Here is a 72089-nt window from a genome sequence, read left to right as displayed (position 1 = left end):
CATGAATGAGCTCTATTGGAAGGATTAGCAACCCCACTAGGTTTGAGTGGAGCAGTTGGAGATCCAGCCTTTGTTGGGGTCTGCAGTTCATACTTGGTTTAGGCTCGGTGGAATAACCAAGTGAATATACCTGTGCACAGTATCCGTCTTCCCCTTTTCTGGCCTCTCTATGTACTCCAGTGGCCGCCCAGGGGATTTATCACGCACTGTTGTTGCTCTGGCATTAAGACAACTGCTCACTCCCTCAGTCTCCTCATGTATCACTCATTTACTAACAAATATACCAGTCCGGATGTCAAACCACTTCTTCAAACTCAATCTATCCAAAACCGAAAGTATAATTTTTCCTATACCGCATGCCCCTTTCCCTGATCTCTCTGTCAAAACCGATGGCATAACTATTAGCCCATCCCTGCATGCCAAGGTCCTAGGTGTAGTCCTGGACCCTGAACTCTCCTTTAAGGCCCTCATCCAATCACTGTCCAAATATTGCCACCTCAACCTGAGAGTCCTCAGTCACCTTGGCCTTTGGTCAAGATTTGCTTGACGATTGCTGACGTGCTGAGAGTCCTGTAGACAGTCAGCAGGCACATGGTCTAGCAGACGGACGTGTGCCTGAGAGCTCCTCTCGCCTGACCTCCAGTACTCCATCCTCCCCGCACGCTCCCTCCAAGCAGCAGACAGCTAGGCAGGCAGGTGTTCTTTTTCCTCCATCTTCCTAATCCTCAGTCCGGTCCGGGGGCGAGTTGCGGCCGTCCATTTAAGGATAAGCCGCGGCTTTTCCACCCGGATAGACCCCCCCATCTGGCTTCCCCAGCTCCCAGAGACATCCCTCTCCGGTCCCCCCACATCACCACTACTCTAGGCATCCCTCCACCACCTCTCCGGCTCAAATCTCTGCCTTTTAGGGCATCCGCGCCGGCCTGTAACGAATTGCGGCTGCCGCGATCTAGGAAAGGCCGCAGCTTCATCCGCGGCCTAGCGGCGCGCCGCTTCCACTCCCCCAGAACCTTCTCCTAACTTCCCAAACGGCCCAGAAATGCCCCCCTACCCCTGAAGAGTACCTTTCTCCCTGCTATCGATCCTGTCCTCCCCAGCAGCACTGATCCACTCAATCGGATAGCCACCGGCCTGGTCCCTGCTGCCAGGTCGGCGGCCATCTTGCTACACCCAGCCCCTCTCTTTCCTTCTCAATACTATTAGAACTTGATCCAGGGTTCGCCTCTCAAGGGGTCAGGAAGGATTTTTTTTTCCCTGTCATAGCTTATTGGCTCAGCTCGGCCAGGGTTTTTTTGCCTTCCTCTGGACCAAGTCAGGATAGAGGATTCAATCAATCCTTGAAAATCCTTCCCCCCCCCCCCCCCAGTGGTTCGCAAACATGGTCAATCTGCAATATTCTGCAGAAACCATTTGGGATCTGAGGCGATTTGCCGCAATATTGCCAGCCATCGCCAAAAAAGCCCTAATAATTGAGCGACTTTTGAGAATCGATCGACGATTGACTATCAAAAATCCCTGCCGTTCACCGCAGCCCAAGCCCATTTCATGTGCGCTAATCAACACAAGATCGGCAGTAAAACACTGACTAGAAATCCATGATTTCATTCTACAATACGATTTAGACTGCCTCTTTATTACAGAGAGCTGGCTCACAGCCGACTGTAACACCATTATAAGTGAACTGGTGCCAGATAACTATCGTATCATAACGGAAAACAGAATAGGGCAAAGAGGAGGAGGCCTGGCGGTGATCCATAAGATTCATCTTGCGATCACCAAACCAGTCCTTCAGAACCGTCTTCCATTCATGGAAACCCTTACTCTACAACTGCAAATAAATGCCCAGGAGACCGCCCGGATTCTACTCTGCTATAGACCACCCGGTCCAAAATCGCAGCTGTTATTATCATTGACGGAGTTTATCTCCACTTACACCCTTAACGGCAAACACTTTTTGCTGCTCTGGGATTTCAACCTCTGGGCCAATTCCCCACAAGACCCCGTTGCCGACGCCTGTATTGACCATCTGGAAGGATTAGGGCTACAACAATTAGTATGTGGGCTTCAGGTCACACACTCGATCTTATTTTCAGACAAGATCTGGAAATAAAAATCGTGGAAAATGAACCGTTGCCATGGACTGATCACCATGCAATTAAATTCATTATTTCGGAAATCCCCCCTTAACAAAAACATCAAAACCAGTGACAACACACTGGACTAGATGTCAGAAGAAGCTCCACTCGGAACTCTTCAAAACCACGTTAAGGGGAAAAATAAAAACAATTCAGCCGCATCAAACGGCCGAAGAAACACTGGATGCCATAAACGCAGCCCTATTACAGTCTGCTGACTTAATAGCGCCGAAACGTAAAACCTGCATCCGAAAAAATTCCTCCAGCTGGTTCAACAACCAACTGGCGTTACTGAAGCAAGAGCGCAGAAGGGCGGAAGCCGCCTGGAAAAGAAGCACTTCAGAGGAAAACCTCTCCCTCTACAAAACAATAACAAGAAAATACCACAAAGAGATTTAAAAAAGCCAAGAAAAATTATTTTTCCAAGGCTATCAATAGCACCCTCAACCGCCCCCGCAAACTCTTCATGAATCCAGGTTGTCTTGAAGTCCCCAATTTGGACACCCAACAATTTTGCAATGATTTATCGGATTACTTCATTAATAAAATCGGGGAAATCCGAGAAAGCATTCAGCAAAACAATACCCCCCTCAACTCCCCTCGCAAGTATTCACACATTACCCACAACAATCCACCACAATCAGGTAAGTTCACGCTGGAGCCCATCTCTATCCATGCCACAAAGAACATCATCGGTGCTTTGCGTAACGGCACAGCACCGAATGATATCATCCCCACTAAACTGCTGAAGGAATGCGCCGACATCCTGGCACCTCCTATCACGCAGCTTATAAACCAATCTTTCAAGGAGGGCATAGTGCCCTCCAAGTTGAAAGAGGGCATAATCAAACCCATCTTGAAGAAACCCACACTAGACCCCAAGGACCCACTCCACCGCCGTCCCATAACTTGCCTAAAAGGCAATGGAAAAAGTAGTGGTACAACAGCTGCAACAGCATCTAGATACCCAGAACCTACTTGATCCATTTCAATCTGGCTTCCGTCCCGGACGGAAACAGCATTGCTTAAAATATGGGATGACGCTCTTGAGGCCGCAGACGAAGGAGAATCTTGTCTTCTGGTTCTGTTAGACCTAAGCACAGCTTTTGACACTGTAGACCACAAACTATTATTGACACGGCTAACTGAAGTAGCCGGAGTTGCAGAGGCCGATTTATCTTGGTTCTCCTCTTTTTTGGAAAACCGATCTCAAACAGTGAAGTTAGGAACCTTCACTTCTGAGAAACGCACAGTATCGTGCGGAGTCCCTCAAGGATCGCCTCTGTCGCCGGTGTTATTCAACATCTATCTTCGTCCTCTTTTTTAAATCATCAGCAGCCAAAAAATGCTCTATCACTCATATGCAGATGAAACGCAACTATATTTCCGCATTTGCAATAGAAAGGATCACCACCTCAATCTAGAGACATGCCTCTCTTTGATAGAGAACTGGATGACAAAGAGTTACCTTAAACTCAACGGAGCAAAAACAGAACTTCTCCTGTTTCACGCCAAACGGAGGAATCAACATGCAACACCGTGGATACCCCCGCCTATTCTGGGCAAAATCATCTCCCCTAGCGCCAAAGTCAAAATTCTCGGGGTCATCTTCGACTCCAACATGACAATGGACGCACAAATAGGGTCGGTAGTCAGCGGTTCTCACCATCTGCTGCGCCTACTACGCAGACTGACTCATTTTATTCCCAAAGAAGACATAGCGGTCGTAGTGGGATCAATTGTTAATTCCAGACTGGACTATGCGAATGCCCTTTACCTCGGACTCCCAAAGTACCAAATCGCTCATCTGCACTGGGAAAAAGCCCTGGGAATCAATCTCACCTTCTCTAAGAACCCTTCACTGGTTGCCAGTAAAAGACAGAATTGCTTTTAAAGCACTCTGTCTAACCCATAGATGTATCCATGGGAATGCTCCCCATTATCTATGCGAAAAAATAAAAGCCCATAATCCCAATCGCGTTCTGCGATCCACCAATCAAAATCTTCTTCAGATACCGAAAGCCAACTACAAGTCCAAAGGAGATAGAAGATTCGCGGTCCAAGGTCCCAGACTATGGAACGCTTTACCAACCAGCGTTCGGTTGGAGGAGAACCACTTAGCCTTCAGGAAAAAGATCAAAACTCATCTCTTTTGATATCAAAAGAGACAGGTACATCAAGCGCACAGAGGCGATTAAGTTTGCATGTGTTCGTGCTATAAGTTTGTGCTGTATAAGTTTCTCATTCATTCATTCAACCTCCACATCATCTCCAAACTACGCCCCTTTCTAACCAATGACGCAACAAAGATCTTAATTCTCTTGCCTCAGCTACTAGACATGTGCACACTGAAATATTTTGTTTCGTAATTTCGTTTTCGTCATAAAAATAAATTTATTTAGTTACTCCCGAAAATCGTTTTGATTTATTTCATTTTTTGTTGGGAATAGCTTTCGTCCGAAAATCTAGCTATACTTGGTTTTTGTCGAATGGTTAAAGAATATTCGAAGGAACCTCAAATTTTTTCGCCACATCGTACATTTACGGTCGAATATTCCGCCTACAAGAATTCTAATGTTGTATGACTACTTGAATCTATAATCTCTCTATAATGTGGATGTCGAATCTATTCTCTCTATAATGTCTAATCTATTCTCTATAATGTCGAATCTATTTTCTCTAAAATGTCGAAATCTATTCTCTGTAATGTCGAATCTATTCTATAATGTTGAATATTTTGTCTATAATGTCGAATCTTTTCTCTATAATGTCGAATCTTTTGTCTATGTCAAATCTTTTCTCTATAATGTCGAATCTTTTCTTTTCTCTATAATGTCGAATCTTTGCTCTATAATGTCGAAAAGTACCGTATGTGTGTAGTAGAATATCAGGTTCGATAGACAGATTGCTATTCAGTCAGCTTCATGTTGAATCTCCTTCTATATCGAATTGTTGTTATTCACAACGAAAACGAAAATAACGCATTTTTTATTGCGGATCTCTAGGTTTTCGCTTTCTGCTCTTTCGTTATCGTTTGTTAAAACGATAACGAAAATACCTGAATTGCAGACGAAAATGCATTCGGACGAAAACGAATGCACATGTCTATCAGCTACTGCAACTTCCTACTCATTGGCTTACCTCTACATAGGCTATCCAACTTCAATCCATCATGAGTGATGCTGCCAGACTCATCCACCTTACCAACCGCTCTGTGTCTGCTACTCCTCTCTGTCAATCCCTCCACTGGCTCCCGCTCACCCAACAAATTAAATTCAAAATACTAAGGGGGTAATCCACAAAAGGGATACGCCGGCGTATCTACTGATACCCCGTCGTATCCCTGTTTCTATCTATGGAACTGATCCACAGAATCAGTTTACCATAGATAGGCAGAAGATCCGACATGCGTAATTGAATTACACTGTCGGATCTTAAGGATGCAATTCTAGGCTGGCCGCTAGGTGGCGAGGCCATTGCGGCCGGCCTAGAATATGCAAATGAACAGTTACGGCGTTCCACGAACGTTCCGACGGGCCCGTCGCGCTAATTCTACGTCGTTTACGTCGAGTTACGCCGTGTAAAAATAGGGCTGAGTCCTATTTGACTAAGCCCTATTAAGTATGGCCGTCGTTCCCACGTCGAAAATTCAAACTCTACGTCGTTTGCGTAAGACGTCCGTGAATGGCGCTGGACGCCATTTACGTTACCGTCTAAGCAAATGACGTCGGAGCGACGTCTGTTAGCGCAATGCACGTCGGGTACGTTACCCGACGAAGCATGCGCAGTACGTCCGGCGCGGGAGCGCACCTAATTTAAATGTGACTCGCCCATTTAAATTGGCCCGCCTTGCGCCGGACGGATTTAAGTTACACCGCCGCAAATTTCCAGGTAAGTGCTTTGTGGATCGGCACCTAACTTGGCAACTTTGCGGCAGTGTAACTTAAATGGAAAAAGTTACGTTGCGCTGGCTGGCTGTGGATCTGGCCCCAACAACTTACAAAGCCATCCACAATTTAGCCTCCAGCTACATCACTAACCTAGTCTCAAAATACCAACCTATTCATTCTCTTCATTCCTCTCAAGAACTCCTGCTCTTTTGCTTCCTTGTCACCTCCTTCTTTGCTCGCTTCCAGGACTTTTCCAGAGCCTCTCCAATCCTATGGAACTCCTTACCCCAACCTGCCAGATTATCTCCTACTCTATAAGCTTTCCCTGAAAACACTCCTCTACAGAAAAGCCTATCCTACCCACACCTAAGAACTGTATTTTCATTTTCTCCATCCGTAAATCCCCCACAGCTCTGCAAACTCCTTGTCCAGCTCATCCACCCCCTCCTATGTGTAAGTCACCCTATGTCTATTAGGACAGGGTGACCGAGAACTCCAGTCTGATCTGCACTAATCCGACTTACCTTACAACCACACCGCACTCAGCATTTTCTTTTATCCCTGTTATTCAGGGTTCTATATGTGTGGTTTGGGTTGAAGGAATGAAGGGGCTCTTTCACTTGGGACTGTTGTATACTTTTACTAAATCGTTTAAGGTGTGGCTGTATCCCATTGTTCTATTGTTTGTGTCTGCCTTGGGATCAACCTATTATGGGATGTATATTTCTATGTGTATTAGCTGTGAGAGAGGAGGGGGGAATTTCTCCAACAGCCCCTCCCAAAGACGGTCTACTATTGGAAATTTGAATACACCTGTGTGTCATGCTACTGGTGGAGGTATAGTTTACCCTGCCCTGTGTCATCATACAAAGAAGGGGAGATTGTCCCCTGAGTGTATATCTCTGTGTACTATCAAAGGGGGGAAATTTCTCGCGCTAAAGAGATTAGGTATACAATCAAGTGAATGAATGAATAATTAAATAAATAAATTAATTAGATAAATTGAGTGAATAAATAAATAAATCCAGCGGCAACACTTAAAACATGTGATATACATATAATAAAACAAATAAAGAAAAAAGATGAGTTGCGCTCAGAGTCACAACATGAAAATGTGAATTAATAAACCAAGTGCGAGTGCATTTAAGGTATTAAGGATGCCCAAGTAATATGTGAAAACCTTGAGGAGTAATCAAAAAACATGTTAGCATGGATGAAGCACTTGAATGAAAAAATTCTCTGTTAGTCCATTAGGGATGCACTTATGCCAAAAAACACAAATTATAGTCCCAATAAGAGAAAAAACAGGAAAAACAAAAACCACATATATTGTCCAATAGATAGACAGGGGCAAATGCGGAATAGAAGTATATCCAGGGACTGATCCACCACCAATCTCTGATTAGAGGAATCACACAATCCCACCGAGAGGTAAGTAAAGATGTACTCTTACCAGATCCAGGATTATATCAGGCATATCGATCCACTCGGACCATGGAGAAGAAGGGCAGGCACGATCACTGCTGACAGGTAAGGATCTCCACTGGAAATTTCTCCGTTACGCTTGTAACTCCACATCCCATACGAGGAACCCAAAAAGGATGTACTCTTTTTGGGTTCCTCGTACAGGCTCAAAATAGTGAAGTACCATCAAACGTATTTATTTTAAAAAAATTGGTGCAGCATATACACACAATTATAAATTTAAAATTGCCGGCTGAAAACAAGCAATAATAGAAACAACGTGCGCCCGTACTTCCGGGGTCACGTGAACGTGATGACGTTTAGTGCGTGGCTCCGCCCTGACCGGTTTCGTCACATATGACGTTGTCAAAGGGCACTATATCTCTGTGTGCCGTTGTTCAAATAATTATTTTCTTTTCTGGTTCACTCCAAAATTGGTACTGCCTAGTGCTTGTGGTAGCCAGATCCACTGGTCTTGTGTTCCAGAGCTTGGGAAGCGATATACTGACAGAAGCACTCAAGCGGAGTGTGGGACGTTCTGTCACAATTACCTTTTGTATCACTTAACCCTCCCTTCTAGATTGTAAGCTCTAGTGAGCAGGGCCCTCTGATTCCTCCTGTATGTAATTGTATTGTAACTGTACTGTCTGCACTCATGTTATAAAGTGCTGTGCAAACTGTTGGCTCTATATAAATCCTGTATAATAATAATATCATTAATACACATTTTTAATGCATCTTGATAAAACCATATGACTCATGAAGACTTATATTTATATCTGTTATAAGGCAAAGCCATGACAAATTGTATATCAGTTACGTTACAACTACAGTATATGTGGTTGGTCCTTCATGTAAGCAAATAATATACATGTATTTTTAAGGTTTAGTCATACATGTAGATTGTATGATCTGTTTCCATTTTTGTAATAAAAAAAAATGTATACATATTTTTGTGTACTTCTTGTCTGGCTAATATAGTGCAATTTAGATATTTTTTCTTTTGTTGTATACATATTATGGATGATGGCAGGGAGTATCTTTTTTGTTCCGTATCTATCCATCTATCTATCTATCTATCTATCTATCTATCTATCTAGTTTGTTACTCACCACCGTGAAGGGATGCTTTACTGCGGTGGTCAGTGACATGCTCACCCCCTCCTGGAAACTACATATGTGCGGCAGGATGCTTTTCTACGTGTTAGAGACTTCAAGGAGGTGTGAATTACTGGGCGTGCCGCAATGCATACTGGGAAATGTAGTTCTTACATGAACGAGCGCCGCAAACCAGGAAGTGAATGAGAGAACAGAAACTAGAATGCCGGAGGTGATATAGATGAAGGTATTTACTTGTTTTTAACAGAATCATTACACTATTCTGTCTGTCTACCTTGCAGACATTAATCATTAGGCAAAAACAATTTTTCCTTTACAACTCCTTTAAGGCCGATACACACGATCAGACTTTTTGACAACAAATGTCCGATGGACCTGTTTGATCAGACAATCCGACCGTGTATATGCTCCATCGGACAAACTTTCACGATTTTTCATCGGACAAATGTTCGCTGTGAAAACAGACAAACTTTCCGGCAACAAATGTCCTACTTCGGCTGATCCGATTGGGTGTACAAAAGTCCATTGGACTAAAGTCCAAAGTACAAACATGCATTGCTCAGAACCAATGTTAAAGATCAGACAACAATAGCAAAAGTTGCCCACAGAGTGGCAGTAAAGAGCTGAAAAAACACGTGATTTGTTCACGGCCAACGCCCTTCGAACAAAAATCCACAGAAAATTCAGATGGAAGTCCGAACGTGTGTATGAGGCCCCGTACACACGACCGAGTTTCTCGGCAGAATTCAGCCAGAAACTCGATCGGAGCTGGATTCTGCCGAGAAACTTGGTCGTGTGTACACTTTTCAGCGAGGAAGCCGACGAGGAACTCGTCGGGCCAAATAGAGAACATGTTCTCTATTTCCTCGTTGTTCAATGAGGAAAGTTGGCCCGCCGAGATCCTCGGCGGCTTCAACACAGATCTCGATGAGGAACTTGATGTGTTTGGCACGTCGAGTTCCTTGGACGTGTGTACGGGGCCTCAGGCTTAAGTATTTGTTATCTATCTATCTATCTATCTATCTATCTATCTATCTATCTATCTATCTATCTATCTATCTATCTATCTATCTATCTATCTATCTATTTATCCATTATCTACAGTATGTATTTATCTATCTACATCACCCAGGCTCAGTGAATTGAACACAATGCCCCCCACCCCCACACACATTTTCATTCCAAGCCAATAGAACAAGCCTTAGCAGAAGGTTGCCAATACGGTGTCAAGGCAAGGCGTGTATTGCAGCACAGCTGGAATCTGATCTCGTGGCCTTTGGAAGATAAGCTGAAAGTACATTCTGGACTTTGTCCCCTATGTCATTCCTCTGAAGTAATTCAATTAGGGATAACTGCCTCAGTGGGAGAAGGAAAGAATGATTGCTATGAACCAATTTGCCATATGTTGAATTATACAAATTCACTGCATTAACAACAGCAAAGTGACATATTTTCTGCTGTCGATTTTAATAAGTGAATTAGGAAACATATATGTTTATACTGTTACTATCCTGGCTCTGAATCATGTAATGATAAGTGTGATTAAATCACATTAAACAACTATTACTTATGTTATGAAATGCTAAAATCTCCTGCCCATAACTAATAATTTGGTTTTTGGATACAGGGTGTTTTCTTTATCATTTATCATGTCTTAAACTGACAGTATTGGTCTTTAAAGGCCAAGTTCAGCTTTTTACTAAAATACACTTCTTTGTCCAATGGACACAGTTTATTAAATGTTGTGCAGTTTTCAAATAGTGTTCATAATTTTAATGCCTTACCAGTAGGCCATTACCAACAGCCCCAAAGGCGGCCACAAAAACTCCTACCGAAGTAATCAGCTCCGTTCTGCTCAAGTTCCAGGAAGCTCCAAACGTAAGATGCTCGCTCCTAGAATCATAGGCCCGGATTCACAGACAGCGGCGCACATTTTTGCCGCCGTAGCGTATCTCCTGTAAGATACGCCGACGCAGCGCAGAGAGGCAAGCACTGAATTCACAAAGCTAGTGCTCCCAAAACTGCGCTGGGTTTCCTAGGCGTAAGCCGGCGTAGGTGGAAGTGGGCATGAGCCATGCAAATGAGGCGTGACCCCATGCAAATGATGGGCCGAGCGCCAGACAGATACGTAAAACAAACAGCGCATGCGCCATCCCGTGGATGCATCCCAGTGCGCATGCTCAGAATCATGTCGGAACTACTCCCTAAGATACGTCGGATCACTGCCTATGGCGTGAACGTAACCTACGCTCAGCCATATTCACGTCCAGCGTAAACTACGTAAAATACGCCGGCTTGTGTTCCCTGGTGCAGCCCTTTGCATGGATACTGCTGAGTTACACCTCCTTTATGGGGCATAACTTTACGCCGGACGTATGACTTTACGCGCACTGCGTCGGGCGCACGTATGTTCGTGAATCGGCGTATCTCCCTCATTTGCATATTTGAATAGAAAATCAATGGGAGCACCAAATGCGTCCAGCGTAAATATGCGCCCACTCTACGCCGGTGTAGGCAAGTTACGTCGGTGGGATGAAGCCTGTTTTTAGGCGTATCTTAGTTTATGGGCCCAGCGCATAGATACGAAGGCACATATTTGCACTTACGTGGCGTATCTGGAGATACGTCGGTGCAAGTTCTTTGTGAATCCGGGCCATAGAATCTGATTCACTTTGGTTTTCCAAACCAGCGCATGCTCATTGTGATCACCCTTGCAGAACGTGACAGCAGTGATATGCCAGAAAGTGAATATTGATTTTGTTTTAGTTCTTATATGGTAGAAAAGAGTTAACCCTCATACACACAATTTCATTTTCATCAGACAAAGAGTAGGGGCCAGATTCACGTAGCTCAGCGGATCTATAGATCCGCTCGATCTACGTGAATTAAGATCCGCTCCCGCAAGTTTAGGAGGCAAGTGGCTAATTCACAAACCACTTACCTCCAAACTTGCGACGGCGGATCCTAAATCCCCCGGCGGAATTCAAATTCCACGGCTAGGGGAGTGTACTATTTAAATCAGGCGCGTTCCCGCGCCGATTTAAATGCGCATGCGCCGTCCGGGGAATTTCCCGGCGTGCATTGCTCCCACTGACGTCACTAGGACGTTAGTGGTTGCGACGTGAGCGGGACTTGCGACGCGCGTGTTCGTGAATCGGCGTACGCAAACGACGTAGGAAAATTCAAATTTGACGCGGGTCACGCCGGCTATACTTAACATTGGCTGTGCCTGATAAAAGAAGGGGTAAGTATACGAGGGGAAAACCGCTACGGAAACGACGTAAGAACACTGCGACAGGTCCGCGTACGTTCGTGAATTTGTGTATCTCGCTGATTTACATATTATTTATCGTAAATCAGCGGGAACGCCCCCGGCGCCATTTTTAAATTGAAAAAAAGATCCGACAGTGTAACACATTGTAACACTGTCGGATCTAGCCCTATTTATGCGTATCTGATTCTATGAATCAGGCGCATAGATAGGACCAGTGTAAGTCAGAGATACGATGGTGTATCTGTAGATACACCGTCGTATCTCTTTGTGAATCTGGCCCTAGGACTTTTATCCGAAGGGCGTTGGCCAGGAACTTGTATTGCATACAAATGGCAACGAATTGTCGGCCAACAAACACATGTTTTTTCAGCTCTTTAGCGCCACCTTTTGGGCAACTTCTGCTAATGTGGTGTTATGGTGAGCATTTCTTCCGAGCATGCGTGTTTGTACTTTGGAGTTTTGTACCTTGTGTACACACGCTCGGATAATCCGACAACACACATTTGTTGTTGGAAAATTTTAAAGCATGATATCCCACATTTGTCCACGGAAAATCCGACAACAATTGCCCAACGGAGCATATAAACGGTTGGATTTTCCTGTTGGAAAATCTGATCGTGTGTATGGGCCTTTTCAGTGGCACTGCAGGACTGAAGTGAATGCATCATTTGTCTGTTCACTGGGCAAACAGGTGGCATTATCTGCAGTTGTGTAATCATGTGAATTGTCACTTGGTTCCCACCCACTCCTTGGATGCACTTGCCTTGCGCCTTTCTTTGCTTTGCAAATCTGGCTGGGATCCTCAACACACACAGGAACAGGATCCTCAAACACACACTACCGATCACTTACAATGTTCATTCAGAAAGGGAAGGGGCCAGTAAATTACATATTTACAGACCCCTTCCTCCACTTATCCTAAAACATTACTGCAGCAGCAGCCGGCGGGAGAGGAGAGGAGGGAAGCCGGGGGCGCTGTAGGGGGAAGGTGGGGGGGAACCAGCACAGTAGGGGAAATCTGTGCTGCACAGGGTAATTAGGGTGTGCCTGGGCACACCTGGCACACCCTGTGCGCACGCCTATGGTTTGCACCTACTCAGATGCCACAGTAAGGGTTTGTTTACACTTGTGTTGCCCTCTAAATAGGAATCCACCACAGGTACCTGACAAGTAATGGGGAAGTGTTGTGTCACCTCCTTGCTGTGTGTTTTAACCCCTAAAACACCCACACGCAGTTGCAGTGTGGCCCCACTCAGTTGAACGGGTCATATTTAGCTTGCCGTACCTTTTGTGTATGACGATGGGCATACATTTTTAAGTTGTAATACAAAGCATTGCGGCCGTGGCCTATGTATGTACAGCAAACCCTAGTCCACTGCCTTTGCAGCCTAAGGGGGAACAGTTGAGGTAGTACAAACATGGCTGAGCTACGTGTCCCCCCCCCCCCCCATCCCACCCAAACTCAAGAATTTTTGAGGCCTTAGATTGGTTATTATTCAGTCCTAGCCCTGGTTCACACCTCAACCTCGTTTGGTTGGCAAAATTTCAAAGCCGCACATCAGTGCGATTTGCACTGCCAAAGTCATTGCGACTTCATTTACCAAAAGTCTATGCAAGTTGCAATGAAATCGGTAAAAAGTAGTGCAGCAACTTTTTTCATAATATGCAATATATGAATGTTTCTATTGCCGACAACGGGGTGCGACTTGTCATGCAATTTGGAACTGTCAACTCGCATGACAAGTCGCACTGGTGTGAACGCAGTGCGCTCACAGCTGTTTTTTAAATCTCTTAAAAACATTTAATAAAATGTATTTTAATGCATCATTTTAAAAAAAATTAACAAAAATCTGGAAATGCACTGCCTGCCTGCCCTTTGCACCTGTTTAGGTTTCACAGCAAGATTGGCTATTCTGGCCATTCTTAAGCCTGGTGCACACAATCGGATTTTCCTGTGGACAAAGCGTAGGACTTTTGTGCGAAGGGCGTTGGCCAGGAATTTGTCTTGCATACAAACAGCACACAATTGTTGGCCAACAAACACAAAACTATGTGGTTTTTCATCTCTTTAGCGCCACCCTTTGGGCAACTTCTGCTAATGTTGTGTTATGGTGAGCATTGCATCTGAGCATGCGTGTTTTGTCCAATGGACTTGTGTACACAGGATCGGATAATCCGATAACACAATTTTAACCAGTTACCCACCGCCCTATAGACGAAATATGTCTACAAGGCGGTTGCTTAACTCTGGGAGGACGTCCATGGACGTCCTCCCAGAATCGCGCTCCCGCGTGCCCTCTGGGGCCCGCACACGGGAATGCCCGGACCCGATGATCACGGTAAATCGCCGCTGACGCCGGTTCCTCCCTCCCCTCTCTGTACTGAACGGTACAGTGTGAGAGGAGAGGGGGAGAGCGGATGCAGCACGAGTGCTGTGGGCTAGATCTGTGACAAATGCAGTCACAGATCCAGCTATCCATCCCTGCCCCATACTAAGACTACTCTGCAATACCCCACAATACTCTACAATACCCCACAATACTCTGCAATACCCCACACTACTCTGCAATACCCCTCACTACTCTGCAATACCCCACACTACTCTGCAATACCCCACACTACTCTGCAATACCCCACACTACTCTGCAATACCCCACAATACTCTGCAATACCCCACAATACTCTGCAATACCCCACAATACTCTGCAATATCCCACAATACCCTGCAACGTCGCCTATGGGGATTTTTAAGAAGCAAAGTTTGGCGCCATTCCACGAGCGTGTGCAATTTTGAAGGGTGACATGTTGGGTATCTATTTACTCGGCGTAACTTCATCTTTCACATTTATGCAAAAGAATGAAGAAAAAATACTAAATTTGCAAAATTTTATAACAGAAACAAAGAATTTTTTTTTTTTTTTACAGAATTTTCAGTATTTTTTCTCTTATAGCGCAAAAAATAAAAAATCCAACGTTGATTAAATACCACCAAAAGAAAGCTCTATTTGTGTGAAAAAAAGGACGAAAATTTCATTTGGGTACAATGTTGTCATTCAAAATGTGAGAGCACCGAAAGCTGAAAATTGGTCTGGTTATTAAGTGGGTTTACGTGCCTGGTGGTCAAGTGGTTAAAGCATACTATCCAACATTTGTTGGCAGAAAATCCGACCACAATTGTCCGATGGAGCGTACAAACGGTCGGATTATCTGACAACAGCCTGCCATCACACAATTCCCATCGTATAATCCGATCGTGTGTACGGGCCTTTAGTCCTCATTCGTGCATTCTACATGGCCATAGTATGGCATAAATACTGAATACCAATGGCCAGAATCGCATGTGTTCTAATCCTCATCAGCTATTCAATGACAGTCTGAAACAAGCCACTGCTAAATGCATGTATCCATGTGGAAATGCACATCCAGCGGTTACCTGCAGTTAGGGACAAATGTGTGTCCATTGATGCAGGTGGATTGCATCTAGGGGCAGACATCTACCCCCGACAGCAGGTGGCCTTTGGATGTGCGGATACATGCTGATATAGGTGGACAGCCATGGATCTTTTCAGTCTGTCATTCAGTTGAACCACCTCATAAAAAAAAAAAATATCTGTTGCCCTGCACTCATGTGTGAAAAGGCACCTCTGAATATAATAGGAATCGTGATATTGAGCTTTGAAGCACTTCAATAAACACATTTCAAACAGAGAACTACCAGAAAAAACTGTTGCACGGCTTCCATGAATTTGGCTTTTAAGCAACCCATCCAGCTCTGTGCAGGAAACTGTTTCATTAATGACAACTTCCCAGCATATATGCCCAACTCTGAACACTGGCATCTCTCTGTAGGTCAACTTAGAAATAGTCCTAATTAATGGCAGTTTATGCATCTGTGAAATGGCAGTCGCTATTTTGGAATCTAGCCCTAGCTGCAGATTCTAAAAGAGGTGGCAATAAGAACTATCTTAAAACCACTTCAGCCCCAGACAATTTGGCTGCTAAATAACCCGGTCACTTTTTGCGATTCGGCACTGCGTCACTTTAACTGACAACTGCACGATGTCGCTCCCAAACAAAATGTACATCCTTTTTCCCCCCATAAATAGAGCTTTCTTTTGGTGGTATTTGATCACCTCTGCGGTTTTTATTTTTTGCGCTATAAACAAAAATAGAGCGACAATTTAAGAAAAAAAAGCAATATTTTGTACTTTTTTCTAGAGAAAATTGAGTACTGTCCGTGATACTTTTTTTATTTGCACCAACATACAATTTTTCAGGACAAGCTTTCGGGGTGTTGTCCTGAAAAATTGTATGTTAGTGCAAATAAAAAAAGTATCACGGACAGTACTCAATTTTCTCTATCACAATTGCACTAATACGGCTACAATCACGTCAAGTACTTTTTTCTATAATAAATATCCCAATTTTTTTGTTTTATAGCATAATGGGCCAGATTCACAGCCGAGATAGCCGAGATACGACGGAGTATCTCAGATACTCCGTCGTATCTCTCAGAGTATCTATGCGACTGATTCATAGAATCAGTTACGCATAGATATCCCTAATATCCAACAGGTGTAATTGTTTTACACTGTCGGATCTTAGGATGCAGTACCGCGGCCGCCGCTGGGGGGAGTTTGCTTCGTAAACCAGCGTCGGGTATGCAAATTCGGAATTACGGCGATCCACGACGGTTTTTCGCGTTCGCTACGTCGCCGCTAGTCTAGTTTCCCGTCGCAAAGTTAGTCGGGAGCGCGCCTAATTTAAATGGCATACGCCCCTTTGAATTACGCGGGCTTACGCCGGAGGCCGCCGGCGTAGGTTTTCATTGCAAGTGCTCTGTGAATCAGGCACTTGCGATGAAAACTTGCGGCGGTGTAACGTATCTACGATACGTTACGCCGCCGCACTTCTACCTGAATCTGGCCCATTGTTCCTCAGTTTAGTTTATATGTATTCTTCTACATATTTTTGGTTAAAAAAATTGCAATAAGCATATATTGATTGGTTTGCGCAAAAGTTATAGCGTCTATAAAATAGGGGATAGTTTTATGGCATTTTTATTATAATGTTATTTCACTTGTTGTGGCGGCCATCTGCCATTTTTATTGTGACTGCGACATTATGGCGGACACATCGGACACTTTTGACACTATTTTGGGACCGTTCACATTTATACAGCGATCAGTGCTATAAAAATACACTGATTACCGTACAAATTACACTGGCAGTGAAGGGGGTTAACCATTAGGGGACGAGGAAGGGGTTCAGTGTGTCCTAGGGAGTTATTCTAACTGTTAGGGGGCATGGCTTACTCTGACACGTCACTAATCGCTGCTCCCAATGAGAGGGAGCAGACGATCAGTGCTGTATCACTAGGCAGAACAGGGAGATGCCTTGTTTACAAAGGCATCATCCCGTTCTGCTGTTCTGTGACCCGATCGCTGGACACTGGCGGACATCGAGTTTGTGGGTCCCACGGGCACAGAGACTGCGGCGGGTGCAGGTTCAAAGCAACGTATATATATATATACACATTGCTTTGCCTGCCTGTGCCATTCTGCCGACGTAAATGTGCGTGAGGCAGTTGGCAAGCGGTTAATGGTGATGCTAAAACTGGTGTAGGTGCAGGCCATGTAAAATGGACCATACCATCAGAAAATTGTCATTGCTTTAATTAATGTTCCCTCATAAAGGAAAGACATATAATAAGCTAGGGGCTCATTTTGCTCTTTGCACAACTAAAATTACATATTTGAGAGGACCCTGAATACCATACTATAAAAATGAATAAACACTGAATACATTGGCCCAGATTCAGTAAGAATCTGCGCCTTTCTTACGCAGGCACAGGGCAGCGTTTTTGCCCTGCGCCCACGCAAATTTTCTGTGCTGTCCGCGATTCACGGAGCAGAAGCTCCGTAAATTGCGGGGGCGCTGTGTTAACTTGCCCGGCATAAGGGCGCCTAATGTAAATGATCCCACCGGGGGCGGGAATCATTTAAATTAGGCGCCGAGCGTAGAGCGCATGCTCCGTCGGGAAACTTTCCCGACGTGCATTGCGGCAAATGACGTCGCAAGGACGTCATTTGCTTTAAAGTGAACGTGAATGGCGTCCAGCGCCCTTCACGATCCACTTACGCAAACAACGTAAGATTTGAACGTCGCAACGCGGGAACGTGGCCATCCTATAGCATTGGCTGCGCCTGCTATTAGGATGTGTAACGTTACGTGAAACCCGACGTACGCAAATTACGTAATTTGCGTATGCAGGGCCCGCGCAAGTTTGTGAATCGGTGTTAGTATGCAATTTGCATACTATACACAGATCACAATGGGAGCGCCCCCTAGCGGTTTTCGCTAGAATGCAGCCTAAAATCTGCGTGGCATAAGAGCCTTATGCCTTGCAGATTTTAGGCTGCAGTCGGCGTAGCGATGTTCCTGAATCAGGAGCATTCGCTACGCCGGAGCAAGTAAGCAATTGCGCCGTGTAACCTATGGTTACACGGGCGCAATTGCTTCTTGAATCTGGCCCAGTATGTATTGCATCTACTTCCATAGTAAGTGATGTCTGGCAATTTTTCTGCATTCCAGATCTCCTGCCATTGTGAACTTGCCATGTTTTTCAGCTGTATGCTTACGCCCTTTCATCTATTGTACACTTGGAAAAAGGCTTAAAATATAACATGCCTGATCAGGCCAAAGCGTATTAACAATGTGCAGAAATAGGATGGTGTTAAAATCAGGCATTTGTGGTTTCTGCAGGCCTAAATTTTGCTAAAACACTTTTAGAATAATAATATTTAAAAATGAAAATTGGATACGTAAAAAGATATGCACATTGTTATTGCTGAACTTTGAGTCTTGTCTGTTATGCCTTGTACACACGATCAGGCTTTTGCCCAGCCAAATCACACCGGAATTCCATCGGAGTAAAATAGAACGTGTTCTATATCTAAACTCTATGCAATGAAAAAACTCTGATGGGGCTACACACGATCGGAACATCCGATGGAAAAATTCAGTCTGACTTTCTCCATCGGAAATTCCGATCGTGTGTACAAAGCATAAGACTCATGAAGTTATGGGTTTCTTAAAAACAAAAAAACAAACAAAAAAAAAAATCTATTCAGCTAACATCTCCCTCCAGAGAGTGTGAACTGTGTAACCATGTACAACATGAATTTTACATTGCTCGATGCACAGAGTAGTATTTTGAGCTCCTGAGTCATATAGAAAAACGCAGGTTAAGGAAGTTGAACCAATAAAATTTCTCTTTTAGTTTATTTTCGAAGTGGGAACTGAACAAAGAACAGAGGATATGTCAAACAATCTATGAATATGTTAACCTTTCCTTCTGCACTAGATTTTCCATTTTAGAAAGAAAATCCAGTTCTCACATTTTAATTATGAAGGGCTTTATTATATAAGAAGATAAAATTGGGTAGAAGTCTCCCGTTACACTGACAGCTCAGGAGAAAACTGCCAGGCAACCTTTTCTATTTTTATAGAAAAAAGGTATTTGGACTGATATTTCCTTGCTTTACATGAGAGGTTATGCAGCATCACAGGTAGTTAAGACACAATGAAGAAATATCCATTCACTATCAATAGTATCAATATTTTAGTATGCATCTGTTATGAATGTGTACATTTACCAATCTGGTGGATTGAGTATATCATTGTTTCTATTGGGTCATGACATCTCGCTAGACATGAAAAAACTGAGAACATTTCTTTGATGCCTTCTGGGCCTTTTGGTGGGTTGTATTAGTTATGCCCCGTACACACGGTCAGACTTTTGACCGGCCAAAATCACATCGGAATTCCATCGGAATAAAAGAGAACATGTTCTCTATCTAAACTCTGACTGAATTCCTTGGAATTTCCGATGAAAAAAGTTTGATGGGGCATTCACATTTGGAATTTCTGATGGAAAAATCTGTCAGACTTCCCAATCGTGTGTACAAGGCATTAGAGGTTCAGCTAACACTTTCATAACCCTAGGATAAAATATGAGCAGGACCACCTTTTTTATATACAAAATGAAAAGCTTGGACTTTCAGCATAATAGATTCTGTTGTAATGCAGAGTGGAGCTTGACCTGCTGGACACGGAAGCCAAGTACAGGCACTAAAGAAGATGAGATAATTACATAAAAAACATTTGAGAATTTTGATGAGATCACACTTTCTACTTACCTTTTCATATGTATATGTAAAACAGAGGGGTAGAGAGGGGAAGGGAGGGGGAGGGAAGGGGGGGGGTTTGTTGCTTGTATGTTAATGATGATAAAAACAATGTTTCAATAAAGATTATAAAGTAAAAAAAAAAAAAAGAACAGACAATAAAAAACTTTGAATAAACATCCCAGAACACTAGTTTGATACACAGATACACAGACACTACCACAGAGCAACCCGAATATACTACCCGGAGAGTCGGTAAACCTAATTAACCATATCCAGCTGCGACCACCCCCCACCCATTCACAGTATGATCCCAACAGGGGTGAATGGGTGCATTGGTGGCATGAGCGACCTCCCCAAATACTTTGTCTAAAGCCTCATACACATGGTCGAACTTGTTCTGCATACAGACAGCAGAACTTTTTCATCCAACATTTATGAAACAACGTGTTTGGTTAGCATCGGTTCGGAGCATGCGTGTTTGTACTTTGGATTTTAGTCTGAGGGATTTGTGTACACACGATTGGATAATCCACGGAACATATTTGTTGCCAGACAATTTGAGAGCATGCACAGCCAACATTTGTTGTCGTAAATTCCGACAACAGTTGTCCGATGGAGCATACAGACGGTCAAATTATCCGACAAAACACGTCCATCGGACGATTGTTGTCGGAATATCTGATTGTGTGTACGGTCCTTAAGCATGTCTCAGAGGGATTATGTCTAAATTTAACATTCATTGGGCATGACCCTCATGTTACATTTAGTTTAGATATATAGACATGCCAAAAAGGATGCTGTCAGGTCACCTGTGGCCAGGTGACAAGTGCACCCCGTTGGGGTCAGGGATGCACCACAGGGTAGTGAACCCTATAGCCGACTGCTGCGATCAGAGAGGAAGCGTGAGCCCAAGATTCCCCAGGGCGCGGAGTCTAAGACCCATCTTTGTGTTCACCAGAGCCTCTGGTGGTGAGGATGGCCTTCGCCGCAGCTGGATCCAGGTAGCGACCCCTGGGGTCCCCAAGGTCACGTTCCGCAGGGAGAGGGGGAAGCAGCAACCAGGACAAGTGATAATGATGGGTAATCCCAGGTCGAGGCAACAGGCAGACAAGGGTAAACAAGGAACAGGCCAAGGGTCAGGGAAACAGGCAAACAGGAGAAGTCAGAGACGAGCCAAGGTCGGTACACAGGAAGGCAAACGTAACACACTGCAGACAGGAACAAGCTACAAACAAAGGTTGAACAGCACTGCAGACCTGTAGTGCAACCGTTAATATAGACTTCCTGGGATGGCCTGGGTGGGGCCATACAAGGAGGAAGGTGATAAAAGACAGCCAGAAAGAGGGTCAGGCCTCTAATGAAGACATGAGACAGGTAAGCTGCCAGACTTTATTGCATATCCATGACAGTACCCTCCCTCTTATGACCCCTCCCCCTCCCCAGCCTGGGCCCAGGCCCAAAGGGAAATCTCAGATGAAACCTCCTCAACAAATGGGGCGCAAAGACCTCAGATGCAGAAATCCAAGACGACCTCCTCAGGACCAAACCCTCTCCAAAGCACAAGGTACTGAAGAATGCCTCTGCAGAGACGAGAATCCAGAACTTGAGTAACCTCATACTTTAGATTATCCTCATTGACCAGAACCGAAGTAGGGAGAGGACGAGAGGATTTATTGAGGACCAAAGGCCTTTTAGGAATAAGTAAGGGCATGAGAGGATCAACGGGAATCTGAGGAGGATCAAACAGACCCTTAAAGATGAACTGGGCATCTAGCACAGGACCATCAGACTGGGCAGAGGTCAGAGGAACCCTGAGGTCAGGTTGGTTAGAAGGTGACATGACACAGGAGTCAAGCTGGAAAGCAGAAAAACCAGCAGAATGTAGAGAGCCCTGAAAACAAGGTAGAAAACCCCACTTGGTCGAATGGAAAGGATGGATTGAGCCCCTTAGACAGATTGTAGAAGGTCCTGAACAAGAAAGGGTAGGAGGCTTACTGGGCATGGGCTGGCCTGGCATTGCTGATGCAGAGGCTGATTGAATAGCATAGTCAGGTGTAGTGACTACCCGAATCGCATCACAAGGCGTAGCGACTGCAGAACTTGCAGACAAGTAAGCCTGGCTGTGCGTTTTAGGGACAGACAACGGTAACCTGGAGTGAATGATCGGCTCAGGTTCACAGGTGGACTTCTCATCCAGAGTGCCACATTGGCTAGAAAGTGCATTAGCCTGACTATTGCAGGACACATTCCGGACACCACTACATGCGGTAAGAAGAGCAAAAGAAACTGGAATGGTGACAGCAGGAAGTTTCTCCTTTGGGGCAACCTTGGGTAGGCAAGACGTGGAACAAGAGGGACCCCAAGCCAGGATCTGTCCGGCAGTCCAGTCAATGTGTGGAGAATGGAGCCTTAACCAAGGAAGACCCAAAGCGATAGGAGCTGAGGCCTTAGGTAGGATAAGGAAGGATATCCACTCCTGGTGAAGTGTCCCTACTGACATCTTAACTGGGAGTGTCTGGAAGCGAATAGGACCCCCTGGGAGAACAGTGCCTTCAATCGCCAAGACCACCAATGGTGTGGTGAGGGGCAAGAGGGTAAGTCTCAAATACGATGCGATTTCCCAGTCCATGAAGTTGCCAGCGGCTCCGGAATCCAGATATGCCGAGACCGAATGAGAAGAAGCACCAAGATGAAGGGACACAGAAAGAAGAAGACAAGAAGGTGAAGGTGATATTTCTGGGTCCAATGCTCCACCTTCCAGATGTATTGAACCCGAGCGTTTCTCAGGGCAAAGAGAGCAAGTGTCACGAAAATGACCTTTGCCTCCGCAGTAGAGACACAGGCCCAGAGTTCTGCGCTTAGCACGTTTCTCGGGAGATAGCCTGGTCCGACCCAGCTGCATGGGTTCCTCAGCTGGCAGGAGATGCTCCACGGGTCGAAGAGAGGGGAGCTCAGGCTGACTAAGGACCAAGGAATGCTGGCGTCGCCTTTCAAGGGTCCTTTCCTGAAAGCGAATATCTATCTGGATACACAAGGAGATCACTCCGTCCAGATCAGTGGGGATGGTTCTTCCTGCTAATTCATCCTTCACTCTATCAGAAATGCAATGCAAAAAGGTTGCAACTAAGGCCTTATTGTTCCAGCTCAATTCAGCTGAGAGGATACGGAACTGAAGAGCATATTGTCCCACTGAACGGGATTCTTGGCGGAGACGTAAAAGGGCGCTGGCCGCTGAAGAGACACGAGCTGGTTCTTCGAAGATATTCCGAAAAAGTTTTAAGAAAACAGACAGGCTAGAAACCACTGGATCATTCGATTCCCACAGAGGGGCAGCCCAGGCTAAGGCTTCACCGGAGACAAACAAGGAGAGAGGCGCCTCTGGGTACAGTACTTAAGACAGTTTTTACATTATTAAAAAACACAAGTAAAGAAGCCACTCACATTTTGGTGGTCAATCAAAAACGTGTGGATACAGTTTTCCAGGAGGGTGGGTAGGTATCATCTGGTGGAGTCTTTTCCCTTTGTCCCTGGTACAGCGCTGTGGGATGCAGGGGATCTGTCCTTCTGCCGCTGGTGTGATCTTTGATTTTCGGCGGTGGGCAGGGGGATCCTGTGCAGGGCGCTGCAAGCCGTGTGTGCCGATGGACGAGCAGGGATGACGTCACCAGGAAAGCGACGCGTTTCTGAATGCTGGCCGCGAATGAAAGGGCTGCCGCATTCCTTTCTCAAGCGAGCTTGCTTGAGAAATTGGAACATGGTCTCTGTTCCTTATTGACGGCAGCCCTGTGTACATACTCCCATTCAAACATACCTGCACATCCCCCATCACCACCCCAAACAGCCGGAACTTTCATTGATTTCAGCCTTTTTTTTACTGACTATGCTGCCTCCAATAACAATGCTCTGATAAACTTCTTGCGCAGAATTTACTTGTTATATAAGGCTTCACCGGAGAGGAGGGAAATGGTATAGGCTATCTTAGCCCGATTAGACAGAAAGTGTTGGGGCAGGAGCTCAAAATGAATAGTGCATTGGCTAAGGAACCCCCTGCAGGCCTTGGAGTCTTCAGAAAAACGGATTAGAGGTGGTAGTTTCAGTGAATGCGACTCTGCGACTGGTGCGACAGGCGCAGCCACTGGTTGTACTTGGGGTTGCGGATTCTGGGTTCCCAACGAGGTCTGAAGCTGATCAAAGCGGGAAGCCAGATCCTGTAGGAAACACATCACCTGAGTCTGATTAGCTTCATGCGTCTCGAGTCTGCGACAATGCTCTGTAATGGATCGTCTGCGGGGAGCGGCACGTCGGCCGGATTCATGGCTGTTCAAACTGTCAGGTCACCTGTGACCAGGTGACAAGTGCACCTCGTTGGGGTCAGGGATGCACCGCAGGGTAGTGAACCCTATGGCTGAATGCTGCGATCAGAGAGGAAGCGTGAGCCCAAGATTCCCCAGGGCGCAGAGTCTAAGACCCAGCTTTGTGTTCACCAGAGCCTCTGGTGGTGAGGATGACCTTCGCCGCAGCTGGATCCAGGTCGCGACCCCTGGGGTCCCCGAGGTCAAGTTCCGCAGGGAGAGGGGGGAAGCAGCAACCAGGACAAGCGATAGTGATGGGTAATCCGAGGTTGGGGCAACAGGCAGACAAGGGTAAACAAGGAACAGGCCAAGGGTCAGGGAAACAGGCAAACAGGAGAAGTCAGACGAGCCAAGGTTGGTACACAGGAAGGTAAACTTAACACACTGCAGACAGGAACAAGCTACAAACAAAGGTTGAACAGCACTGCAGACCTGTAGTGCAACAGTTAATATAGACTTCCTGGGATGGCCTGGGTGGGGTCATACAGGGAGGAAGGTGATAAAAGACAGCCAGAAAGAGGGTCAGGCCTCTAATGAAGACATGAGACAGGTAAGCTGCCAGACTTTATTGCATATCCATGACAGATGCTTACTATCACTATTATTTTCATTATTATGGATATACTTAAACTGTTTGTAACCGTAATTATGTGACTTGCTTTATATCTCATTTCTTGTACAATGTCATTTTTAACAATAAAAATATTGAAATCAAGAAAAAAAAAAAACTTTCAATAAACGTAAAATGTGCAGCACAATTTAAAACAAAGTACAAAGTCATAAAGTGCAAAAATTAAATCTTGCATGAACAGACTTAGGTGCATGATATTAATATGCTCAGATAAAGTAGTCCATTATTCAAAAAAACAGTGTCTTCATTAATCTAAATAAAAGTTAAATTCAATCGCTGCTGTGATCATTCATGATCTTCCACCAGCATTGAAACGTGCATCACATGACATGTGTCGCCCTTCCATGTGCTCCTTGCTGCAAAGGCCAGTTATAGGTTGGAGTGGTTGCCATTTGTTTGTACTGGTTGGGGAATGCACTGGATACCTTTGCTGCCATTGTGCTATTGCTGGGTGTCCAGGCATACTTGTCCTCAATCGATCCATTATTATATATATAAATATATATGTGCTCCAACTTTGGGGACTCTCAAAATGTATAGAGTTAGGACTGCAGTACACTAGAGTGCCGTGACGTGGCTCTGCAGCTTACGCACCATTATGGTGGTGGTAATGTTATCTGATGCTGGATTCTGCCAGGTCACAGTGGTACATAGCGGGCCAGGGGCTAACTGTTTGGGAATGGGGCAGAATGAACACCCTGAAAAGGGAAGCCTACATATCCCTACTCATCCAAAACCTCTTCCTACACTCCATATGACATTGGTCCCCTATATTTATAGAGTCATCCATCAAAACGGCAGCCTAAATCTCCCAGTACTTCAGCATTCAACAGGATTACCACCCTCCCCAAGATGGCCTTCTGGAGCCCAAGATAGAAGACATTTTCTCCCCACTGGGCTCCTATCAATCTAAAGAGGTGGCACCTTCAAGCTTGGAGAGATACCACAGCCTGCACCTGCCTACATACTAGCCAAAAAAAAAGAGGAATGCACAACAGGGCATTTTTTTTGCACCAACTAAGCTGTACAAATGTCACCTAGATGGACCATATTTGTGCAGATTTTGGTAATTTTTCCTTTTTGTGACGTCCACATATCCCTGAGAAGGATCAGATTCCCTTGAAATGAAACAAATGCAGCTCTGCTCATTCACTCTTCATTAACAGGGCTGGAGGCAGAGGGGTAACATAGAAGTTAAATTACTAAACCAATATGTCAAATCAATCAATAGTTTCAATTTAATGCTTAACATGTGTAAAACATTCAGCGAATTATAAAACCTTTGACAGATGAAACAGTGAATGTATATGTATGTATATGTAACTGTTCTTTTTTTTTAAAGATTCACTTATTCACACTATCTTCATTTCAGCAATGCACAATGGACAGCACAACAGTGACCCACATTAGTGCACTGTGGAATTATTCATTTTGAATGCATGTCCAGAATCTCAGGGTGGGGGAGTGGTGTCAGTAGTTTATTATTACTTTATTTTTTTACAATTTTATTTTTTATAATTAAAAAAAATATATACTATATTGATTGCAATTTTTTGTTTTCTATCAGCCCTATTGGTGGGCTTTGGTGAGATATCAGGGCTCTAAACAGACCCCTGACATCTCCTATTTGAGACAGAGAAAGAGACTGAGGACACAGATTCCCCAGTCCCTTTCTCTGCAGCCTCAGCATTGAAGATGAATTAATAGGAGACAGTGGCTCCTGTTCATTCATAAACTGATGCAGTTTACTCTGCTCACTTATCAAAAGACACAGGAGCGATCGCTCATTGTGTCCAACTGAAAAAAAGAAGGGGCTGGTAAATTTACCGGTCCCTTCCTCTGCTCTGAATCCTAACAGATCCCCCTAGCAGCTAGAGGGAAAGGACAGGAGAGGAGGTAAGCTGGATGTGGGGGGACGACGATGGCGGAGGAGAAGGACAGGGGATCGAAGGAGCAGCCGGAGAACACGAGGCAGAGGACCGGAGGAGCAGCTGGAGCACACTGGGGGCAGAGGAGGAGGACACAGAAGAAGAGGACACAAGGGACAGCTGGTGATGATCGGCATGGCAGAAGCCACGCAGCCATTACTTTGATAGGCTGTAACCGAGACCAGCCCACTGAGCCATCGTCCCACCGGGAAACTCAATGACCAGTACATGCCTGGTAGGGGGCAGAGAAAAGGCGTGAATCAGAAGAAAGAAGTTCCTGCACCTGTCCTCTGAGAAAAAAAAGCTCTGCATACAACCTAAAAAAGTCCTTCCAAGATTACAAATCCCCACTTACACAAAAATGAACTACCTATTTTAGATGGACTTGACCCAAAATTTGTAATGTATTTTATTCTCAGTACTCACTTTGAACATGTAACTTGTGAATACATTTACAGTATGTAGTTATGGTAGGTGTTTGACCAAATAGAATGTAATTACTGCTTTAAATTAAAGATGTACAGAAGCAAAGAATCATGTGATGCATGATCCGCAAACACGGAGAAATGGTTCTCATCAACTGCCATATGTGGAACATGACTAAGAATGAAGCAAAGCTTAGTCGGCCGTTCTGTTTGTGTACTTTAGGTATTAGCTTTGTCAGCCAAGGCAATGTGTATGGTAAGTTTTAAACCAGGCGCTCATATTAATCCATATTTCTTACTCTGCAAAGCTCAGTAAAGTGAAATGTCAGCAGATATAGGACATAATAAATACTGTCCAAAATTATGTTTATGGTTGGGATTTGCTGACACAGTTAATAGCACACATCATACAGTATCTATGTAATTAAAAAGCATTTACTTGGAAAGATGACAAGCAATAATTTTTAGGTTAATGTTTCCAAAGCCTTAAGTTAAATAGAAAAGTACAGTGTTTTGCTGGACACTTCACCCCAGCATTTCTTAAAGTGCACCTGTGTCCAGACTATGGACAATAAAGTCTTGCAAGCCTAAATATGTTTATCTCTATGATAAAATCTAAATCAGTACGTGCCAGTATGCTTTTGAATGCACCTATAATCTGGCAATGCAAATAGTCTGCCAAGCATCCTTGGTAGTGCTATGACACATCAACACAGAGGCAGTTAAGCCAGCCATAGGGTTGCGGAAAAGAAAATTGTTTGATTACCCCATCAAGATAGTCAGTGTTGATGGGGGGTATCTGTCTTGTGCTCTTCGGATGAGGGGAGGGGAAGCCGTCCCTGTCGGGAGAACACAGTGCTTACTGTTAGCTTACTGTTAGCGGCTATAATAGTGGCTAGCAACAATAGCATGTCAAATCGAACAAGCTAATTGTACCCAGGTTGATCGTTTGATTTAAATAAAGCCAGCCATAGACTGTTGGAATCTCGACTGGTTCAGCAGAGATCTGCCGAGATTCAAACTGTCTATAGCCGGCTTTATTCAACGATATTAACGAAGAACTGCAATCATCTTATATATTATGGTGGTATCTGCTACTCCCAGTAGGACTGTGGCCATACCACACCTCAAGCTCAGACCATATCCACACAGTAAGGCCAAAACTGGAGATATATATAGTGACAGATTAGGCGAAAATTGGGCAATTTCTGAAAAAATAAATAAATAAAAAATTTGCTCACCGGTCCTCAAAAGTTAGCTGCACCGATGCAATGGTAAATATGATAGTGGTTGAATGAAATAATAAATTGCTGAGCTACAAAGAAAGTGTACAATCAAAAATGTTAACAATCATAAACAATGGTAGTAATATAGTGAAATAAAGAATAATGTCCAAAAATTCTGTGAGAAGACAAAAACAAGTTAAAAAAAAAGTCCATACACATACAACAATGACAAGTTAATGGTGTAGAACCAACTTGGGTCTTCCCAAGGATGTCCTCTCACCTTATAATTTGACCTCCATTACAAAGGTCAAATCTGCATTATCAAATGGCTTTCATCTAATGGGATCTCTCCAAAGTAATCGCAGAGGTAATAAGGATACTCTCCCACAATGTTCCTATAGCATCCAGTTGTGTGTTGGCAAGCTCAAAAAGAAAACACTTCATAGTGCTCACTGTTATATGTTCATTCTGTCAAAAAGTTAAATTTGCATAAAATCCAAAAGATACAGGCCCAGATTCAGGTAGATCCGTGCAATATTTGCGTGGGCACAGGGCAACGAGTTTTGCTCTGCGCCCACGCAAATATTTTGAAATGCCCGCGATTCACGGAGCAGTAGCTCCGTAAATTGCGTGGGCGATATGCTAAATAGCCGGGCGTAAGGCTGCTTAATGTAAATGATCCCGCCGGGGGCGGGAATCATTTAAATTAGGCGCGCTCCCGCGCCGAGCGAACAGCGCATGCTCCGTCGGGAAACTTTCCCGACGTGCATTGCGGCAAATGACGTCGCAAGGACGTCATTTGCTTCTAAGTGAACGTGAATGGCGTCCAGCGCCATTCACGAATCACTTACGTAAACAACGTGAAATTTAAATTTCACGAGCGGGAAGGGCGGCTATACTTTAGCATTGGTTGCCCCTGCTATTAGCAGGAGCAACCTTGCGCTAAAGTCGCCGTACGGAAACTCCGTACCTTGCGTGCGCAGGGCCCGCGCAACTTTTGTGAATCGGTGGTAGTATGCAATTTGCATACTATACGCCAATCACAATGGCCGCGCCCCCTAGCGGCCAACGCAAGAATGCAGCCTGAGATATGAAAGCATAAGGAGGCTTATGTCTGTTATATCCTAGGCTGCAGTCGGTGTAACGAGGTTCCTGAATCAGGAGCACTCGTTACACCGGAGCAAGTAAGCCCTTGCGCCGCGCAACCTATGGTTGCGCGGGCGCAAGTGCTTCTTGAATCTGGCCCACAGGAAACAGAAGCCACCACTTTGGCTGGGATCTGCCCAGATTGCCAAATGGTGCACTCTGTTGTTGTGACAAATCAAAAGAATCCAGAATACCCCGGGTGGTGTTCTTATAATACCGTTGTTCTGGTTTTGAACCTTTCTTTATTTTAACAGGGTTAAATACACCGAGGAGGAATTTTTCTCAGATGGAGCAACATCATCATCATTAAAAACCTGATTTTCTTTATAGTAATTTAAACCTCTAGAGCAGGGGTGTCAAACTCAATTTGATTGTGGGCCGCATCAGCATTATGATTGTTCTCAAAAGGACCGATTGTATCTATAAGATTAGATGTCCAGCGCATTCCCATCCCCTTACATTAGATGTCAAGAGCCACCCCACCATCAGAAGTTAAGTTCCCCACTCTCCCTTACATCACAATGCACCCCCCTTTCCTTATGTTGCTGCTGAGAAGAAGGTGGATTCAGTGCTTAAAGCAGAAAGTAAGGGTCTGGAGGAGGACCAGAGGAGAGCTGGAGCTGCAGGAGAGGTGTGAGGGCCGTATTCGGCCCGCAGGCTTTGTGTTTGACACCTGTGCTCTAGAGAGTACTTTTTCCTGGTACATTTGGATAAAAAAACTCTGAACTTCCTTACTCAGTTGTTCATATTCTACCTATTTCTTATACAAGGTTGTAGGATGACTGTGGGGAAAGTATCCTTGTCAATGCTTAGGAGATCCCATTTGAAGACAGCCATTTGATTATGCTGGTTTGACCTTTATCATATAGGTCAAATTAGAAGGTGAGATCACATCTTTGGGGAGACTTGGTGGAGGTATTTAGTGCAACTTTGGATTTGCAATTGGTTCTATACCATTTACTGACATATTACTCACAAAATAGAAAAAAAATTACCTTTTCTGTGTCATAAATAACATGTTTTAAACAAATACACACACATTTTGCACAGGGCATGAGAATGCAGCAAGAGGGACGTGACTCCATATAACAGGTCATTGAGGGTATTCATACCATCGGATTTCACAAATTACTTTTTTTAAATAATTTTAAAATTAAATAAAAATTTTAAAAATGAAAAATAATAGCTAAAGCATGGAAGTAGCCTTCTGTGCGCAAAGATACGACGGCGCACATTTTGACTTACGCAGCGTTTTACGAGATACGTAAGTCCTACGTGAATCTAGCTCAGAATTTTTTTTTTTCATGAAGCGTGATCCACATTATTTTTTTCTTTGCATGAAGCAAAGAAAAAAATAATGTGGATCACGCTTCATGAAAAAAAAAAATTCTGAGCTAGATTCACGTAGGACTTACGCCGACGTATCTCGTAAAACGCTGCGTAAGTCAAAATTTGCGCCGTCGTATCTTTGCGCAGTGCCCACAGAACTAGATACGCCATAAAATAGGCTTCTTCTGACCGACGTAACTTTCCTATGCCGGCGTATCGTAGGCGCATATTTACGCTGGACGCATCTTGCGCTCCCATATTATTTTCTATTTAAATATGCAAATGAGCGATATACAGCGATTCACAAGCGTACATGCTCCCGACGCAGGCTATGCGCGGTGCGCGTAAGTTGTACGTCCGGCCTAAAGTTACCCCTTATAAAGCAGGGGTAACTCAGCAACAGACGTGCACAGGTCAGCTGGAGAGCAGCTACAGCAGCACGGTTACAAACGAGCTGAGCAACCCCACTTGCAGGACAACACATTAGTAAGCCAACATGCCAGGGGCAGCCATGGTCATAGCACTACTACTGTGTCCGCCGGCACGTAGGAGGGCACGGGAGAGGATATATACCAAACGCGCCTGAACGTCTTTGGCATAGGTGATTCTGAGGTGTTTCGCATCTTCAGATTCAGCCCTGATGCCATCCTGGAATTAGTCACAGCCCTGCATGATGACATCACCAGCAAGACACAACGCTCACATGCAGTGCAGCCACTGGTCAAGGTAGTGGCAACACTGCATTTCCTCGCCAGTGGATCATTTCAGCGTACAAGTGGAGTCGTGGCTGGGATGTCACAATCCAGCATGAGCAGATGTGTGCACCAGGTTGTCCCCGCAATTCTCAGACGCATGTCCCACCACATCATCAAACCCACCCATGAGCATCTGCGGCGGAAGGCAATGCAGGATTTCTACAGCATTGCCAGATTCCCACGCACCGTGGGGGCAATTGATTGCACACATGTGGCACTATGGCCCCCCTGTGACACAGAGCACATATACCGTAATCGTAAGCAGTGGCATTCCATCAACATACAGGTGATAGCTGATGCCCAATGCCTCATATGGCACATCCGTGCCAAACACCCCGGGGCCAGCCACGACAGCTACATATACCGTCAATGCAACATCTCCACAGAATTCGAACAGAACGTGTACGGGGACAGCTGGCTGGTTGGTGAGTGACATGGGAATCAGGCATGACTGTCTGACCCCATGATGCAGACATCACGAGGGGCACATGCACGACTAACATCCTCCTGTCTTTTCCCTTCCAGGTGACTCGGCATTTGCACTTGGGCCCCATCTCATGACTCCATACCGGGATCCCCAAACCAGAGGAGAGAGAAAATACAATGCTGCACACATACGTATCCGTGCAGTGGTGGAACGCACATTTGCCCTCCAGAAGTCCCGTTTCCGATGCCTGGACACGTCTGGGGGGGCCCTGTTGTATTCCCCCAACTTCGTATGCCAGATCATCGGTGCATGTTGCGTGCTGCACAACTACGCCATGAGAAAGGGCCTGGAGATTGACATACGTGATGACCTGACACCCCAACCACCCAGTCCCCCCCTAACCGAAGCTACCCCGTCTGCTGAGGGAAGAGCAGTCAGGAGTTGCCTCATGGAACGCATTTTTGAACGTTAAACACACACATTCATCATGGCACAAGGAGAATGCACGCATGCACACCACTGTGGTCCCTAGCTCACACACACCACATCCACATCAAATTGGATTAGCCCAAGTCCACCATGCAGGACTTGGGAGCAGCAATGTCATGCCAAGGCCCCAATTTATGTCGCTGTTCATACACACCACATTCACACGGTCGTGGGGATAACTTCTCCCCGACAACCCAGAGTGACACACCTTACTGGCAGGTATGTCACCCCCACATTCACACACCAGTCACACTGTAGCCTGCACTCCTCACCGTGTGCAGGAACTTAAAAAAAAAAAGGGTTCATGCCATTGGCAGCCAGTGCATGCTCTTATCTGAGGACGGCACATCCTTCTGTGGACGTCATTTAAAAAAATGAAACAAATCATAATCTGAGCAAATAAAAGAAAAAGCTCATACTCTGAGCAAAATCCCCAAAAAAAGAGCACTCATCTGATCTGTCGTGGGCCAAGCCTGGTGCCCCGGTTGCCAAGGCTCTGGCTCCTCAGTTGCCTGGAGGAAGCCTCGACTGGGGGGGTGGGGCATTAGGAGGAGCATCATCCCCTGCTCTGTCACTCCTGGCAGGGGGTGGCTGCCTGCCCTCCATTGCAACGACGAGGCGGGTGAGCACCGTGTTGGTATGAGCAAGCATCCTCAGCTGGCGGGTGGTGTTGTGGTGCTGGTGCCGCCTGGTCTGTCTCCCCTCTGCCTCCACAACAGCAGTGTTGGCCTCTACAGCCACTGCCAACCTCCTCACCTCCACCATGAGGACTGCTGTTGCGGCCTGCTGCTCCCCCATGCAGGTCACCATGGCAACGCAGTTTGCGCTCACATCCTCCAGGCTGTCAGAGATGGAGCTGCTCTGATCAGCCTGCTGGGTGAGGGACTGCTGCACAGCCAATGCGCAGGCAGCCTGGGACTGGGCCGAGGAGGCCAGGCTATCTGCTACACGCTGCAGGTCACCCACCATAGCACCGATATGGCGGGTCTGCCGGGCCTGCTCCCTCTGCAGCCCTTCTTGGAGGGCTCCGGGTACACCCCTGGTCTTCCGTAGTGCCTTCCTGGGGGAAGGAGAGGCTTGCTCCCGTCCAGACGGGCTAGACCTGGAGGGGGAAGACCGGGAGGGGGTTCCCCTGGATGGGGTAGACCTGGAGGGGGTAGACCTGATGGGCGGGGAGCTGGCTGAGGGTCCTGGGATGGTGGAATCCTCCTCATAATATATACAGTCCTCCTGGTGAAGATCCACTGACTCCTCGACAACAACCTCTAGCGGAGAGGTATGGGCACTCCCCTCCATCAATATGACTGTGCTTCCCAGGGGGTCAGACTGAGCCACAGGATGTTCCGGGGATGGCATAGGTCGAACACCGGCCGATGACGGCCCAGCTCCCTCCAGCACATCTGTGGATGACACAAAACATTCACATGTTGGTGGACCCACACACTTGTCACATGTTCCCTTCCACCCCCTCACATGCTACACACCAAATGGAGGATAAAACACACTTACCTGTCCCCAAGTCCAGATCAGTGGAGTCATAGCCCTCAACGCCCTCCACCTGCTCCTGCGAAAGACACCTGGTGACAATCTCCTCCTCAGGTGTCAAATGCAGAGATGAGGCTGGTCCTCCTCCCGTGCCCCTGGCATGCTTCTTCATGAGGGCCAACTTTTCACGGACCCGACATCTCATGTCATTTATTTTTTTCTGGATGTCATCAGACGTCCGGGTCTCATTGCCAATGGCATTCACATCGAGGGTGATCTTGGCAAGAATCTCCCTCTTATGTGCCTTGCTGGTCTTACCACTGTGGGCACCATGCAGGTATGCATCATATTTCGTGATTGCCGCCAACACGATATTAGTCTCCTCAGGATTGAAGTTCCTCTTCTTATCCTTGCCCACTTTAGGAGGTGCCATCTCTCTACAAAAGTACCTTGCTTCAGGGGGGGAAACAAGCAAACGGATGTACTTTTGCGCCGGACGGGCGTATGTCTGAGCGTAATAATGCGCTCGGCATAAGCCAGGAAGTTGCGCGGGCGTAGTTGTGAGCATGCGCACATGGATGAGGTCACACTTCCGCGTCACTGCGCATGCTCCTTTCATGATACGCCGGGCGTACATCACTGCTCCACGTCCGGAACATCATTTGCATGGGGTCACCCCCATTTCCTCCTACGCCGGGTTACACCATTGAAATCTAAGCCACGACGACGCAGCGTGGGGAGCACTGGCTTCCAGAATTCCATGGTTGACTCTCTGCGCAACGCCAACGTAGCGTATATTCGTTACGCTACGCCCGCCTAACGATGCGCCGAGGTATGTGAATCTAGCTCTCTGTGTTTTGCAAGATACTGTTAAGCAGTTTGAACAGACCTGGGAACCTTTCTGCCCAATATATGCATGTCTCTTATGTAACCTAGAGAACATTCTAGGGTTTAGGGGGTGAGGCCTCATACACACGACCGAGAAACTCATCGTAAAACAAACATCGTTTTCCTTGACGAATTTCTTGTCAGGCTTGTCGAGAATCTTGTCAAGCTTTCTTTGCGTACACACTGTCAAGACAAAATCTTGTCGTTCTCAAACGCGGTGACGTACAACACGTACAACGGCACTATAAAGGGGAAGTTCTATTCCACTGGCGACACCCTTGGGGATGCTTTTGCTAATCTCATGTTACTGCGTGTTAAGTAAAAGTTTGGCAAGAGACGATTCACTCTTTTCAGTCTGTTACAGCGTGTCGAATGTGCTATCTCCATTATGAACACTACTTTTACCAAAGGTGCGCTCCCGTCTCATACTTTATTCTGAGCATGCGCGGGTTTCTAAGCATACACACGAACGTGTTTCTCGACGTAAACTAGCCCGACGAGAAACACGAAGAGGAAATTGAGACTCCCGACGAGAAAAAAGAGAAAGTTTTTCTCGTCGAGATCCACGACAGTGTATAAACTTACTTTTGAACTCCGGAAACGGAACAAAACCTTCCACAAAATTTGGGGTAGATAGTTGGCTAGTCTGCTAATCCTCTCCCAGCACTGATTGTACTACTCTTGCTTGACCATTGATGGGCCGTGCCTCACGGATCTCTAATGTCTGGACCTCCGCTTTTGCTATATCCAGGTATTATACCTAATCCTTTTACCACTGTGCCTACTTTATATTTTGCACTGATGTCAGTTTTTTTCTCTATGTTTGAGTGTATTGCCTAATGTTTATGACCAGGTTGTCTGGTAGTTTTTTTTTTTTGTATGTTTTTCTGTTTGTTGGTTTGTCTTAAACCTAATAAAAATATCTTTAAAAAAAAAAAAAAGAGAGATTTACGACAGTTTTCTCGACGAAGAACATACACACAACCGTTTTCCTCGGCAAAAAATCTCTGCCACCAAGTTTCTTAATGGATTTTGTCGAGGAAAACGGTCGTGTGTACGAGGCCTGAGTGTCGTTGCCTGTATTTGTTCAGTCATTTTTTTTCTCTCTTTTCTTTTTCTCCTTTCTTGTCTTTCTCTTACTTTTTTGGGGACTTTTTTGCCCATATTGTTCTTGATCAATGCACTGTGGTGCAGTACTGATGGGCTATGCCCCCTAGCTACTTCAGCCCCCGTCCATTTTGCTGGTCAATGACCGGGCCACTTTTTGCAATTCGGCACTTCATCGATTTAACTGACAATTGCGCGGTCGTGCGACGTGGCTCCCAAACAAAATTGGCGTCCTTTCTTTCCCACAAATAGAGCTTTCTTTTGGTGGTATGTGATTACCTCTGCGGTTTTTATTTTTTGCGCTATAAACAAAAATAGAGGGACAATTTTGAAAAAATATTTTTTTTTTCATTTTTGCTGTAATAAATATCCCCAACAATATACATAAACTTTTTTTTCCTCAGTTTAGGCCGATATGTATTCTTCTACATATTTTTCTAAAAAAAATTGCAATAAGCGTTTATTGATTGGTTTGCGCAAAAGTTAGAGCGTCTACAAAATAGGGGATAGTTTTATGGCATTTTTATTAATTTTTTTTTGTTTTACTAGTAATGGCAGCGATCAGCGATTTTTATCGGTACTGCTACCTTATGGCGGACACTTTGGACACTTTTGACACATTTTTGGGACCATTGGCATTTTTATAGCGATCAGTGCTATAAAATGCATTGATTACTGTAGGAAAGGGGTTAACACTAGGGGGTGAGGAAGGGGTTAATTATGTTCCCGAGGTGTGTTCTAACTAAAGGGCGGGTGGGACTGACTAGGGGAAATGACAGATCGCTGTTCATACATTGTATAAACAGACGATCAGTAATTTCTCCCCCTGACAAGACCAGGAGCTGTGTGCGGGTGCCCAGCGGTGATCGCGCTCGCCAGGGTCGTGCGTCGGCACCAGGGGAAAACGTGCCCCTAATGGCCCCTAGTGGCTGAAATGCGAAATTACGTAATATTACGTTGTTTCGCGCAGCCGAGCGGACCTGCCGCCGTAAAAACTGCAGCGGCTGGTCGGCGAGTGGCTAGAGTGCATATAATTTATCCTACCAGATTGTTATGTGCTACTTGTATTTACTTCTGCCTAGACATGTGCAACTAGTTTTGTTCCGAATTTGATTTTTAACGTAGTTCGACAAATTAACGAAAACTTGTTTAACAATTTTTTCCGAATATTCGTAAATTTGAATATTCATAAGTTTGTAAGTTTGAAAATTCAAAAATCTGAAAATTCAAAAAATGCGGAAATTCAAAATTCTGAAAATGCAAACATCCAGAAATTTGGAAATTTGGAAATTTGAAATTCGAAAGAATGAAAATCCGAAAATTTCTAAATCTGAAATAATAACTAACTAACTAATAAATAATAACTTAACTATTACTAACTTTTAAATTATAGGTATTGGAATTTCCTTTCAAATTTGGCTGTTAGAAAACGTAACAAATATGAATTTATCCAAAGTTACGAATTTTCTGAAATAACAAATGCCGTATCTAAACGAATAGACCGTAATAAATTAATAATAATAAACAATGATAATAAAAACGTTTTATTATTATAAATTATTAATTGTTTTTGTTCCATTTGTTTAGATGCTATATTAGTTATTTTAGATCATTCGTAACTTCGGATAAATTCGGATACATTCATATTCATTATGTTACAGTAACTAACAGCCAAATTTGAAAGGAAATTCCAATATTTATAATTAAATAGTTAGTTATTATTAATTAGTTGATATTTAGAATTTTAGAATTTACGGATTTCGGATTTTCGAATTTACAAATTCCGATCATAATGAATGACACAACAAACTATAATAATAAAAACAAACATAAAAAAACAAATGAAATGAAAATGAAAATGAACAAATTATTCGTCAGTGCACATGTCTACTTCTTTTTTTTTTTTAAGTGTATTTTGTGTGTGTACTCGAGAGAGGAGCCGGACTGCAGGAGTTGGGAGTAGGCAGGCCTCCCCCAGAGGCAATCTGCCACCTTTCTCCATGCCCTGGGTGGCAATGGCGGGTGTGTGAGGGGGTCCTCCCACACAGCCCGCCCTACCTGCTCCGCTTTGAAGCCCAACGGGGCAGAGGGACTCCCTATAAGGGAGTTAGAGGATCTAGCCCGCTCAACCAGCCCCGTTAGTCCTTCGCCTCTCTTTTTAGAGACCGCGTGGTCAAAGTGCGTGCATGTTAACCCAATTTCGAGTGCGTGTAAGTGTGGTGGTTTTTGTGGGAGGGGTTGGGCGTACTAAGCACAGGCTTATCTCGCATAGCACACCCACCGGGAGCCGGGCTGAGACCACCAAACTCAATTCACATGTAGCTGAGACCAGGATCCAAACCCCTAGCTGCAGAGGTGAATGGCTTGTCAGCACAGTGCCAATCACGTTGAGCCACCGCAGCTCCCACATATGTCTACTTCTGTCCTTTTGATGTGGAAAGTACTGTAAATGTTTCTTACCCTGTCTTTAAAAACAAAAAAGTATTGCAAGTTAAAAGAAAAAATAAGCATCTTTAAAAAATTGATATTTAAAAAAAAAACTTTTGCTGCAAATGCACATCCTTATTACAGAGCTGTCCACCACAGTAGTACCTTTCTGGAACTAGATGCCTCCAGCCCTACAGGTGAAAAACAGCTACTGTAGGGTCATTCATCCCACATCCTCTGAGCCCAAGCTATTCCCCCGGGAAGAACGCCATCATGCTGGTCTGGACTCTGAATACTACTGAACAGTTCTGGCACATCATTATGTGCCAGATTCAGTGCAAGAGTAAGAAATACCAACAGCAGCTGCCAGAGGAGCAGAAGAAGAACTTACTGTATGAAATCACTAAACTGGGCAGAAGACAATTGGAAAATAATGTATGTTTTTTTCAAAGGTTGGGGTGCCTTCAAATTCGAGTTCTGCATAAAACATTTTTTACTTTTTTCTCAAATACATATCCCCAAAAATGTTTTTAAAAAAAAAAAAAAAATCTTCATCAGTTTAGGCCAATATGTATTCTTCTACATATTTTTGGGAAAAAATCGCAATAAGCGTATATTGATTGTTTTTCGTGAAAGTTATAGGGCCAGATTCACAGAATAGATACGACAGCGTATCTCCTGATACACCGTCGTATCTCTTGTCCTATCTATGCGGCTGATTCATAGAATCATTTCCGCATAGATAGCCCTAAGATCCGACAGGTGTAATTGACTTACACCGTCGGATCTTAGGATGCAATACTTCGGCCGCCGCTGGGGGGATTTTGCGTCGTATTCCAGCGTCGGGTATGCAAATGAGGATTTACGGTGATCCACGAAGGTTTTCGCGTTCGTTACGTCGTCGCTAGTAATTTTTTCCCGTCGCAAAGTTACACCTGCTTTAACATGGCTTAACTTTAGTTGAGCCATGTTAAAGTATGGGCGTCGTTCCCGGGACGAATTTCAATTTTGTTTTGTTTTGGCGTAAGACGTCCGGGAATACGAATGGACGCTACGCACGTCGCCGTTCTAAAAAATGACGTCACATCACGCAAAGCACGGCGGGAATTTCTAAACTGAGCATGCGCAGCACGTCCGGCGCGGGAGCGCGCCTAATTTAAATGGTACATGCCCCATTTGAATTGGGCGGGCTTGCGCCGGACGTGTTTACGAAACACCGCCGCAAGTTTACAGGTAAGTGCTTTGTGGCACTTACACTGAAAACTTGCGGCGGTGTAACGTAAACGGGTTACGTTGCGCCGCCGCAAATGTACGAGAATCTGGCCCATAGTGTCTACAAACTATGGAAAAGATGTATGGCATTTTTATGGTGTTTTTATTTATTTTTTACTAGTATTGGCGGTGATCTGTGATTTTTTACGGTGTTGCGACGGACAGGAAACTTTTGGCACATTTTTGGGACCATTGACATTTATAGAGCGATCAGTGCTATAAAAATGCACTGATCACTGTACAAATGTCACTGGCAGGGAAGGGGTTAACACTAGAGAGCGATCAAGGGGTTAAGTGTGTGTTCCCTCACTGTGTTCTAATTGTGTGGGGAGGGGAGTGACTAGGAGAGATGACAGATCGCTGTTTCTATTTTGTAGAAACACACAATCTGTCTCCTCTCCTCTGACAGCACAGGGATTTGTGTGTTGACACACACAAATCCCTGTGCTGGTGCTCGTGCACGTGATCCTGCGTGGCTGGCGGTGATCACACCCCGCCGGCCACGTGCATTGGGTTCCCTGCTGTGCAGCTGGCACGCGCGCCTGCCTTCGGCTCTCCTGGGCAAAGTCACATATGCACAGGATTTTGCCCAGGAGAGCCATTCTGCCGCAGAATATCTGCGTGAGCCGGTGGGGAACCGGTTAGTTCTTTCCATAAATACTGCTTTAATTGTTTTCATCTTTTGTCATCTCAGCGTTCTTATTCAGCTATTCTCCTCTAGCCATATACTGCCTGCATGCACTCCCTCCAACTTCAGTTTCACAACATTGTTTCCTGATTGAGACAACTTATTATTATTTTGGAAATTAAAAAAAAGAGGCTGTAAGATTCCATAAAAAGCATTGCATCCTGAATTTTTTCTTAAAACAAAAATTATTCATAAGGTACAGAAATATAATCCTTTAATGGTGCTCTGAGGTGACAAATGAAGTTTCATCACTGACCATGGTCATCATGTATTGTCCTAGTGAGCAATTTGAGACATTCGGTCTTTTCGTCACTTTGGCCGTGACTGAATGTTTTGTAACCCTGAATGTTTACAGTGCGGTAAGACTATTAAACCACCACTTGTAAAATAAAAGCTAACGGAAAATATCACTTGTGGCTGCGAGAAGTGCCAGCGAGCGTCTGTATCCACATTTTTTCTCTTTGTAGTCATGGTATAACATCAGCGAATTTGTCATGTGGAGGTCGGGAATAGCAGGGGAGGAAGTGTGAGTGTGATCGCTGTGAGGTCATCAAAGTGTCTGTCTCATTAGATGAACCTACATGTGGTTTCATAGAAAAAAAAACATTAAGCCATTTTGTAAAATAACACAGACTTTGGATATTACAAACATTATAACCATGGTGGGGTAATCATAGGAAATTGTTAAATATACAGGTTTTCATATGACTAAATAAATGCTGTATCCTGTATAAAATTACAGTTATAAATTAAGTTTTTCACAATCAAATGCACACCAAAAAAAAAACATTGGTTCTGATTTATTAAAGCGTTTGAAGGGGAAAAAAAAATGTTTCCCACATCATGACTGCTGAGAAATTTAGGCATACCTTAAAACATTATTGAGACCAAAAACCTTGTCCCCCAAAAGGACACAGAGTCTAATTTAAGTTGGAAGTACTGTAGGGTAAGTTGACCAGATTTTTAAAATTAAATCCGGGGACATATTTTTTTTTTACTAGTAATGGCGGCAATCAGCGACTCTCTGCCCGTCACCGCCGCCCCCCTCACAGCCTGTCAAGTCTTACTCTCCGGCCCCCGCTACTACTGGGTGGGAAGAGGAAGAAGATCACTCTGCCGGGAAAGGCAAGGAGATAAGAAGGCGGCTGACCGGGACAAGGCAGAAGAACATGCGAGCGGAGCTGAATGGGCATGCAACTGAAGAAATATTCCCTCCGCTCCAACCAGCACAAGGTCATCAGAAATGGGCACAGACAATGGAAAAAATATACCTCCCTAAGCTAGTAGGAGCAGAAGAGTGGGGGTGTCTCCTCAATCCAGGGACTGTCCCCGGAAACCAGGGATGTCTGGTTACCCCTAAAGTAGGGCAAGGCCACATTTTTTTTAACTTACCAAATATAACAACCTTAAAAAATACCACATAACTATGCCAGATACAGTTATACCGTGAACATATTTATGTAAATAATGGATCTAAACTAAAAGAAACACATTCTGCACATGTCTAGAGATTATTGCTGCTTCATGTTCTATACATCACACAGATGTGTCACTTTACAGGATGACTAAAGACACCCCCCAGGCACGATATTTAAAGGAATATTTAATTTTTATTGTTGCACTTTAAGCATCATTAACCGCTTGCCACCTGCCGCACACTGATATACGTCTGCGGCATGGCACGGGCAGGTAAAAGGACATATACGTATGTCTCCTTTAAGATAGCAGCATTGTGGATGCGCGCCCGCCGCGAGCTCCGTGAATCCAACCGCTGGTCCCGCATACACCAGATCGTGTCAGGGTGAGGAAGAACGGGGAAATGCTGATGTAAAACAACGTAGACTCATTCCCTTATCCCAAAAGAAGACAGAGCAGTCGTAGTGGGAACAATTATCAATTCCAGACTCGACTATGCAAATGCCCTCTATCTTGGACTCCCTCAAAATACGGCCGCTCGACTTGTGACTGGGAAAAAAACGGGGGAATCAATCTCACCTTCACTGAGATCCCTTCATTGGTTGCCAGTAAAGGACAGAATCACTTTCAAAGCACTCTGTCTGACGCATAAGTGTATTCTAGGAAATGCCCCCCAATATCAATGCGAAAAACTAAAAGCTCATAACCACAATCGCATTCTGCGATCCACCAACCAAAACCTACTCCAGATACCCAAAGCCAGCTACAAGTCCAAAGGAGAAAGAAGATTTGCGGTCCAAGGACCTAGACTATGGAACGCTTTACCAACCAACATTCGGCTGGACGGGAACCATTTGGCCTTCAGGAGAAAGATCAAAACCCATCTCTTCTGAGGACAAAAAAAAAAGAAGAAATGGACACCAAGCGCCCAGAGGCGATTCAGTTCGCATGTGCTGCGCTATATACGTTTCTCACTCACTCACAGGACAGTGTAAACAGCTTCCTGTAATCGGAAACTGTGATCACTATCATGTCACACACAGCCCATCCCCCTACAGTTAGAAGCACTCCCTAGGGCACACTTAACCCCTTTAGCGCCACCTAGTGGTTAACCCCTTCAGTATCATTTTCACAGTAACAGTGTATTTTTATAGCACTGTTCGCTGTAAAAATGACAATGGTCCCAAAAATTTGTCAAAAGTGTCTGATATGTGTCCGCCATAATGCCGCAGTCATGATAAAAATCACAGATCGCTGCCATTACTAGTAAAAAAATAATAATAATAATAAAAATGCCATAATTCTATCCTCTATTTTGTAGACCATATAACTTTTGCGCAAACCAAATCAATATACGTTTATTGCGATTTTTTTTTTTTTTTTTACCAAAAACATGTAGAATACGTATCTGCCTAAACTGAGGAAAAAAAAAGTTTTCATATATATTTTTAGGGGATATTTATTATAGCAAAAAGTAAAAAATATAGATTTTTTTTCAAAATTGTAGCTCTATTTTTGTTTATAGCACAAAAAAATAAAAACCACAGAGGTAATCAAATACCACCAAAAGAAAGCTCTATTTATGGGAAAAAAAGGAAGTCAATTTTGTTTGGGAGCCATGTTGCAAAAAGTGTACTGGTCTTTGGCTAGCAAAATGGTCTGGGGCTTAAGTGGTTAAAATCACTGTTCCTGAAAAAACACTGTTATTTTTTTTTTTATTGATACAAAAGACCCCTATGCCCCTTTTATGACCAATTACTTGCATATAAGCCTTAAAAATGGGAAATATTGAGGAAAGTGGAGAGATAGCGCTGGACTCATAGGTGGTGCAAATGATCTGGTTCCTGGGCAGGCAGCTTCTACACCCCAGAGGCTCTCCACAGTCTCCTTGGCTTGTAATGTAAGAAGGTTTGAAATTTAAGCGTCACACCTGCAAATGCCATGTACACAAGACCGTTTTTCATGTAATGGAAAAAAACGAATTTTTTCTCGACGTGATTCCTCTCAAGCCTGCCTTGCATACACACGATCGTGATAAAAAAAACTTGAGCAAAGCGCGGTGACGTACAACGCGTACAACGGCACTATAAAGGGGAAGTTCCATTCGAATGGCGCCACCCTGGGCTGATTATGCAAATTTCCCTTCTCATAACTTGCTTCTGAGCATACGTGTTTTTTTCCCCGTTGTTAAAGCGTACACACAACCGTTCTTCACGACGAGAAAAACGACGACGTGAAAAACGACAAGAAAAAATAGAGCAGGTTCTAAATTTTTAATGCCCATTTTTATCGTCGAGAAAAATGTTCTGGAGCCTACAAACGTTTTTAACGACCAATTTAAAAAATTGCATTTTTCTCGTCATGAAAAACGGTTGTGTGTACGCGGCATATGAGGTCTAAATACAATTTTATTCCATGATAGGTCAGGGGTACAATTCAAGAAATAGCCAATGCATTTTGGGGGTCTACGTGCCCCTTCATCAGGGCTTGACTGGCAACCAAGTGAACTAACCAGTAGTGAAAACGCAAGTCTAATCAGCAACTTGTTTGATCTTCTACCTGGGTGTCATATTTGACAACAAACTTTCATGGATCCCACAGGTGAGGAATTGCACCAAGAATGCCCTTTACTACCTTCGGATGTTGCGACGGGTAAAACACCTGCTCTCCCAAACACACAGAAATACACTAGTACGGGCCTTAGTCATCTCACGCCTTGACTTCTGCAATGTGGTATACCTTGGACTCCCTATCAAATGGCTCTCCAAGCTGCAGCTGGTGCAGAACCAGGCAGCTAGGTTGATTACGGGGACTTCCAGATGGGACCATATATCCCCCACTCTCAGACTACTCCACTGGCTCCCATGCGCAAAGAGGATCGAATTCAAGGCTTTGTACATTATGTTCAGGGCCTACAAACAACATGGCCCATTGTTCATTAATAACATGGTCATACATTACCACCCCCCCCCAGGGCCTTGAGATCGGCCGACCTGGACTTTGCTGCCACCCCTTTAGTAAGGCTGACTTCGAGCGGTGGCCGCTCCTTCAGAGCCAGAGCCGCCACACTTTGGAACCTTCTGCCGTTGCCTCTGAGACAGACCACCGCTCTTATCACCTTCAGAAAGGCCCTGAAAACTTTCCTCTTTGAGGCAAGTTGATTTTGACCCCTAATCAAACTACCTTGGACCTCTTCCCCTCCCCTGCCCTCTGTCCTCCTCACCCTAAACCTCCTTGTTCCCCCTCCTTTTGTTCCTGTTTGTCTTGTATTGTCTTGTATTGTTTATATGCTATACATGGCTTTTCCTCTTATCTATGTACACGAGCCACCGGTTTGTCTACGTAGTCTCTTTTTTTCTTTCTTTAGATTGCTTTTTGGTTCAGAATAGATCAGCGGATCTCCTTCCAGCGCTTAGGCACACCCTCTTGGGTGTATGTGGCGCTGTAAAGAAAATTAAAATCAATCAATCAATCAATCAATTCTATGAAATTGTGGAAAAAATGATTAGGCCTCAATCTCCAGTATAGTTTTCTCTAAAAACATTGCATGTGAGTCCCTAAATACAGTTAGTATCATTCTATAAAGGAAATAAGGACATTATCGGTCACCGCTACCTCTAGATGTATTCCTAGAGACACAAAGTCTGGATGATTGAGATCTAGCCTCTATTTTTGTATCTTGTTGCCTATCTCATATCGTGTCATGGTTGTGTTTTTCAGTTTTTTCCTGTGCATTCCCTATGAAACTTCCTTTAGGTCATAGCGACATAAATAACAAAAGTTGCAAACTTCTCTAAAATTAGCCCCGGAGAGCAGGAAAGGATACAAATGGCTGTGACCTTTGTTTTCGGTCTCAGGGTCAGCAAATATAATTTCACTGTCAATTACTCAAAAGTGTTAGCAAGTTCTGTTTGTCTGCACTTCGTTACCGCCACTATTTCATGCTTCATCGTGATTCCTATTTCCGAGGTATTTTTGTTCAGTTCTTTTGATCAGGAATGTAAACATGTCACAATAAGACTGAATTGCATTATGTTGATATCTTCACCTTTTTTGATGGCCTGTTGAGCAAAAAGTATTGCTGCTGTTTGAATTGCCATTTCTCTGCATTTAAGATAATCTCGCCACAGCAATTTAACCTGCGTGATCAAAACATGTCCATGTTGTGCTGTAAATACATACTCCTCATGGGGGTGAATTTAATGGAAAATGACTTGTATCTCTCTGTGGTTCCTCGACAGCCTGCAGCAAACAAAAAACAATTTGCATTTGGTTGATCTAAGCTTTGTCAAAAGCAAAAAAAAAATACCTCTTTCATATTTTCTATCTGTGATGCAGGATGTATTATTTTCTCACTGCTAGTTAAATCCCCATAATGTAAGTAAATTGTTGCTGAAAATATTCTGGCTCTCCAACTGAGGGCAATACACGGATTTAGAATAGCAGCTCAAAAACAACTCTGCATGCACAAGAATAAAAAATGGACAAACATTATCAACTAGGAAATAAAGAAAAAGTTGCGCTAAACTTAAAAAAAGATGTAGGAATATAGCAGCCAGCACCAACAATGGACAGTGTTGTATGCAGAAACAAAAAAGGAAAAAAGTGCAGCGCTAAATACTATCTGGAGTGAAACCAAATATATGATCAAGGTATTCAAATCAGGTGCCCCAATTAAGGGGCAAGTATAAGAATATATAAAATTGCACTAGACCAATACGTGTAAATATCAAATAATGTGCAAGAAAAATTTAAATACTGAAAAATAAAAATAAAAGTAAGTGTGATACCAAATGGTACCACCAGGGTACTTCACACTCAAGTGAAAATGGATATGTATCACAAATAAATATCCCACGAAGATACGTCCAAAGATATATTATCAAAGGACAATGCTAATAGATGTTATAAATAGCAATGTACATAAAACAATCCAAAGAAACCAAGGAATTAAAACTCTGATGATAAAAAGTCCCAATGTAAGAATGATCAGAATCACATTAAGGCAAACTGCATTGCAAAAACGTGTAGAATAAGTCCATCAACACAGGAATCGGATACTTCAGTGATTTAAACAGGTAGTAAAAGCCCCATCAGCGGTCAATCTCATAGGATCCACAACAACATCCAATCGATACAGATAAAAGTTGGGTACTCTTACCGGATGGCGTGGACACACACGTCAGCGACGGTATGTCAATCGAGCGTGTACGAACTCCTGGAAAACGATGATGTCAATGGGAGACCTTTGAGCCAATAGACAGTCGATCATCAGAAGCCGAGTGGATCCAAATGTGAGGGAAAATCCTTCAGGGGAAACTCATGGATAATGGCATTGTGGCAGGTTGACCCATCATAGAATCATGTAAGGAAAGAAAACACACACAACTTCGCATAGTGTGGTTACTTCCAGTAAAAAAGCCTTTATTAGGCATAAAATGGTATACAGAAAAATGGGCAAAAAATAAATAAAAAATAGGATAAAAAGTACAAGACTGCGGAAAGACCAGTACAGGTGATCATATGGATAAAGTAGCGTGGTAAGCAAATAGCGTATGGGCTTATGTACCCGACATGTTTCGAGCCAGTAGCTCTTCAACTGGGGCATGATATCTTCAATATTGAATTGAAGAGCTACTGGCTTGAAACATCTCAGGTACATAAGCCCATACGCTATTTGCTTACCACGCTACTTTATCCATGTGATCACCTGTACTGGTCTTTCCGCAGTCTTGTACTTTTTATCCTATTTTTTATTTATTTTTTGCCCATTTTTCTGTATACCATTTTATGCCTAATAAAGGCTTTTTTACTGGAAGTAACCACACTATGCGAAGTTGTGTGTGTTTTCTTTCCTTACATGATTCTATGATGGGTCTACCTGCCACAATGCCATTATCCATGAGTTTCCCCCTGAAGGATTTCCCCCTGAAGGATTTTCCCCTGAAGGGGCCCATGATCAGGGCATGGAAAAGGTGGGGGGGGATGGGTGCTGTTGGGTGAATGCACTGGCTTCTGGCTGCCCAGGTCACTCTTCTTTGACAGGAGTAGCTGCAATGTCACTCCTGCCAGAAGGAACAGCGGCTGGCTTCTGCTGGAGAGAGGATTCTCCTGTAGGGGGCGGAAGAGAGCAGGCACTGAGACTGAGAACTCACCTCAGCGTGTGGGAGAGGAAGAAGGAGCTGCCGTCATTGTAGGTGGGAACAGCATTTGTGATCTGTGAGTACAAGGGGGCACAACGCTGTAAGAGGCACTGTGATGGGGGAACCTGATTTATATGGGCACAGTGATAGGGAAACATGATGTAGGGGTGTACTGATGCAGACTGGTAGGGGCCCCAGCCATTTACTTTGCCCAGGGGCCCATGATGCTAATAAGATGACACTGGCCTATTGGATCCAGTGGGTGCTCGCCTCCGTGTACAATAGAAATAAAAAGAATGGCCGCACACCACTATGATGATCCAAAGTACTTTATTGGGACATCCCAGTAGACACTACAGGAACCGAATGTCTGGTAGACACACTTCACACACTTAGGTGTGTGTAATCATTACTGATTAAGTGCATCTAAATGTGTGAAACACGTCTACCAGGCATTCTGTTCCTGTAATGTCTTTTGGGACGTCCCAATAAAGGATTGTGGATCATCATAGTGGTGTGCGGCCATTCCCTTTATTTCTATTATCAACCAGGAGCCAGCAATTCACAAAAACAACATTGTTCATTTTATAGACTATTTGACCTAACGCTAGGGTTGCCTCCTTGTCTGGGATTCACCCGGACAGTTCGGGTTTCGAATCATGTGTCCGGGTTTCAGACTGCCTGAATCCCGGACACGTTATTCAGACTGTACTATGGCTTCCCAGCAGGTTTCCTCGCTGAAGTTGTCTAAGCTGAGAGTGTCTGTTACACTCTTTCACACTGCCCAAAGCCAGCACTAACAAACCCACCCCCCAAACACACACACACACACACACAAATGGGAGAGGAGAGAGGGCTTGATCTGCACCTCTTTCTCCTGCCCCTACCCCTCTGTGTCTGCCCAAATTCCAATTCCCGGTGCCGTGCCTCAGAAAAGGAAAGTGGAAGCCAGAAATTTGAAGTCCAGCAGCCTCAGATACATCTGGATGAGAGGGGCTGACTGCCAAGGGGTGAGTGAGCTCACCATCCATCCCTGTCTGTGACTGAAGTCTCCCCCCTTCTCTCTCCTGCCTCTGAGTAAGTATACTAAGGTGAATCAGGGTTCTCAGAGCACCCCTTACATCAGTGTTTTCCTTTACACCAGAGACCACAGTGTTCCCCCTTACATCAGAGTCCTCTGTACATCAGAGTTCACAGTGTTCTCCCCTTAAATCAGGGTTCTCAGAGCATCCTTTAGAGTCCCCAGAGTTCTCCCTTATATCAGAGTATGCAGAGTCCTCCACTTACAGTGAAAGGGAACTTTCCAAGTTCAGATGTAAAAGGGGAACTCTGTGGCCTCTGATGTAAAGGGGGACTCTTGTTATTAACTTCATATGATTAGAAATGTTATTTAATAGCAAAATATATGCTGACAACTCCTTCATCACTACGGGTTATTTGATACAGCAAGAGGAACCAAAGTAGGGAGCAAGTAGTCAGCACAAATATGATGAACAATAAATACTCAAAAAAACTGAAAGTGATCAAAAACAAGACAATGAAGTATTACGTGTACATGAAACAATAAGAGGTAAAGTCATTCCAAACAGAAAATGAATAGTGATTCCAGGTAGGATAAATAATAAATACAAACAATCAGTCCTTTAACCACTTACCCCCCGGACCATATTGCTGCCCAAAGACCAGAGTACTTTTTGCGATTCGGGACTGCGTCGCTTTAACAGACAATTGCGCGGTCGTGCGACGTGGCTCCCAAACAAAATTGGCGTCCTTTTTTTCCCACAAATAGAGCTTTCTTTTGGTGGTATTTGATCACCTCTGCGTTTTTTATTTTTTGCGCTATAAACAAAAATAGAACGACAATTTTGAAAAAAATGAATATTTTTTACTTTTTGCTGTAATAAATATCCCCCAAAAATATATAAAAAAACATTTTTTTTCCTCAGTTTAGGCCGATACGTATTCTTCTACATATTTTTCGTAAAAAAAAATCGCAATAAGCGTTTATTGATTGGTTTGCGCAAAAGTTATAGCGTTTACAAAATAGGGGGTATTTTTATGGCATTTTTATTAATATTTTTTTTACTAGTAATGGCGGCGATCAGCGATTTTTTTTTCGGTATTGCGACATTATGGCGGACACTTCGGACATTTTTGACACATTTTTGGGACCATTGGCATTTTTATAGCGATCAGTGCTATAAAAATGCATTAGATTACTATAAAAATGCCACTGGCAGTGAAGGGGTTAACACTAGGGGGCGGGGAAGGGGTTAAGTGTGCCTGGGTGTGTTCTTACTGTGGGGGGGGGGGGGTGGCCTCACTAGGGGAAACACTGATCCTCGGTTCATACATTGTATGAACCGAAGAAAAGCATTTCCCCTGCTGACAGGAACGAGAGCTGTGTGTTTACACACACAGCTCCCGTTCCCCGCTCTGTACCGAGCCCGCCGGGCACACGCACGGGAGTCGGCCACTAGGCCCCCCGGCCTAGTGGCGGCTAAAAGGTAGGACGTCATAATACGTGATCTCGCCTAGGAGAGCCACCTTGTGGACGTATTATGACGGTGCGGCGACGGCAAGTGGTTAAGGCCCGGTTCACAATGCTGCGATGCGAGAACTCTGCAAATCCACTGTGGGTACGCACATCGCACCCGACTCGCACAGCAGTTCACACTGCCATATGGGAACTCCTGGGGAGTGTCATATAATGTTAACAACACCCCCAGTTCAGCTCGCATATCGCACTGCAAACTGACAGTTCGGACATGAATCAGATCGAATAGGTGTGAACACCCATGCTATCCGATTCTGGTCTAAACCAAAAAAAGGGTTCAGTGCGTTTTTGGACCGAATGCGGTGCAATATCAGCCATACTATCTGTACTAACTGTATCGCACAGACATCACATGTAATGTGAACAGCAGTGCACTGCGAATCACATGCAATGTCTGGCATCGCAGCAGTGTGAACCGGGCCTTAAAGATGTCAGCAGAAGGAAATACAAGGTAATCCAAAAACCCAAGTGAAGACCATGCCACTCATACGTGACAAGCAGGAGGCTTACCGGAAATATATGACCACTGGAATAGTGGTCAAATGATGGCTGGGACAGGGCCTTTCTAATCATAGGTAAACATCATATGATGTCCTCAAGTAGCCCTAGGGGGCGTACAGCAGTGCGATCTTTCACTCTGGTGGATACAGCGGAATGACAGACCATTGTACCTGGCCTGTCCCGGTACAATGTGATCGCTGTGACCAATCAAAGTGATTGCATTTCAACAGTAAGCAATGGCTTTCATTCATAGCCATTCAATGTGTACAATAGTGATTTCTGTGATTGGTTATTGGACAGTGATAAATAGCAAAAATGGCCTGGCCATGAAGGGGGTTAAAGTGGTTGTAAACCCTTATGCCGCGTACACACAACCGTTTTTCGGGTTGTAAAAAATGACGTTTTTAAGGGTCTAGAAAAAACGATGTTTTTTTCAATCCGATCATTAAAATGGCCTTGCCTACACATGATTGTGAAAAAAAAATGCTCTAGCAAAGCGCGGTGACGTACAACACGTACAACGGCACTATAAAGGGGAAGTTCCATACGGATGGCGCCACCCTTTGGGCTGCTTTTGCTGATTTAGTGTTAGTAAAAGACGATTTGCGCTTTTCAGTCTGTTAGGCCCCGTACAGACGACCGAACAAGTCTGCTGAAACTGGTCCGCAGACCAGTTTCAGCAGACTTGTTCGGTCGTCTGTAAAGCCGAGCGGACAGGATTCCAGCATACATTTGCCCGCCGGGCCTTTTTCCAGCGGGCAAATATTTCCAAACTTGTTTAGAAACAGCCCGCTGGAATCCTGTCCGCTCGGACATGTTCGGTCGTCTGTACAGACCTACCGTACATGTCCGAGCGGCCGCCATCCCTCGCATGCGTCGAATGACTTTGACGCATGCGTGGAAGCATTGACCTTCCTGCGTCGCGCACGTTGCGGCGTCATCGTCGTGGCGACGGTGCGGACACGTCACCGCGCTGTCTGTCCACGCAGATTGCCTCTCATTTCTGTCTGATGGTGTGTACAACCATCAGACAGAAATCTCCGACCGGACATGTCCGATGAAAACGGTCCGGCGGACCGTTTTCAGCGGACTGTCCGGTCGTGTGTACAAGGCCTTACAGCGTGATGAATGTGCTTACTCCATTACGAACGCTAGTTTTACCCGAACGAGCGCTCCCGTCTCATAACTTGCTTCTGAGCATGCGCGTTTTTTTCACGTCGTTAAAGCCCACACACGACCATTTTTTACAACGTAAAAAACGTCAACGTTAAAAAACGACGTGAACAATTAGAGCATGTTCGAAACTTTTAATGCCCATTTTTTACATCGTGAAAAATGCTCTGGAGCCCACACCCAATCGTTTTTAATGACATAAAAAAAAAACGTAATTTTTTACAACCCGAAAAACGTTGTGTGTACGTGGCATTACAGACCAATTTTACCTACAGGTAAGCCTAGATTAAGGCTTACCTGTAGGTGCAAGAAATACCTCCTAAACCTACATGGTTTAGGAGATATTTTGCAAAAAAGATGGTCACCGCTGTCTACGACGCATGCGTCGTAGACAACGGCGTAGGTGCACTGTGGAAACCTTTAGAATTGGTGAGCGTGCCGTTTCTAAAGGCGATCGTGCCGTGACTGGATGACGTTATCGTGGCTCCGGCCAGTGACAGCTGCGATAGCCGGAAGTCACTCCGGGAGAGATTGCGGTGAAGGAGAAGGGGAACGAGGATGGCTGTGGGGGCTTCAATCTCAGGTAAGTAATTCATAATGAGCTAGTATGCTATGCATACTAGCTCATTATGCCTTTGTCTTGCAGGGTGTTTTTTTGCAGAGGGTTTACTTCCTCTTTAAAATCTTTCAGAGGTCAAGTGGTTAAAGCGGAGCTCCACCCTAAAGTGGAACTCCTGCTGATCGGAACCCTCCCCCCCTCCGGTGTCACATTTGACACCTTTCAGGGGGGAGGGGGGTGCAGATACCTGTCTAAAGACAGGTATTTGCACCCACTTCCGGCCACACAATCTCTGGCAGACTGCGGGCATTACGTCACCCCCCCCCCCCCCCCCGTTGTGTGCTGGGATCACTAGGCTCCCAGTACACAGCGGGAGCCAATCAGCAAGCGCAGCGCAACTCGCGGATGCGCCGTAGGGAACCTCGCCGTGAAACCGGAGCGATTCACTTCCTGGTTCCCTCACCGAGGATGGTGGGGGGAGCAGCAGAGTGATGAGCGATCGCTCGTCCTCTGCTGCGGACGGCACTGGACTCCAGGACAGGTAAGTGTCCTAATATTAAAAGTCAGCAGCTGCAGTATTTGTAGCTGCTGGCTTTTAATATATTTTTTTTCAGCGGACATCCCCTTTAAGCAGTCCACCCATTATTAATACAATCAGTTTTCCCCAGAATTAGTACATGGCACATATAGTCCACTAGCAGCGAAGGCGGTAAGAAATGTTAAACAACACTCCCCACCCAAAAAATAAACTTTGTTTAAACTCTCCAAATGCAATAAGTTTTCACTTATAGTAAAATCAACATTAAAGCTCTGGAACGTAACTTTAGCACGCACAGCATTTTCTTTTATTGTACTCCAAAAATAATCACCATTTTTTTTCTATATTAAGCTAGACGAATCTAAAATTAGAATGTGTTTGTCTGCAGTCTATATTTAGCAATATGAAAACTGCTGACCTTCAGCATAAATTAGGCCGCTAAACATTATTGTTTACACTCGTAATTAGGACCTTTCACTTTGATTTGGAAACCTCTGTCTGCAAAAGTATTTTTTACATTATTCCATCTATCAGCACGCATTCCTCACTGGAGATGATTAAGCAAATGCCTTGTGTAAGTGAAGAAAAAAAATCAACCACATCATTCAGACTGCAAAGTGCACATGTATTTCGTATTTCTTGATCATGCAAGAAAAGAGTAAAAATAACACGCGGGATAAGATGCTTTGGAAAGCTAAGAACTCCCAAGACAGGAAGAAAGTGGTCAGGCAGTGACATTTAATACCAAGGTTAAAAATTACAGTCACATATGGACTGCCATTCACCTTGAAAAAATCATAATTGTACTTATGGCTTTTCATCTTGCCTTGAAAGCAAAAGTTGTTAAAATGTAATCCCCAAATTCCCATAAAGGAAAAATTATTACCAAAATGCAAGCTTGCTTTGGAACATTTGTGGATATATATTCAGAAAGTTTACAAAGTGTTACAAAACTTTGATTGGTATGTTGATGTTATCCGCCTAAAAATGTGGGTTTTAACCGCTTGCCGACTGCCTCATTCACTTACAGTATACGTCAGAATGGCACGGGCAGGCAAAGCAACGTATATATACGTTGCTTTAAATCAGCCGCCTAGTGGGCACAAGCACCCCTGCCGAAGTCTCCATGACCGTGCCCGTGGGACCTGTGGACTCGATGTTCGTTGGTGTCTCGCGATCGGGTCATTGAACGGCAGAATGGGGGGATGCCTTTGTAAACAAGGCATCTCCCTGTTCTGCCTAGTGACACGACACTGATCGTCTTTTCCCGACACTGATCGTCTGAGCAGTGATCAGTGTCTTGTCACAGTAAGCCCTGCCCCCACACAGTTGGAATCTTTTCCTAGGACACACTTAACCCCTTACTGTTTAACCCCTTCATTGCCAGTGTCATTTACACAGTAACAGTGCATTTTTATAGCACTGATTGCTGTATAAATGACAATGGTTCCAGCAGTCACAATAAAAAAAATCGCAGATCGCCGCCATAACTAGTAAAAAAAAATGAATAATAAAAATGCCATAAATCTATCCCCTATTTTGTAGACGCTAAAACTTTTTGTGCAAAATATTGCTTTTTTTTTCAAAATTGTCACTCTATTTTTGTTTATAGCGCAAAAAATAAAAACTTCAGAGGTGATCAAATACCACCAAAAGAAAGCTCTATTTGTGGGGAAAAAAGGACGTCAATTTTATTTGGGAGCCACGTCGCATGACTGCGCAATTGTCAGTTAAAGCGACGCAGTGCCGAATTGCAAAAAAGTGGCTCGGTCATTTGGCAGCCAAATCCTCTGGGACTAAAGTGGTTAAAGTGACTTTGTCACTTAAACAAACAACAAAAAAACCTGTAAGCAGGTATGCACCTAAGAGGTACCTACACGTATTTGCATCAGCACTAAGGCTCCATTCACATTGGGACTGCATTGAGCAAAATGCCTTGTTGTTTCTAGTGTGGCCGGTTCACACCATGCATTGTGGTGGTATGTAAGTGGTATGCACTGAAAAAAATTACAGCATTGTGTACTCCAGTACATTCACTGTGCACCGGCCAAGAGAACTTAAAGCGGAGCTCCACCCTAAAGTGGAACTCCCGCTGATCGGAACCCCCCCCCCCCCCTCCGGTGTCACATTTGACACCTTTCAGGGGGGAGGGGGGTGCAGATACCTGTCTAAAGACAGGTATTTGCACCCACTTCCGGCCACACAGTCTCGGGCAGACTGCGGGCATTACGTCACCTCTCGTCCCCCCCCCCCCGTTGTGTGCTGGGAACACTCGGCTCCCAGTACACAGCGGGAGCCAATCAGCAGGTGCAGCGCAACTCGTGCATGCGCCGTAGGGAACCGGGCAGTGAAGCCGCAGCGCTTCACTTCCTGGTTCCCTCACCGAGGATGGCGGGGGGAGCAGCAGAGTGACAATCGATCGCTCGTCCTCTGCTGCGGACTGCGCTGGACTCCAGGACAGGTAAGTGTCCTAATATTAAAAGTCAGCAGCTGCAGTATTTGTAGCTGCTGGCTTTTAATATTTTTTTTTCAGCGGACATCCTCTTTAATCCTCTTTAATAAATAAAGTTCATTATTTTAAAAAAATAAAAAAACTGAACAATGTGTTGCATCGGGATTGGCGCAATTGACAGATTCGACCTTAATTCGGATTTTCGGACAAATGCATTTTTTAACAAAACAAAATAAATAAAAACGAATTTCGGACAAAATACATTTTTCTGAGTGCTCAAAGACCGCTGATTGCTTAAAGCTCAGTCTTCAGTGAGTAGGAAGCAGGTGACTGTCAGTCATTGGCTCTGTGTTTCCTCCCGGGTTGTGCAGGGGATAGGAGCTGCTGGCTCAGGCTCTCATCGGCATGCTTAGAGGCTGACCCAGCTGCTGGTCCAGGCCTTTAGTTGGATCCCGATATTAAAGATCCCTCCAGAGCCTGGACTAGATGAGTGACGTCAATACGAGTCACAGCAGTGCAGAAGAAAGTGCACTCCAGTGACCCACAGAAGTAGGGCCAAAAGAGCTTTGGCACTAGTTCTCCATTCAGCCCAGGGGGTCACACACACCCGCTGCTGGGCTAACCCCTCACACTATGTATAAGCCACTTCTTGTATTTCTCAGATCATGCCAGTTATGGTCATTGGGAAAAATGTTGGGGTGGAAGTTGACTGGCTGAACAGAAGACCAACGAACTTGGTCGAAGGAACCAAGGAAATCAACGGGAACTATCTTAACTTTTATAGCTTCACCAAAGTCTACTTTAAGGTGTACTTAGAAGTTAAAGTGATATTAAAGGTTTGTGTTTTTTTTTTTATACTTACCTCCACTGTGCAGTTAGTTTTGTACAGAGTGGCCCTGATCGTCCTCTTCTGGGGTCCCACAGTGGCTCTCACGGCTCCTCCCCGCATTAGACAACCCCCTCTTGGAAGCTCTCTCCCAAGGGGGTTACCTTACGGGTGCGCTCTTGTGTCATACACTTGGCGTCCGTAAACGCAGAGTGTATGACTCGGCCTTGCCCCCTGGCAGCCGCATCATTGGATTTTATTGACAGCAGTGGGAGCCAATGGCTGCGCTGCTATCAATCTATCCAATGAAGAGCCGAGAAGCCGCAGAGAGAGCGACGCAGGATTGTGCCCCTCGGAAATTTGGGGCTCAGGTAAGTAAAACAGGGGGGGGGGGGGGGGGCGGACACTGCAAGGTGTTTTTTCACCTTAATGCACACGATGCATTAAGATGAAAAAACATGAAGGTTTACAACCCCTTTAACCTAAAACAACCACTTTATGATTGTGCACAGGCCACTTCTTGGGCCAGATTCATGTAGATCAGCTGATCTTTAGATCCGCTCGATCTACGTGTTTTACGATCCGCCGGTGCAATTTAGCGAGGCTAGTGCAGTATTCACAAAGCACTTACCTCGAAAATTGCACCGTCGGATCGTAACTCCCCCGGCGGAATGCAAATTCCGCGGCTAGGGGGAGTGTACAATTTAAATCAGGCGCGTTTCCGCGCCGATTTAACTGCGCATGCGCCGCCGGCGAAATTTCCCAGTGCGCATGCTCCAAATGACGTCGCTAGGACGTCATTGTTTGCGGCGGCTACATCAATTGCGGCCATCCGTATTCCCGATCGACTTACGCAAACGATGTAAAAATTTGAATCTCGGCACGGGAACGACGGCCATACTTAACATTAGCTACCCCTCATATAGCAGGGGTAGCTATCTGCCGGAAAAAGCCAAACGCAAACGACGTTAAAAAAAATAGCGACGGGCGGGCGTACGGACTTGAATCGGCGGTTCTCCTCATTTGCATATCCGACGCGTAAAAAAAAGCGACGACACCTAGCGGCCGGCGGTAGATTGCAGCCTAAGATTTGACTGGTGCAAGTCACTTACACCAGTTGGATCTAAGGGAGATCTATGCGGAATCTGATTCTATGAATCAGCCTCACAGATCCGACCGGCTGGACTCAGAGGTACTGATCCGCCGTCGTATCTCTTTGATGAATCTGCCCCCTTGTGTTTATCATGTCAGGTTAATTGTCTTTTAAATAGATTTTTTGTGGATTTGCCATTGTCCAGCCTCTCCCCTGTTGTGGTATGTTCTACACTGGAGACCGTACAAAATCTAATTCATAAGCAAACACAGGGCAGCTGCAAATCGCACACTGCCCAAATTGTGTTTTCTATGCACTTCCAACATAAAAAGAAATATGGACTGAGAAGAAATAAAAAGGCTGCTGACAGCTTGTACATTACTGAAAACATTTAGCCACTCTGACATTCTTTTTTAGAACAAAACCTGTGAGTGACTTATTAAGCTAATATTTGGATTACTAAATATTATGTCAGCTATTTCCACACTTTATTTATACAGCTGAGCAGAAATGTTTTTGTGTATACAAACAATACACTTAACATGTCAGCATGCATTTGTGTCCTGCCCTATACTATAAAATACGTACTACAGAATATCGGGAGGATTCAGGTCCATATTGCTTAAAGCTCTGTGAAAATAGTTGGAGTTTGCACACGCTTGTGTCAACTTCTTAAGAGCGATCTGCTGTGAATCACTTTGCAGAGGGCATTTGACAGGTGGCTTGCAGGGGATATGTCATCTTGTCACTGCCTGTTTTTAACCCTGTAAATCCTGCCCCACCATTCTGCAGCCTCATTCACTTGAATAGGTCACTTTTAATGGTGGTATTGCCTGTTGGGTTGAATTTGTGCCGCAGCAGGTGTAAATCCTCGTCCGACTGCCTTTGATCTTGGGGGTCATTTACTTTGGTCAGTGTGCAGTTCTGCATGCGTGTTCACATGTATTTGTATTGTGTTGGGGCATATTTGTAGTGCATTTGTGATGGTTTTAACATTTGTATAGCATGTGCGTACTTTTTAAAAACACACAAGGATGCACCAAAATAGTGTAAACAAAATAGTGTAAACAATGCTGTACTTTTTAAAAACACAAGGGTGCACCAAAATAGTGTAAACAAAATAGTGTAAACAAAATAGTGTAAACAATGCTGTACTTTTTAAAAACCCACAAGGATGCACCAAAATAGTGTAAACTAGACTCATCAAAATATTTTTTTCCCCCCATATGTATTTATACTGGGTTTAAAATGCATTTGACTGTATCTGGTGTACATGAGCCCTTAAAGGAGAAGTACAGCCAAAGCTCATTTGGCTGTACTTCTCCTATGGAGTAGAGATGGGCGAATGGTTCGGCCTGAGCATAAGTTAGGGCCGAACTTTGGTTGTTCGGGTGATCTGGCGAACACGGAACAATATGCTGGGTTCGGGGAAAATTTGAAAGCCGCGGAACCCAGTGAAAGTTACATTTCGTATCTGGGGGTGTCTATAGTATGCCTGTAAAGTGGCGCATTTTTCCTGTGTTTAGAACTGTCCCTGCAGCAAAATGACATTTCTAAAGGAAAAAAGTCATTTAAAACCACTCACGGCTATTCATGAATTGTCGGGTCCCAATTGCGAGAAAACAAAGTTTCAAGTTTTAACTCCTTCCTGCCAAGTGTACGCATATATGCGTACTCGGCTTTCGGTGGTTATACGGGGATGATGGCACATGCCTGACGAAGGGGTCCTGCGCGACTCAGAAATGTTTCACTCTCCTTGTGTTGTGATCATGCAATAAATGATCCGTTTGGATGCTATTTATGTTGTTCCATGGTGTGCTGGCAAATATCTTTACTGTGACTTGTACCAGTATCCAGCTGGTTGTTGCTGCAGCACCCAAATTCCAGAGCTCATCCAGGAAAGTGTGTGATGGGAATATGAAGTAATACCGGGATGATACCCGCAGTTTTTTAGAGCGGGCAGTCGGCTTTACAATGATAACAACTGATATGGCTAAAAGCCGCTCAGTTGTTATCCCGGAGAAGCGGGAGGGGACATTCCCCCTCCCGCCGCTCTTACCGGGCCTCCCATCCCACCGGGAGACCCGATCCACGATGCGCCACTTCTGGCGCCTAGACACAGACTGGACCGAAGCCGTAAATGGCTTTGTTCCAGGCTTCGGGCATTAAGATAAAAAAACATCAGACTGACACGCCACACTTGCAATCGCCGCGCTGCGCGCCCCCAGGGGCGCTTGCTGGCATGTTATACTGCTGGACGTCATATGATGCCCAGTTAGGATAACAGAAACACTTCCCAGACGTCAATATGCTATTGGCAGGGCGGGAAGTGGTTAAAGGGCAACATTTTGTCGCTATTCCATGACCGGACACAATTTTGAAGCGTGACATGTTGAGTATCAACTTACTCAGCATAACATTATCTTTCACACTATAAAAAAAATTGGGCTAAGGCTAGGTTCACACCACGATTTTACCATCCGATAAACGGACCGTTAAATCGGATGGAATCGTATGTGACAAAATCGCATGTAATCGTATGTCAAAATTGTCACTAAAAAATCGGATCCTGATTTTAAATAATGTCTGGGAAAAAGAAGATTTTTGAAGTTATGGATATTCAGGGGAACCCCGCCGTCAATTTAAAACAAAAATGACGTGCGGTTCCCCCTAAATATCCATAACCAGACCCATTATCCGAGCACGTTGACCTGGCCGGCCGCAGAAAAGAGGGGGGGACAGAGTGCGGCCCCCCCTCTCTCCTGAACCGCACCAGGCCACATGCCCTCAACATGGGGAGGATGTCCCCATGTTGATGGGGACAAGGGTCTCATCCCCACAACCCTTGCCCGGTGGTTGTGGAGGTATGCGGGCGGGAGGTTTATCAGAATCTGGAAGACCCCTTTAACAAAGGGGACCCCCAGATCCTGACCCCCCCCCCTGTGTGAAATGGTAATGGGGTACACTGTACCTCTACCATTTCACGAAGGAAGTAAAAAGTATTGTAAAAAAACACTGACACAAAAGAATAAAGTCCTTTATTAAAAAAATAAAAAAAAAACTCCAGCGCTGAAAAATCCACTCGTTCCCGGCTTCCAGCGTTGTCCTGATCCTGCGACGGGTGCGGGTGATCTCCCGCGATGAGAAGATCCAGCGTCGGGTGATCTCCGCTCCGGCGATGTGAAGATCTATTCATCCGGCGCAGCAGCATCCCGGACCTCCTCTCACCGCTGGGCACAGCCCAGCGAATGAGCGGCTGAAGCGGTGACATTTCTTATATAGAGGAGGCAGAGCCACCCGTCACGTGACCCTGCCCCCTCTGACGTACCTCTGCTACGTCACTGGGGAAGACCATGAAGAGGAAAGGTCTTTCCTCTTCATGGTCTTCCCCAGTGACGTAGCAGAGGTACGTCAGAGGGGGCAGGGTCACGTGACGGGTGGCTCTGCCTCCTCTATATAAGAAATGTCACCGCTTCAGCCGCTCATTCGCTGGGCTGTGCCCAGCGGTGAGAGGAGGTCCGGGATGCTGCTGCGCCGGATGAATAGATCTTCACATCGCCGGAGCGGAGATCACCCGACGCTGGATCTTCTCATCGCGGGAGATCACCCGCACCCGTCGCAGGATCAGGACAACGCTGGAAGCCGGGAACGAGTGGATTTTTCAGCGCTGGAGTTTTTTTTTTATTTTTTTAATAAAGGACTTTATTCTTTTGTGTCAGTGTGTTTTTTTACAATACTTTTTACTTCCTTCGTGAAATGGTAGAGGTACAGTGTACCCCATTACCATTTCACACAGGGGGGGGGGGTCAGGATCTGGGGGTCCCCTTTGTTAAAGGGGTCTTCCAGATTCTGATAAACCTCCCGCCCGCATACCTCCACAACCACCGGGCAAGGGTTGTGGGGATGAGACCCTTGTCCCCATCAACATGGGGACATCCTCCCCATGTTGAGGGCATGTGGCCTGGTGCGGTTCAGGAGAGAGGGGGGGCCGCACTCTGTCCCCCCCTCTTTTCTGCGGCCGGCCAGGTTAACGTGCTCGGATAATGGGTCTGGTTATGGATATTTACCGGGAACCGCACGTCATTTTTGTTTTAAATTGACGGCGGGGTTCCCCTGAATATCCATACCAGACCTGAAGGGTCTGGTTATGGATATTTAGGGGGAACCGCACGTCATTTTTGTTTTAAATTGACGGCGGGGTTCCCCTGAATATCCATACCAGACCTAAAGGGTCTGGTTATTGAATTTGCGGGGACCTCCGTTCGGGTTCCCTCAACCCTAGTAATAAAAAATCGGGTACATTTATCGCACAGTCATCCGATTCAGTACGATTTACATTGACCACAATATAAAAAAAAAACGGACACGATTGTAATACGATTTCAAATCAGGACCAAAAATCGTGGGCAGACACGTTTTTTGATACGATTTTAAATCGTATTAAATCGTATGCGGATCAAATCGGATGCACTTGGGGACCTAAATTAATGAATGGCAGTGAATGGATCCGTTTTGCCATACAGATTTGTACGATTTTAAAGCTAAAATCGTGAGTAAAAAACGGATGACAAAATCGTGGTGTGAATGCACCCTAACTTTACTGTTTGCTTATTGTTTCCAAAAAAAGTGCGCTTGTAAGACCGCTGCGCAAATACATTGAGACATATTGTATTGCAACAATCGCCATTTTATTCTCTAGGGTTTTAGAAAAATAAATAAATATACTGTTTGGGGGTTCTGTGTAATTTTCTAGCAAAAAAAAATGTTTTTAAATCTCAGAAAGAGGCTCTGGGCTGAAGTGGTTAAAGTCCTGCTTCCTTGTTCTCTTTTGTATATTTTATTAGGGATGGAGGCCAGCGACAACGTCATCTCCTCATATAAAGTCCCATAGACTCCTCTTTTAGATAATTGAAACGTCGCTCACCTAACTAAATCCTATTTGACTTACTTCATAGAAATAACTTTGTCAGAAGCATGTTTTTGACTGGGTCTGGACCACACACATCTGTGACTCACTATTTAAGTAAAGCCAAGACAATTTTTAAACGCACGTTCAAATTCTATAATAGTTTATTGGTAGCAAGAATGTTCAGAACTAAATTGAAACACATAATTTCCTACGCCGACAGTTTAAATAAAAAATCATTTATTGATCGCCATCCAACAGGAATATAAGTAACACATAAACGCACAGCAATTTCCCCAGCAAAGTGATATTCAGATTGTTTCATTAACTTTAATTGGCTATAACAGCATCCTTGATTAAAGTGTACCTATAATCATGAAAAAATGTTAGGCTATGAAAGAAAATGTTTATTCATTTATTTATTTAACCCCTTCAATACAGGGCTTTAATACACACCTCCATACCGGGCCTATTTTGGCACTTCTCTCCTACATGTACAAATCATCATTCTTTTGCTAGAAAATTACTCAGAATTCCCAAACATTATATATGTTTTTTTTTAGCAGACACCCTAGGGAATACAATGGCGGTCATTGCAACTTTTTATCTTGCACGGTATTTGCGCAATAATCTTTCAAACACTTTTTTTGTGAAAAAAATGGTTTCATGAATTAAAAAATAACAAAACAGTAAAGTTAGCCCAATTTTTTTGTAAAATATGAAAGATGATGTTACGCCGAGTAAATAGATACCTATAGATGTCATGGTTTAAAATTGTGCACACTCATGGAATGGTGCCAAACTTTGTTACTTAAAAATCTCCATAGGCAACGCTTTAAATTTTTTACAGGTTACCAGTTTAGAGTTACAGAGGAGGTATAGTGCTAGTATTGTTGCACATGCTCTAACGCACGCAGCGACACCTCACATGTGTGGTTTGAACGACGTTTACATACGTGGGCGGGACTTACGTGTCCGTTCACTTCTGCGCGCGAGCTACCGGGGACAGGGGCGTTTTAATTTCTTTTTATTATTTATTTTTTATTTTACTTATTTATTTATTTGTTACATTTTTTTTTTTCTTCGATCGCTTTTATTCCTATTACAAGGAACCTGTGTGTGAACCTGTGTGTGACAGGTCCTCTTTAAAGCGGTTGTAAACCGCATAAACTTTTTTTTTTTTTTTTTAAACCTGCAAGGCAAAAGACATAATCGGCTAGTATGCACCGCATACTAGCCCATTATGAAATACTTACCTCGGAACGAAGTGAACACCACTTACCTGGTCCACGCCGAGCAGGATGTCATCTTGCTCCGGCGTGTCTTCCGGGTATCGCCGCTCCAGCGCTGTGATTGGCTGGAGCGGCGATGATGTCACTCCCACGCGTGCGCGCGGGAGATTTAAAATCGACAGGGTCCGGCGGATGCCGGTCCTTTCACCGTGGATTCCCCCCTGCGCATGCGCCGCCCGCATTAAGAGGGGAATATCTCCTAAACCGTACAGGTTTAGGAGATATTCTTTATACCTACAGGTAAGCCTTATTATAGGCTTACCTGTAGGTAAAAGTGAAAAAGTGGGTTTACAACCACTTTAAGGAGAGATGCGGGGTCAATAAGACCCCACATCTCTCCTCCAGGCTGGAAAGAATGAGATTGTGAAAAAAAATTCACAGATCTCATTCTTTCTAGCAGCAATTGCGGTTTGTTTACTTTCGGTACCCGGACGTGACGTCATCACATCGCGCTCGGGCCTCCGACGGTCATAGAGATGACTGGTGACCACCTGGTCACCAGTCATCTCTATGCCTCCCATCCGGCGCACGGCCAACATCTTATGGTGCGCAGGATCGCCGCCGGAACAAAATGATATCTGAATGATGCCTCTAGGTGCAGGCATCATTCAGATATCACCGCACAAAGTACAGGACGTCATATGACGTCCACCCGAGATAAGAGATCCCCTTTTTGGACATCATATGACGGCGTGCGGTTTTGAAGTGGTTAAAGGTTTGAGGATCTTTAGGAAAGGTGATATTAAAGTATATCTTTAAAGACGTGCCTTTAACAGCTACAGCGGAGGCCCGCGCATGTGGTGCGGGGCCTATGCATCTGGCCGGCAGCCACGATGTCCACTGGCCACCTGCGGTCGCCCCACAGAGAGCCAGAACGGGGATTTGTCATTGTAAACAAACAGATCCCCGTTCTGACAGGGGAGCTTAGAGTGATTGTCTGTTCCTAGTGATTAGTCAGTCCCCCCCCCCCACAGTTAGAAACACCTCGCAGAGAACACATTTAATCCCTTGATCACCCCCTAATGTTAACCCCTTTCCTGCCAGTGACATTTATACAGTAATACATGCATTTTTATAGCACTGATCTCTGTATAAATGTCAATGGTCCCAAAAAAAGTGTCAAAGGTGTTCAATCTGTTCGCCGCAATGTCGCAGTCCCACTAAAAAATTCTGATCACCGCTATTAGTAGTAAAAAAATAATAATAATAATAAAAATGCCATAAATCTATTCCCTATTTTGTACACGCTATAACTTTTGCGCAAACCAAGCAATATACCATTTTTTTTTTTACGAAAAATATGTAGAAGAATACATATTGGCTTAAACTGAACTTTCCTGAATACAGCGCATAGATACGACGGCGCATACTACAACTTACGCTGCGTATCAACAGATACGTCGGCGTAAGTTGTCTGTGAATCCGGCCCATAGTGTCTACAAACTATGGGATATTATTATGGAATTTTTATTTATTTATTTGTTTTAATAGTAATGGCGGCGATCAGTGACTTATAGCGGGACTGCGACATTGCGGCAGACAAATCGAACAGCTGACACTTTTTTGGGCACCAGGGAGGCGCTTTGACAGGAGGAAGACAGAGATCGGTGTTTCTGCTTAGCAGAAACACAAGATCTTCATCTTTCCCTCTCACAGAACAGCAAGCAGTCTGCCTTGTTTACATAGGCAGACCACCGTTCTGCCTTTCCCGCGAATGATCAGTGGGTCCCATCGGAGAACACATCCACCTGAGCTGCTGATTGGCTCCTGCTGTGTCCAATCACAGTGGGAGCAGGTTGCCAGCGTTGCGCTCACACCTCAGACCCTGTGCACGAAATCACATACAGGTACGTGTTTTTATGCAGGAGGGACACCCTGCTGCAGTATATCTGCATGGGGCGGTCCTTAAGGGGTTGTCCATTTTATATCTGCCTAGAATTTAGCTTTATACAAATCAGTTTTTTTTTTTTTTTCTATTGTCCTTCACATTTTTGAACAGGTTTAAAACTCTAATGCCCTGTACACACAATCGGAATTTCCGATGGGATAAAATCCGATGGAATTTTCCGTTGGAATTCCGTTCAAGCTGTCTTGCATACACACTGTCAGACCAAATTCCGACCAAAACGTGGTGACGTAAAACACTACGACGAGCCGAGAAAAATTAAGTTCAATGCTTCCGAGCATGCGTCGACTTGATTCTGAGCATGCGTGTTTTTTTCTCCAGACAGACGATCGGAATTTCCGATAGGATTTTTTCCATCGGAAAAAAATAAAACATGTTCTATTTCTAAACTCTGACGGAAAAAAGTCTGAAGTGGCCCACACACAGGCGGAATATCCAATTTAAAAATTCCATCTGACTTTTTTCATCGGAAATTCCAATCGTGTGTACAAGGCATAATATATCCTAATTGGTCGTTGTGTTCTTCTCTGCGATGATTCAACTTTTGTAACCACCAGAACAGAAATAAAGGGGAAATCTTACAGCAGGCACACCTGTTCTGATGAAAACTAACTGGCTATTAGTGGATAGAAAAACAAATGGGAATTGGTACAAAATTCAAAATCTTCTTTTCGACGTCCCAATCACTTTATTAAAAAAAATTTTGCAAATGTCGAAATTTTTCCCAATCGTTTTCAACATTAACCTCCTGGGACCCGCGCTATAGTCGAATGACGGCTACAGCGCGGATCCCAAAATCCAACAGGACGTCAACCCTTGGACACAGCCAATTACAGATCGCCGCGAACGGCCAATCAGAGTGGCCGTTTGCGATGCGATCTGTGCGGCCAATGAGAGATGATCTCATATGTAAACATATAAAATCATCTCTCATTGCCGTTTTACACAGAGACAGCGGTGCTGTCTCTGGAGAGGAGACCGATCTGTGTCCCTTGTCCATAGGGACACAGATCGGTCACCCCCCCCCCCAGTCACCCCCCCCCTCCACCTACAGTTAGAACACAATGCAGGGATACATTTAACCCCTTCCTCACCCCCTAGTGTTAACCCCTTCAAATGCCAGTCACATTTATACTGTAATTAGTGCATATTTATAGCACTGATCGCAGTATAAATGTGAATGGCGCCAAAAGTGTCCGATGTGTCCGCCATAACGTCGCAGTCCCAATAAAAATCGCAGATCGCCGCCATTTCTAGTAAAAAAAATAAATAATAAAAAATAATAATTCTGTCCCCTATTTTGTAGGTGCTATAACTTTTGCGCAAACCAGTCGCTTATTGCGTTTTTTTTTTTTTACCAAAAATATGTAGAAGAATACGTATCGGCCTAAACTGAGAAAAAAAAATGTCTTTTTTTTTTTAAATTGGGATATTTATTATAGCAACAAGTAAAAAATATTGTATTTTTTTCAAAATTGTCGCTCTTTTTTGTTTATAGCGCAAAAAATAAAAACCGCACAGGCGATCAAATACCACCAAAAGAAAGCTCTATTTGTGGGGAAAAAAGGACGTCAATTTTGTTTGGGAGCCACGTCGCACGACCGCGCAATTGTTAGTTAAAGCGACGCAGTGCCGGAAGCTGAAATTTCACCTGGGCAGGAAAGGGGTATATGTGCCCAGTAAGCAAGTGGTTTTTTTTTTTATTAATTTTACTACTACTACCCCTACTGCTCATGCACATTGCATTGTTTTGAATGATTTACCTACAAAAGATTAGAAAATCGTTTGATCAAAAAGAAAGAAAATTCAACAAGTTCACTAAATCATTTTTGATCATGAAATTAAAATCGATTGTCGCAGTAAGCACGGACTCGATTTGTTGTTACATTTTTTATCCATATAGGGACAGCTTTAGAGGGCATTTCCCTTTTGAAAATATGTTTTTGGGCTTCCTATTGTGTCTTCAGGACAAGAATAGAAGCAACATTTCTGCAATGGGACACACACAGAGAAAATATATGTTTTTTCAGCTAACACATTGGGGGTTATTTACAAAAGGCAAATCCACTTTGCACTACAAGTGCAAAGTGCACTTGAAATTGCACTGAAAGTGGAAGTGCAGTCGCTGTAAATCTGAGGGGAAGATCTGAAATGAGGGGAAGCTCTGCTGATTTTATTATGCAATCGTGTGCAAGCTAAAATGCTGTTTTTTATTTTCCTTGCATGTCCCCCTCGGATCTACAGCGACTGCACTTCCAAGTGCACTTTGCACTTGAAGTTTGCACTTGTAGTGCAAAGTGGATTTGCCTTTAGTAAATAACCTCCATTGCGTAGTACTTTTACAAGTAGAGGCATTCACATGCAGTGGCGGCTGGTCCATAAGGGGCGCAGAGGCACCGCCCCCTAATCTCCATGCGGTGCGCCAGACTTTTTTTTTAAGCACATGATTAGAGCCCTAAGCTCTAATTGGATTCAAAAGGGGTGGGCTCGGGGCGCACCCGCCACATAAATGAATCAATATTCGCTATTGTCTTTCGGCTTCTCCTCCCAGCCAATCAAGACAGGAGGTGGATCTTAAGACCAGATTACCCGGGAGGAGAAGCCGGGGAAGCCACAAACTGAATGGGGCAAGTGTGGACCTGGTGGGGGGTTTGTTTGCCACCTCCCCCTCCCAAAACATGGAGCACCAGCCACCGCTGTTCACATGAGTCATTAGTCCCTGAAAAAAGCTGTATTTTTGTTGACTTAAATGTAAACTAAACCAAATAGAAAAGCAACTAAAAATCTAAAAAGAACATACCTGTGTTCCCAGTGGAAATTGAACCAGGTTCCGCAATGTTACAAGGTTCCAGGGCATGTGGCTCCAAATGATAGAACCATATAGTACCTGCACAGTGCCTTGCAAAAGTATTCACCCCCCTTGGTGTTTTTTGTGTTTTGTTGCCTCACAACCTGGAATTAACATGGATTGTTTGAGGATTTGCATCATTTAATTTACAGAGCATGCCCACAACTTGGAAGTTTTTTTTTTTTTCATTTTGAAACAAACAACAAATAGGACAAAATAACGGAAAAGGTCAATGTGCATAACTATTCACCCCCCTAAAGTCAATACTTTGCAGCGCCACCTTTTGCTGCTATCACAGCTCCAAGTCACTTCGGATAAGTCTCTATGAGCTTTCCACATCTTACCACTGGGATTTTTACCCATTCCTCTTTGCAAAACTGCTCCAGCTCCTTCAAGTCTGACCACAGATTTTCTATTGGATTGAAGTCTGGACTTTGACTGGGCCATTCCAACACATTTACACGTTTTACCTAAAACCACTCAAGTGTTGCTTTAGCAATGTGTTTGGGGTCATTGTCGTGCTGGAAGGTGAACCTCCGTCCTAGCCTCAAATCACACAAAGAGTGGTACAGGTTTTGCTCAAGAATATCCCTGTATTTAGCACCATCCATCCTTCCCTCAACTCTGACCAGTTTCCCAGTCCCAACTGCTGAAAAACATCCCCACAGCATGATGCTGCCACCACCACTTTTCACTGTGGGGATGGTGTTTTTTGGGTGATGTGATGTGTTGGGTTTGCGCCAGACACAGCATTTTCTTTGATGGCCAAAAAGTTAAATTTTAGTCTCATCAGCCCAGAGCACCTTCCTCCATACATTTTGGGAGTCTCCCACGTGCCTTTTTGCAAACTTAAAACGTGTCATTTTGTTTTTTGCTGAAAGTAATGGCTTTCTTCTGGCCACTCTGCCATAAAGCCCAACTCTATGAAGTGTACGGCTTATTGTCATCATATGTACAGACACTCCAGTCTCTGCTGTGGAACTCTGCAGCTCCTCCAGGGTTACATTAGATCTCTGTGCTGCCTCTCTGGTTAATGCCCTCCTTGCCCGGTCCGTGAGTTTTGGTGTGTGGCCGTCTCTTGGCAGGTTTGCTGTTGTGCCATGTTCTTTCCATTTGGTTATGATAGATTTGATGGTGCTCCTAGGGATCATCAAATATTTGGAAATGTTATATAACCTTACCCTGACTTTTACTTCTTAACAACATTGTCCCTTACTTGTTTGGAGAGTTCCTTGGCCTTCTGTTACGGAACCATGAACCAGACGTACAACAAGAGATAAGTGAAAATAAGAAGGCTTTATTGAAAATCAAGCTGTAAAGCAAAAGTCCAAACGGATGGTGAAACCGAAGCAGAGTCTTGCGAAGCCAGATGTCAGGAACCAGAAGGGTAGTCGGACGAAGCCAGGATCAGGAACCAGCAGGGAAGTCAGACGAAGCCAGGATCAGGAACCAGCAGGGAAGTCAGACGAAGCCAGGATCAGGAACCAGAAGCAGCAGCAGTCTTAGAAGCATGTGAACACAGGAGGACCAAGCAAGGAACTGAAGCCACAGACCTCCTATATATATGAGCCAGGCATCCAGCTCCTCCCAGTGGGAAGGAGGAGCCGCAGGGTGGGAGGCTACAAGAGTCCCAGAAACCAAGATGGCCGCCAGCACATGTCAAACGAAGGAGACAGGAGAGAGGTAAGACCATGACAGTACCTCCCCCTCAAGGGCCCCTCCTCCGCGGTGCAAAAAACGGTTTCTGAGGGAAACGTGCGTGGAAGGCTCGGAGCAAGGCAGGAGCATGGACATCTGCGGAGGGAACCCAGGTACGCTCCTCTGGACCATAACCACGCCAGTGGACCAAAAACTGCACCCGACCGCGGACCAGGCGTGAGTCCAGAATATTGCTCACCTCATACTCCTCATGATTGCCCACTTGGACCGGACGAGGCCGAGGAACCGAGGAAGTGAAGCGATTGCACACCAGTGGCTTCAACAGGGAGACATGAAACACGTTGGAGATCCGCATGCCAGGAGGAAGCGCAAGGGCATAGGCTACCGGGTTTACCCTGCGAAGCACTCGGAAGGGACCAACAAAGCGAGGAGCCAGCTTGGGAGTGGGCACTCGAAGGTTGAGGTTGCGAGTGGACAACCATACACGGTCTCCGACCTGGTAGGAAGGAGCAGGCGCTCGTCTGCGATCAGCCTGGAGTTTCTGGCGCTGCGCAGAGACCTCAAGGGACTTCTGGATCTGTACCCAAGAGGCGCGTAGGACGGAAAGGTGATCCTCCACAGCCGGAATATCCTGGGGAGAGAATGCCTCCGGTAACACGGCAGGTTGGAACCCATAATTGGCCATGAAGGGAGACGTCCCAGAGGAAGAGTTCACCGCCGTGTTCCTGGCAAACTCAGCCCAAGGCAGGAGGTCAACCCAATTGTCCTGGTGATCGGAGACATAGCAACGAAGGAATTGCTCCAAGGCCTGATTGGATCGTTCTGCGGCCCCATTGGACTGAGGGTGGTAGGCCGAGGAGAAGGAGAGATGAATCCCCAACTGGGAGCAAAAGGCGCGCCAAAACCTGGACACAAACTGACTCCCCCGATCCGACACTATCTCCTTGGGCAAACCGTGCAACCGGAAGACCTCCCAGGCAAAAATTGTGGCCAACTCTTGTGCAGAGGGTAACTTCTTGAGAGGAACACAGTGGCACATTTTGGAAAACCGATCCACAATCATGAGAATGACCTATGGCCTCGGGATGCAGGGAGGTCCACAATGAAATCCATCCCCAGGTGTGACCATGGGCGCTCCCCGGTGGCTATGGGTTGCAGCAGGCCCAACGGAAGGTGCCGAGGGGACTTACTTTGGGCACAAACGGAGCATGCCGCTACATATGCGGCGATGTCGGAACGTAGGGAAGGCCACCAGAACAGACGTGAAACAGCCCAGGACAGCTGATTCTTACCAGGATGCCCCGCGGTCTTGGAGTTATGGTAGGTTCGCAACAACCGAGTGCGCAACTCCTCAGGCACAAAACATCTGCCGTTCGGAGGTATGACCGAAGTCGGTATGGATTCCTCCCTGGACAGCTCGGAGTACTGCCGTGATAAGGCATCCGCCCTGATGTTCTTGGAACCGGGTAGGTAGAAGACCACGTAATTAAAACGTGACAAGAACAGAGCCCATCTGGCCTGACGTGGTGTCAATCTCTTGGCCTCAGAAAGGTAGGTCAGATTCTTGTGGTC

The sequence above is a fragment of the Rana temporaria genome, chromosome 2 (assembly GCF_905171775.1).
Source record: "Rana temporaria chromosome 2, aRanTem1.1, whole genome shotgun sequence".
NCBI classification, from domain to species: Eukaryota; Metazoa; Chordata; class Amphibia; order Anura; family Ranidae; genus Rana; species Rana temporaria.
This window is presented reverse-complemented; position numbering follows the sequence as displayed.